General features: G+C 36.7%; 4 protein-coding genes across 4 annotated transcripts; 2 read left to right on the top strand and 2 right to left on the bottom strand.

The window, feature by feature from the left end:
- Positions 1-4526: 4526 nt before the first annotated feature.
- LOC131048258 (allene oxide synthase 1, chloroplastic-like) lies at positions 4527-6300 on the top strand. The gene has a single exon (XM_057982149.2). The coding sequence runs from the start codon at positions 4610-4612 to the stop codon at positions 6032-6034; it is 1425 nt and encodes a 474-aa protein (XP_057838132.2). The 5' UTR covers positions 4527-4609; the 3' UTR covers positions 6035-6300.
- Positions 6301-46790: 40490 nt separating this feature from the next.
- Positions 46791-50592, bottom strand: LOC131048254 (linoleate 9S-lipoxygenase A-like). Its single transcript, XM_057982146.2, has 9 exons — positions 50220-50592; positions 49801-50087; positions 49466-49706; positions 49032-49361; positions 48828-48913; positions 48617-48724; positions 48199-48503; positions 47844-48107; positions 46791-47746 (listed from the first exon to the last, which is right to left on the bottom strand). The coding sequence occupies exons 1-9, from the start codon at positions 50467-50469 to the stop codon at positions 46972-46974; spliced, it is 2646 nt and encodes an 881-aa protein (XP_057838129.2). The 5' UTR covers positions 50470-50592; the 3' UTR covers positions 46791-46971.
- A 9000-nt stretch (positions 50593-59592) lies between these two features.
- On the bottom strand, positions 59593-61224 carry LOC131876773 (allene oxide synthase 1, chloroplastic-like). Its single transcript, XM_059222250.1, has one exon. The coding sequence runs from the start codon at positions 61176-61178 to the stop codon at positions 59754-59756; it is 1425 nt and encodes a 474-aa protein (XP_059078233.1). The 5' UTR covers positions 61179-61224; the 3' UTR covers positions 59593-59753.
- Positions 61225-68049: 6825 nt separating this feature from the next.
- On the top strand, positions 68050-71883 carry LOC131048260 (linoleate 9S-lipoxygenase A). The gene is made up of 9 exons (XM_057982151.2): positions 68050-68438; positions 68571-68857; positions 68952-69192; positions 69297-69626; positions 69745-69830; positions 69936-70043; positions 70155-70459; positions 70551-70814; positions 70912-71883. The coding sequence occupies exons 1-9, from the start codon at positions 68171-68173 to the stop codon at positions 71684-71686; spliced, it is 2664 nt and encodes an 887-aa protein (XP_057838134.2). The 5' UTR covers positions 68050-68170; the 3' UTR covers positions 71687-71883.
- The last annotated feature ends 206 nt before the right edge of the window (positions 71884-72089 follow it).

Here is a 72089-nt window from a genome sequence, read left to right as displayed (position 1 = left end):
TATATTTTTGCTATTTAATTCATAAATTAGTTCCTTTATTTGTTATAATATATATCATCTAATTTCTTTTTAGTGATTTTTTTATCATCTCCCATTAACATAGTCTGTATTTTTTTATTTATATATGAGTACCCTCAATTTCTAGTATTATATGATTTTATGTTAAGAAATACAACACATTTGAACAATTACATTTTCATATATGAGTTATATTATCATAGATAATACTAAATCTACTTTATGATACATTCCCTAGATTCCATATTACTATAATATCCTAATTTGTATCCACTTCTTCATATTCTATTATCATATTTGTTTCTTTTTTAGTTTTCCTAATTTTATAAATGAAAATATTTTATTTTATTTACATTATACATGCAATTTTGAATCTGGTAAAAGAAATTAAATAAAGGTAAATCACTTTACACATATTTGATCCACCAAATCATTTCTAATAGTTGAGATTCAAAATTGAGATCCTTGAAAAAAAAGGTACAAAATTAAGAGATAAAGTTTCTCTTAAACTAAAAACTGGTAGTGTCATAAGCCTTGATTGTAATCTATAAAATGGTGTAGGATCCCAACTAGAATGCATCCTCTTATTTGACCCTTTTATCTCACACATTTGTTTTCATGATAGAGGCTTGTTTTCACCCTCTAATCTCTATATATTGAGGCCTCTTCTACCTCTTCATCTTTTGCTAATGCTACAATTTCACCATTAATGATTCATGTGACTCAAATTTATTTTTATTTTATCATTGAAGGGGAAGGACTATATTTTAAGAATCTTTATTTAACATCACTCATGCACCTCAAATTTCTCAAATTTGTAAAATTCATTCTACAAAAGAAAAAGCATTTCCATTTCTAATATTAATGCTCAATGAGAGGTGGGTTGAATGAAATTCAATTTCATACTTTTTTTATTTATTGAATAGTTGTAAATCCAAATATATCATCCTTAACCTCTTTCATTAATCTGAAATTTTTAGAAATACTTTAAAATAAAATAATAAATTGGTTGAGAAGATATTTTAGTGAGTATACAATATTACATTGCGAATAGTATTATCTATAAAAAAAATTTCAAAACTATTTTCTTAAAGGTTCTTTTAAACTACAATCAATAGGTTTAAAACTAGAGCACATTCCCCATCATCTACTTCTTCTATATCTTTCTAAATATTAATCTTTGTACAAATTTATATATATTTAAGTGGAGTCTAAGTTGTGTTGTGGTAGCTGATTTTAGGGATGATTTCAATTGATTCTTTTAAAACATGATCTATTTTAACCTTTTCTTGGAATTTGGATAGTAGTACCATTTTTTGTGATAACAAAAATAATAATTTTTTTTCAATTTTTTTTGTGGAATATTAGAATACATATTTTCTATTGTAATATGTTAGATCTCATTATCAACCATTTTTATCTATTAAATGAAGGTTTTGACATAATAAAAGAGTATATATATTCTTAAACATGGCTTTTTTAATCTAAAAATCCTATAGCAACCAAGGCCAAAACCTTTGCATCGAGAAAAGTAAAAACTAAAACTTTAGTTTAGAAATAAATACATACTAAAAAAGAATTAGGAGGATACCAATTAAAAGGGACCACAAATGAGTAATGCAAGGAATAATTATCTAATTTAGTAATTCAAACACAATGAACGAGAAACACAATATGAGAATAAACTTTTAGTTAACAAAAAATTTCTCCATTACTTATGTAGTATCCTTTAGTATCAAGTGATATACTTGTTTCAAGAAATTGTGAATTTAAATATAATTATATCAATACTCATTACCTTGTAAGAGAGTGTGAACTCCCTTAGACAAAAATTGGCGAAGCTCCAAAACCATTTGAATAACTACAAAATAAATATTTTCCACTAACACCAAAACTAGTAGAAATTATAATTTTGTTATTTAGAAATTATCTAGTAAAAGTGTGAGGTTTGCATTTAATTTATGATCATTCTTTTATGCTACCAATTGAAATTTTTTGTTTCAATTATTGAAATTTATCTTGTATATATAAATGTGAAGATTTTACACAATAAACTTCTTTATTTCTTGATGAGAAAATAAGAGTATGTTGAGGAGAAAATTTTGGCTATGTTTATGGTTTGGTTAATTTTAAAACTTTCATTAGTTAATTTTATTTTTAAAAAAAATTGTTTCCTTTAGATCAATTTGAATGGTAGAGTTATTTTGTTATTTTTGAACCTACAATTGTAAACTATCCAAAGAATTTTTTTCCTTTTTAGCTCCATTTCATTGTATTTTTTGAGTTCTCTTTGATTATTTTCTTTTTTGTAAAATATGTGTTTTCTTTTTTATAAAACTATAAGAAAAACATTCAATATTTTTTTGAAGCATAAGTTTAGAGGTATACATAGGATTCATTGGACTTTTTGGAAACTATCTTGACTTTAGTATTTCAAAAATTCTTGATACCATTATGTACTCTCTCTCTCTCTCTCTCTCTCTCTCTCTCTCTCTCTCTCTCTCTCTCTCTCTCTCTCTCTCTCTCTCTCTCTCTCTCTCTCTCTCTCTCTCTCTCTCTCTCTCTCTCTCTCTCTCTCTCTCTGTGTGTGTGTGTGTGTTTGTGTGTGTGTGTGTGCACATGCTACATACATACACACACACACACATACATACATACATACACACAACAAGAACACACACATAGAGCAACACATCTTCCTTTGTGAAGAAATTATTCTCCAACTTTATAATTTATAATTCCAATACTAACAACTTTGTAATGAGATAGAAAACATATAGAGAAAAGATAAGAATGATAAGCTATATGGTGAAATAACACAACACAAGCACACATATCTCAAATGAGGACAATAATTATGTCAAATTGTAGGAGTGTTTCTATATATCAAATCAAAAATTAAAATCACTAAAATTAAAATAAATAAACCTCAAAACAATAAGTTAAAGGTAACTTTAAAAAATAGTGATCATTTATCCCTTCATGTTCCATATTATAAGATAAAAGATAGATGATCTAACCTCCTCCAAAACCCTCTACTCACAAATTAGAAAAAAACACACGAGCTCACCTTAAAAGTAGCTAAAAGATAGCTATGAATATCTCTATTTATCCATTCTAATACACACTCTCATAAAAATTGAACAAGTAATGGCAAGGATATTTTAAATACCAGGTAGGTATTCAAAATGTGATTATTATTTATCTCTTAAGGATTAACTTATTCAAATTATCCAAAGAAATAGTGGAAATAAATGAAATGAATGTTTTAGGCATAGAGGAGACAAACTTTAAAAGAAGATCATTTGAAGAAGCATGATGTAGACTCAAAAGTTTAATTCAAGAATTTAACTAATTAGAATAGTTACATCATTCACTCCCACAATTGCATCAAAGGCCAACAATCATCTATGGATCTATCAACAATTTTAATGAAGCTAGTGTTATCAAATAAATAAATGATCAAATCCAGTATGAATACATGTACAATGCAAATGCATGTCTCATAAAAATAATAATTTCCATGTCCCTATTTTACTACACATAATGTTCACAATGTGGTATTATTGTGTGCTAAAAATTATGTAAAAAAAATCATTCTATACATTATGAAAAATAAATAATTAATAATGAAAAAATGTGTCATGTAGCTATAAGTTCCTTCCATTGTAACATAATAGACATTAAAATTTGGATTAGAAGGTGGAAGTCTAGACATGATGATGTGCAAGTATAACCACTTCATATTTTTTAAGATCAAAGTGAAAAACATAGTAAGATAATCAAATTAGATGGTCATATGAAAAACCTCATGCCATTTTTTCCAAAATGAGATCTTTTTCTAACAAGAGTTTAGTTGTATTGCATTAGCTGGTTTGCAAGCTTACTATTAGGGAAGACTTTTGTGAATCATTCAATTACTCATGGTACTCACCACCTTCACTCAAAATAGAATGGATTTTTACAATCTATAAATCCTGAAGTCCTATTCTTAAAAAAGCATAAAAAAAAAATTAATTTTTTTTTTTTTATATAAGATCTAACATTAATTGCAATTTAATGAGTCAAGCATTTAGCGAATCTACATATCTCCTAAACCAGGAAAATAAACTAGATGATCATATGAAAAAGATCATGACAATTTCACCAAAATGCTCTTTTTCCATGAAGAGTTTAGTTGAACTTCATTAAATGGTATCTAAGCTTATTAGACAAGTCTGTTGCTGATAATTCTAATTAGTCATGGTACTCACCACCAACTTTTGACAATCCATAAACTGTAGATTCTTACACTTGAAAGAGTATTGACAGTGAAGACATTGATTGTTAGGATTTGACAACCGAAAATTTAGTGGATCTCCATGTCTTTCCCGACCTTCAGCTACCGAGAATTCAACAATCGGGTCATGAGGTGAAAAGGTGATTTACAGTTGGAACTTTAACTCGAACAACTTTATAAGATGCGAAGGGACAAAATAAAGCTATAAAAGTACCTAGTTGTGGATGTTCCAATCCACCCAAGCCAGTTTCTAGTTCTTGCATTCAGATTGCCAAGTTATCGTTTGATTTTAGAGCTGAGAGAAGGCCGAGCATGGCTGCTTCGAGCGATGAAGGAGTACAAGAGGTCCCTGGAAGCTATGGCTTGCCTGTCATCGGAGCCATTGCTGATCGCTTCGACTATTTCGTAAAGGAAGGGGTAGATGCTTTCTTCAAAACGCGCATTGAGAAATACAAGAGCACCGTATTCAGAGTGAATATGCCGCCTGGTCCGCCTTTGTTTCCCGATCCTCGCGTCATAATTCTGCTGGACGCCAAGAGCTTTCCCGTACTCTTCGATCTGAGTAAAGTGGAAAAGAAGAACGTCTTCACGGGCGTCTACATGCCCAGCACGGACTTTACCGGAGGCTATCGGGTACTCTCGTATTTGGACCCTTCCGAAGAAAATCACACCAAGCTCAAGAACTTCTGCTTCCATGTACTCAAGACCAACGCAACCAAATGGTTTCCGGAGTTCGAACGGGCCACGGGAGAGCTGTGGGCTAAGCTTGACAAACAATTTGCCGAGTCCGGCAAGGCCGAATTTACGAGCGAGAATTTGCAAATGTGTTTTAATTTTCTGTGCAGGTCGGTGCTGAACAGAGATCCTGCAGATTCGGGGCCTGCCAGTCTGGGAACGGATGGGCCTACTTATGTTGTGAAGTGGATTGGGCTTCAGCTCGCTCCAATTGCAAGCACTGGCGTGCTTCCCAAGATCTTGGAGGAGGTCACCATCCACGCAGCCCCTCTGCCGTTCCTGCTTGTGCGTGAGGATTACAACAAAGTGTACAATTTCTTCTGGACGTATGGAAAAGAGGCGCTGGACGCGGCGGAGCAGCAGTTCGGCCTAAAGAGAGACGAGGCGTGTCATAATTTGGTGTTCAACATATGCTTCAATACCTTCGGAGGAATGTTTGTATTTTTTCCCATTCTTATACAACACATTTCGGCGGCAGGCAAGCAGCTGCACGCAGATCTGGCAGAAGAAGTAAGATCTGCCATTAAAGATAACGGAGGATTGAATATGACAGCACTGGAGAGCATGGTGTTGGTTCGGTCGACGGTGTATGAAGCGCTGAGGATCGAGCCACCCGTGCCGTTTCAGTATGGACATGCGAAAGAAGATTTAGTGGTGGAGTCGCACGATGGGAAATATGCGGTGAAGAAGGGAGAGATGCTTGGTGGGTATCAGCCTTTTGCCACCAGAGATCCCAAGGTATTTGACAATCCTGAGGAGTTTCTCCCGCGGCGTTTCATGGCAGAGGAAGGGGAGAAATTGTTAAAATATGTGCTGTGGTCGAATGGACCGGAGACTGAGGAGACGACGGTGAATAATAAGCAGTGTGCGGGGAAGAACTTCGTGGTGATGATATCACGGCTGCTGGTGGCGCATCTGTTCGCTCATTACGACTCCTTTGAGATCGATCCGTCCACAACCACCAAAGTTGTTTTTACCTCGCTACAGAAGGCCACTTCTTAATTCCCTGTTTGTCACTCTCTTTAATGTCGCGGATGTATGTCGAGTCTTTCGGGGTCTTTTCAGTTAATAAACACGTGCCTAATTGCCTGAGAATATAAGGGTGCTTATAGGTTTAGGTGTGGCACGAGAACATAAGGGTGTTTGTAGATTTAGTAGCTTTTGGATTGTAGGTATATTATCTAGATTATAAGTGTGGTGTTTTATTATTATGTTTGTTTTAAAAAATAGTATATTTATATTTAAAAAATATATGTAAAATATGTCAAGAGATATTTTATAATTGAACAAAATTATTTTTAAAATAAATGTTCTTCTAAAATATTAAATATCAAGAATACATATCCAGTCTTGCATGTAAAAAGTTGTGAATCTAGCTGGAGACAAGTGGTGAGGGTTCTATATTATTTGGGGTAATAAAATAACACCTCCACAAAAGCTGAAATATGACATATTTCATGCATTTACCTGTCATTTGCATGTCAAATTGTTTCAAAAATTTATTTTTATTTACGGACATTTTGATGTCATTGTAGATGCCTCTCGGCATAATAAATAGAGGAGAAGAATTGGTGTGATTCTAATTTGTCAAATTAGCATGTCTAATTGTAAACGTTTTTTTAAAGAATTTTTAAAAATTGAAGATCACGTATCAATTCTATTAATTCAAGAAATAGTAGAAGACTGGATACATCAAATAGTGATCAAGAAGATCATTCCAAATCCATATAGCCTATCCAAGCTCACCAAAATATCACAGTAAATCGAAAGGCAAAATATTCAATCTACCATAGCATATACTAATAACTACTAGAAGCATATGCATAGGGTGTCTCCATAAAATAAAAAAGCATAAATTATCATCATTAGTCAACATTCCCGTCTTGCCCAACGTCATCAACTGTTAGAATGAACCAGAGGAAAACTGAGAGGAGGGGTGGGGGAGGGGGGGTGAATTGGTTTTCCACAAGTTAAACAATTATTACAGATTATAAACCTTCTACTGGAGCAACATGAGAACACTGTGAAAGATAAAGCATGAGAGTCCACAACACACAACACCAATATTTTGACGTGGAAAACCTGGTGAAAGGAAAAACCACAGTGGGAAACCCTACCCACAATCAGATAATACTTCTGCAGTAGTATGTGAAAATATTACAATGGGGATTGCACTTACAATCAGGCCAACCTCTTAGAGGACACTCCTCAATACAAAAGGGAAGTCTCACAGACTTAAATAATCATCGAACTACAATCCAGAGGAAATGAACTGTGAAAATAGCATCTCCTAATGCTTGGTTACAGTTTCAATTAAGAGCATTGTCTGCAACACAACCAGAGAACTAAATCCTCATACAAAAACCTCCATCAACCTTGTAGACCTTATTTCACATCTACATATATTCGTTAATCACTCATCTATGCATCCAATCCATCCATCCATCATTCATTCATTCATGATCTACAATGAGATCTTACAATCATATTTATACGTTACATAGACCTAAACAAGTAGGTCGATCGCCCTAATATAAATATATCATTACAATGCATCAAACAATAATTGGACCACAACCCATGTCGGCGAAGGACCCAAATAACAAATCATCAAACACTTCCGAAGAGGATTCTGGATAAACCGTAACACATTACACCAATCGGGAAAAACCCTCAGTGTCAATAACACAGAATATCCTACTGAGCCCAAATAGGATCACCAAATCTTCACACTAGCCAATGTGAAGCCACCAAATAATTGAGACATGATCAAGAACACCTTTAGCACATTAAGAACCATTTCTAGAAGCCGCATCAAAACCACTTAACCATTTCATCAAATATTACCAACCAGGACCAAGAGCATCAATCAACAGTCTAGAACATAATCAGTAGCTTCTAGAGCACCAAATCATGAACCAACTGAATATGACATACATATAATTATCATGAATATCCTTTCAAAACCGAATCCAACAATCTAAACATACTAGAGTAGAATCTCTGATAACCTCTACCAAAACCATGTCCAACCAGAGCAGTGTTGACATCAATGACAACACATAATCAATTCCTGCATATTGCCAAGAATCAACATCATCCATCCTACTTCAACTTCCTCATCCTGGTCTTTTGCATCACCTCCTTCATTGCCATCATTCTGATCCTCATCTTCATTCTATTGTCCTTCCTCTTCAACCAGTTTATCAACATCATCACCTTTTTGTTCCTCCTCTTCTTCTTCCTGTTGAGCCTCACTGGATGCCACCTATTTATCCTTCCTATTACCATAAATCCTTGATGCTCTGGTTGTCCCTTTCTTTCCTTGTAGGATTCATATGTTCCTAGAGGAGGGGTAATCCTTTCCTAGCTAGTGGTGTCCAAGTTCTGGTGGGACACTTCCATGTATTTAATTACTGCATCTCTTCTGAGTTGATACTGATGCTCGTTGATGTACACCTTCTGAAAATCAATATACACATCTTGGAAGTTTTTGTCCACGTGTCTCAAATATTGAGGCCAATAATATGCTCTCTCTATATCTTTTTTTAACAAGGGGGGGAGCCCTCTTCTATCACTTTCATAAATCTATCTATTGGTAATTTAAGTGTGAGAGTGAATTGTTCAAGAATCAATAAGGATGTGAGTCTAAGAGTAGACCCCGTAAGAACTCTATTCTTGTCTTCATAAAGATATTCATTATGCTTTTTCCACAAGAGCCATAACATTTCAATAGAAAGAATGAACCAAAACATATTATGCCTTTTTAAAACCCCTTTAACATGACCAATTACAATTTCAGATCGAGAGTTAACATCACATATGTTCCAACCATCAATCTGACTCATAAACAAAGACTAGATAAAGACTACATATCGACAATTGAATAATATATGCATATAATGTTTAGGACTTCCACAAACAAGACACATGATAGCCTTATCATCAAACAGTAGTTTTTGAATCAACATTTGCCATCTAAAACGTTTCTTTTTAGGATCAAACAAACCCGACAAACAATTAGAAAAGACTTTATAACACATTCTAACATCCCAATTCAGATTCCAAACCTTATTAACATGCTCAAGAATGCAATTAGAATGGACTAATAGCTTATATAGACATTTGGCTTTAAGCTTCAAAAAAGGAAAACCATGAGCCCATTTGAAACATGAAAGATATTCATTATTATCTTTTATTTGCAGAAGTTGCTTTAAACATATCAAGCTCTTCTCTAGAATAGAATATGTTCTTTTATTATTACAAGACGGATCAAATTCTTCTTATAATGTGTTCTATTTTTTAAGTTTTCCATTGCAAAAAATGTCTTTGAATGTAGAGATACAAATTTTGTTCCATTTCCTAGTAGAGCACCCCTATAACAAGGCTAAAGGTTTGCCCTTATGCATTAAATTCCACCATGGGGATCTACAACCACTTATTAAACCTTGATTAAGAACAATAGCACTATTGCATCTTATCAACCTTTACATATCTCCCAATCCCTCCAAATACTACAAAAGACTACAAAATCTAAAGGCATAATGGTATATTTAGAGATAAGGCCATCAACAATGTGCATGTTATCCCACTTCCTTGCAATTTTAGTGTGTGCTTCTAAAATGTTCTGTTTAACAAATATTTTTTAGGGCTCACTACCCTCCATAGCTTTTTCAATCCACTTTTTGGCTAGTGCTATACCCTAAGTTTACAAATCCTTCAATCATAATTCCCCATCTTCTTTGTCCATACAACACCACTTCCATCTAACCACATGCTTCTTTCTACGCCCCTTCCCATCTGACCATAGATATCTCCTAATAACTTTTTAAGTGGTATGCACTTGATAACTAGGAAAAAACCACACAAAGCATAGTAAATAGAATAAGTAGAGATGACCTTTTGACAAACATAGACTCTACCAACTAGGGATAGGCAGGCTCTATTCTAGCTATTCAACTACTTTTTAATTTTACTAAACATCTAGTTCCACGTGTTAGGTAGGATGGGGGAGACTAAGAAAGGAATGCCAAGATATTTGACAATATTTTCAAGTCCATCCAACTACCAGCCAAATCCTATTAACCACTCTGGAACTTCATTATTCCAACCAAGGAGGATGGATTTAGACTCAAATATTTTTGCCCTATATGCAAGGAAAAACAACTCCAACCTATTTATAAGATTTTTCATTTTATCTCTATTTAAAACAATGAATAAATTTATATAATCCAAAAATGGAATGTTAACTAAAAAAGACTCATCAAGTAGTTTAATCCCTTGAGGGCTAGATCCAAGTAGGTCAGATCTCAAAATATAGTGGAAGGCCAAGGTAGGCACCAAGGGGAACCCCTACCTAATAGACCTACTTAGAGGAAAGACTTCAGATAGATAACCATTTATCTCAACATGTGCATTAGCATCCATAAAAAGAACACGAACCATTCTACAAAATGAGCTAGGAAATTCAATAGCTTTAGGAATAGTAGTAATAAAGGACCATTCTACTTTGTTGTAGGCTTTCTCAAAATCTAGCAATAAAATACCCACATTCTACCCAAGCTTCTTAGCCCAACTCACATATTGCCAATAGGTTAATAGGTTCTCAAGAATTTATTGACCTTTGATGAAGCCTATTTGACTCGAGGTAATAATGCTAGGCAAAAAATTTATAACTCTGATTCTTCCAGTGAGTAGTTTTGCCAAGATCTTATAGGATACACTCAACAAAGTTATTAGTCTCCAATTTTGGATATTACTTTTATCTCCTTCTTTGGGTAATAGTTTGATTATACCCTTATTGATTTCCTTCCCCAAGGTTCCAGTCTTGAATGCATTACTATAGACTTCAAATGGATCATCTATTACCCATGTCATGGCCTTGTAAAATTCAATTGGGAGGCCATCACCTCTAGGAGACTTCCCATTATTAAAGGAGAGGATAACATCCTTCATCTCACCTTTAGAGATCATCTTCCCAAATTGTTTCATCATACTTGGGGTGTCTTTCCTTGGAATCATTCTTCTGCATAATTTTTGGGCATCTTAACACTCTACCTTTTTATCATCAACAGTAAATAAAGTTTTATAGAAATTACAAAACATTTTGATGATGCTATTATTTTTATACAGCCATTGTTTATCATCTTGAATCAGACCTATTTCTTCTCTACTTTGTTTTATTTTTAGCATATTGAATAAATTTTTTAATCCTTTGTCACCTTCCTTCACCCAAATTATCCTTGATCTCACTCTAGCCCCTTGTGCTCATTTGGTCTAATATTTCCTTAATGCATGCTATGTGTCTTTAATTTTAACATTTAATTCTGGATTATTTACATTCTTTTGTAATTGTCTTCAATATCAATCAACTCCTTTTGAAGGAGACATTCCTAATAGCATTTCTTTTTCCAACTGTTCTAAATAGATTTTGTATATTACCTATCAATCTATTTCAATATATCACTAGATTTTCTTCGTGGTTTAGGACTTTATAAAGGGCTCTGAGAGAATAAATCCCATCAACAATATCTTTTTGCTTGAGTAGGTCCACATTTAGTTTAAATAGTCCACCCTTTATATCCTTCTTATTAATATTTTTATCTTCTAGCACAATATTTGCCTCAATTGGGCGACGATCTAACATAGCCATTTATTTAACTTGTATACAATTCACATTGGGGTTATCCTCAAAACAAAACAACTCTCTATTAACATACATTCTATCCAATATTAAGTAAACTCTTCTCTTATCCCTTTGGTTATTACACCAAGTAAACCAAATACACTTACTATGTCTTTTCATTTCCTCCGAAGGATCCTATTGTTTTAGTATCCCCTTAAGTCTTGACAAAAACAATTTCTCATTGCCTTTCCAACTTCATTTATTACCCTCTTATTATCCTCTTCATACTCTATCATATTGAAATCCCCAATAACAATCGATGGGATTCTAGGAAGATTAGAAGCCATACATTGCTATAGTGAAATTTTCTCTCTATAATCCTTTGAGGCATTTACTACACATATACCCAAATGTGTATCATCTTTCATAATCTTTAGCCATAGAAATCTATTGCATGGGGATATGTCATACTTCCTCACATGTTCAGTGCATTTAGGATTGATTAGAACTACAATCCCCCCTCTCCCTTTTTCATGCTTAATAAACTATTCCTTAGCATCTTTCCAAATAAGCCTAATGTTGCTTTGTAACTGAAATCCAATTTCTTTAACTTCTTGAAGGAGTGGAAAGTCTAGAATTTTTTTCTAACTACATAGGTTACTAACTATATATTTTTTGTTTAGAGATTCAAATCCTTAGATGTTACCATTTAAGTAGTGTATCTTCATTTAATTCTCATTGTCGTTCAAAACAATCTGGGTTCATATCACTCCCTTTCCCTTTTTCCCATCTAGCTTAGAGCTATTAGATCTACTTACATTCTTCCTTTTCCTCATAGATTTGTTTGGTGCCACTTTTTCCCATCTCTTTGCCTCCATCATTTTTGAGTCAAAGGGGGAAGGGCATATGCACTAGCATGACCATTCAACTCAAAACCCTCATTATTAGAAAGACTATTTCTTGAGCCTAGAGACTAGGCAGTGTTAGATAGGTTAGAGGTTTGAATACTACGGGAAGGAGGGATAATGGAAACTGAGAAGTTTGGTTCTTGGCAAATAGGGGGTGGTTCTTTGAGCATGATAGATTTAGCTGATTCCTTAGTAACATTAGAAGGGTCTTCAAGAGATTTCTATAATCTGATTATACTTTTATTCAATTCTCTCATCTTGTCTAACAATAGTTCTTTAGAATTTTTTGTTCTAGGCTTGGAACAAGTTGAATTTTATATTTTATTAATGTTCTATGCATTGTTAGAATCGCCTTTAGCATTATCATTTTGAATTACATATTTTTTATTAGCATGCTTATCTTCTTAACAATAACAATCACTACTCTAGATTCTAGTTTATAAGGGGTTGCAATCATGGTAACCTATATATTTGTATCATAATTATTATCCATAGGAGCCTCAATATTTATCTCATTACCTTCCTCCATAGGTTCATAATGATTGCAATCCTTCATATGAATTGTAGTATCAACATTAAACCCTATAGCTTTTCCATTTTTTTGTTAACAATTTAAGGGTAGTCCCTTTTGTGGTACCCATCAGATTTGCACATAAAATAATATTTAAGCCCCCCACCCCCAAGGCTTCTTTATGACACTTGACTATTTCATCTATAATGGGGAATTCAATCATGTCAAAGATTTTTACTCCTTCACTAAAAGAGATCAACACCCTAGCATTCATATGTAGAAGGGCAATGTGAGATTCTTCCACTTGAAGAGTTTTACCTAATGGCTCCAATAGTTTTACCTAATGGACAAGAACATTTTAAACTTGAATCTATTTCATTGCTAAACAAAATAAGATTTCATTTTTGGATACATCTAGTGCCTATTGTATGGATTTGAAAAGGGAGTTTCCTACATTCCAATATTTTTTGTCAACAACCCTTTTTTGCATGTTTGGAAATTATTTATAAAAATAACAAACAATCCGGATTGGATCATCTTACAAAAGGTTATATTAATCCAACTCTTCCTTCGCGAGATTGTATTCAACAAGTTATCAAGAAACCTTCTTGCAAGTAGGGATTTATTATACAAACTCTCGAAAAATATTGCATTATTTTTTAGTCTTGTTCTTCTTTCCTCATGGCCTTAACCATTTATTCATTAGGGTTTAGCTTTAAAATCCTAGAAGGATAGAGTCCTTACCTCCTTTGGATGCTCCTCTATCTATTTATCCTTTACCTTGGGAAATCCCTGAACCATCTCATTAGACATTAAACACTGCTTCCACAGGTATCTCCTTGTTTTCTTCCTCTTGCACTACTTCCTTGCATGTTTCTCTACTCTTTCCATTTAGATAAGGGTTTTCCCTGAACAAACTTACTATTACTAGGGTTTTACTTACCTTCCACTTGTTGTCCTATGTCCATACAAGCCAATCAGATCATAACACGATCACATTTGTGTAATGAGCCTAAAGACCACTGTGTACTATAGTATGCAATAAATCAGTCTAAAAACAAAGAAAAAAACCACAAAATGTATAGGGCAAATTGATGGTGGCTTGAATCAAAGCAAACAAGCACTAAACACCATTTCCAAGGCAAGGATGAGCCGGGTGGAATATCCAGGTGCATAACTTGAGAGACAAAAACCCTCATACATGTAGACCCAAAGTCACATGCCTTAATTCTAGAATGAATAATTAAATAAATTGTAAAATAAATTTTTAAATATTTGATCAAAACTTTATATTGATCCTTTGGTAGTTGAACAAAAACATATTATTAGTTGTTAAAACATCATAGTCTGATTTAAAATTTAACTTGCATGCAGCGATTTAATTCAAAACCTTTTGTTAACCATAAATCTTCTTATCTATATCTATATCCAACACAAATGATTCAATATTTCAACATACAAAATTATATTTATTGTTATGAAAATAATATATATATAGTTAAAATGCAATTTATATTTAGCTTGAAATGATCACAAAATTTGTTGACATCCTTTTGCATTTTATTATAAAATACAAGGTATTTATTGTACTCACCTTTTACATTTATCATAAAACAAACGGGTATGTGCAGGATCATGGTGTGCCAAAATAGGCCCTTAAGTGGCAATGAAATTTTAGAAAAATCAGAGTTATGCAACTTGACATGAAAATTTGAATAAGTTGTGAACATTATTTTTAAAATATGTAAGAAGAGAATATATAGAAAATTGAATGTAGTTTCTAAGCTACTAGTTTTTTTTTGGAAAAAAAAAATCATATTTGATGAAAATTTCAAATTTCAATGCAGTGGTACTAAAATTTCAGGAAAAAAATAAGAAGTAGACATATGTCTGACCACCCTAATCACAATCAAATCTTAATATTTTTCTATAATATTTATAATATAAGTATTAGACTCATGTCCGGATGTGACACATATTTTTTTTTAATTTTTTATGAATTAAATAATTATTTATGATTTTTTTACTACAGCTTTTCAAAAATTCAGAAACTCCTACGTCTGACCACCTTAACTTAGTCAAAACCTTATGAAATTTAATTTTTTTTAATTTTTCCCTATATTAGACGAAGCATAGGATGTGACACATGTTTTGGTTTCAAAAAATGTTATACCGTTTGAAAGTTATTAGTGTTTTTCAATCAGTATATTAATCAGGACTATTGTCAGAATTCAATTAGAAAATAAATAATAATTATTTACTAAAGTCAAAATAAGACAAGCCTTATATTGTTGGAAAGCTGGGAACGTCCTTAAAAAACCCTTTTCGTTTTATCAATTTTGGCTACAAAAAAAGTCGTCAGCCACCAGTGTAAAGTCTGGAAAACCAGGGAATACTGAAAAACACGTTTTTTCAGTTGATTTTGCAGGCTTGTAACTTCCAAGCCTAATACCAAAGCATTCCTGAGCCGAAATTTAAAATTTGAAAATTTGAGTACAAAAATCGGATATCGGATAGCCGCCATTTATGAAGTAAAGTGCCACATGGCAAAAATCCAATATCCGATTAAATCGGATATCGGATTTTATTAGTCATTTTTAAAGAGGGAGAGAAGGAGAGGGACGGAGAGAGAGAGAGAGAGAGAGAGAGAGAGAGAGAGAGAGAGAGAGAGAGAGAGAGAGAGGGAGAGAGAGAGAGAGGGAGAGAGAGGGAGAGGGGGGAGAGAGGGAGAGAGAGAGAGAGAGAGAGAGAGAGAGAGAGAGAGAGAGAGAGAGAGACCATATGACCCCTAATGACACAATTTGGTGTCTTAAGGGGACCTATGGTGTCGTTAGGGGTCATATGGTGTCTTGGGACACCATAGGACCCCTTAAGACACCAAATCATGTCGTTAGGGGTCATATTGTGTCTTACGACCCATAACTATGACCCCTAATGATAGTTATGTGATATGGTGTCCCATGAACCCTTATGACCTCTCAGGACACCATATGACCCCTAATGACACCATATTGGGTCGCTTTGGGTCATATTATGTCCTAAGGGGTCATATTGTGGTCTATGACCCCTTAGGACACCATATGACCCCTAACGACATGATTTGGTGTCTCAAGGGGTCCTATGGTGTCGTTAAGGGTCATATGGTGTCCATAGAGGTCATATGGTGTCTTGGGACACCATAGGACCCCTTAGGACACAATATGACCCAAAGTGACCCAATATGGTGTCATTAGGGGTCATATGGTGTCCTAAGAGGTCATAAGGGTTCATGGGACACCATATGACCCCTATGGACACCATATGACCCCTAACGACACCATTAGACCCCTTAAGACACCAAATCATGTCGTTAGGTATCATATTGTGTCCTAAGGGGTCCTATGGTGTCCCAAGACACCATATGACCCCTATGGACACCATATGACCCCTAACGGCACCATAGGACCCCTTAAGACACCAAATCATGTTGGTAGGGGTCATATTGTGTCTTACGGGGTCGTAGGACACAATATGACCCCTAACGACACAATTTGGTGTCTTAAGGGGTCTTATGGTGTCACAAGACACCATATGATCCCTAACGACACCATAGGACCCCTTAAGACACCAAATCATAACATTAGGAGTCATATTGTGTCTTACGGGGTCGTAGGACACAATATGACCCCTAACGACATGATTTGGTGTCTTAAGGGGTCCGATGGTGTCGTTAGGGGTCATATGGTGTCCATAGAGGTTATATGGTGTCCCATGAACCCTTATGACCTCTTAGGACACCATATGACCCCTAATGACACCATATTGGGTCGCTTTGGGTCATATTGTGTCGTTAGGGGTCATATTGTGTCTTAAGGGGTCCTATGGTGTCCCAAGACACCATATGACCCCTATGGACACCATATGACCCCTAACGACACCATATGACCCCTTAAGACACCAAATCATGTCGTTAGGGGTCATATTGTGTCCTACGACCCCGTACTACACAATATGATCCCTAACAATATGATTTGGTGTCTTAAGGGGTCCTATGGTGTTGTTAGAGGTCATATGGTGTCTTGGGACACCATAAGACCCCTTAGGACACCATATGACCCCTAATGACACCATATTGGGTCGCTTTGGGTCATATTGTGTCGTTAGGGGTCATATTGTGTCTTAAGGGGTCCTATGGTGTCCCAAGACACCATATGACACAATATGACCCCTAACGACATGATTCGGTGTCTTAAGGGGTCCTATGGTGTCGTTAGGGGTCATATGGTGTCCATAGGGGTCATATGGTGTCTTGGGACACCATAGGACCCCTTAAGACACAATATGACCCCTAACGACACAATATGACCCAAAGCGACCCAATATGGTGTCATTAGGGGTCATATGGTGTCCTAAGAGGTCATAAGGGTTCATGGCACACCATATGACCCCTATGGACACCAGATGACCCCTAACGACACCATCAGACCGCTTAAGACACCAAATCATGTCGTTAGGGGTCATATTGTGTCCTACGAATCCGTAAGACACAATATGACACCTAATGTTATGATTTGGTGTCTTAAGGGGTCCTATGGTGTTGTTAGGGATCATATGGTGTCTTGTGACACCATAAGACCCCTTAAGACACCAAATTGTGTCGTTAGGGGTCATATTGTGTCCTATGACCCCGTAAGACACAATATCACCCCTAATGACATAATTTGGTGTCTTAAGGGGTCCTATGGTGTTGTTAGGGGTCATATGGTGTCCAAATGTGTCATATGGTGTCTTGCGACACCATAGGACCCCTTAGGAAACAATATGACCCTTAACGACATGATTTGGTGTCTTAAGGGGTCATATGGTGTCGTTAGGGGTCATATGGTGTCCATAGGGGTCATATGGTGTCTTGGGACACCATGGGACCCCTTAAGACACCATATGACCCCTAATGACACCATATTTGGTTGCTTTGGGTCATATTGTGTCGTTAGGGGTCATATTGTGTCTTAAGGGGTCCTATGGTGTCCCAGGACACTATATGACCCCTACAGACACCATATGACCCCTAATGACACCATAGGACCCCTTAAGACACCAAATCATTTCGTTAGGGGTCATATTGTGTCCTACAACCCCGTACAACACAATATGATCCCTAACGATATGATTTGGTGTCTTAAGGGGTCCTATGGTGTCGTTAGGGGTCCTATGGTGTCTTGCGACACCATAGGACCCCTTAAGACACCATATGACCCCTAATGACACCATATTGGGTCCCTTTGGGTCATATTGTGTCGTTAGGGGTCATATTGTGTCTTAAGGGGTCCTATGGTGTCCCAAGACACCATATGACCCCTATGGGCACCATATGACCCCTAACAACACCATAGGACCCCTTAAGACACCAGATCATGTCGTTAGGGGTCATATTGTGTCCTACGACCCCGTACGACATAATATGATCCCTAACGATATGATCTGGTGTCTTAAGGGGTCCTATGGTGTTGTTAGGGGTCATATGGTGTCGATAGGGGTCATATGGTGTCTTGGGACACCATGGGACCCCTTAAGACACCATATGACCCCTAATGACACCATATTGGGTTGCTTTGGGTCATATTGTGTCGTTAGGGTTCATATTGTGTCTTAAGGGGTCCTATGGTGTCCCAAGACACCATATGACCCCTATGGACACCATATGACCCCTAACGACACCATAGGACCCCTTAAGACACCAAATCATGTCATTAGGGGTCATATTGTCCTACAACCTGTCGTTAGGGGTCATATTGTGTCCTACAACCTGTAGGACACAATATGACCCCTAACGACATGATTTGGTGTCTTAAGGGGTCCTATGGTGTCGTTAGGGGTCATATGGTGTCCATAGGGGTCATATGGTGTCTTGGGACACCATAGGACCCCTTAAGACACAATATGACCCCTAACGACACAATATGACCCAAAGCGACCCAAAATGGTGTCATTAGGGGTCATATGGTGTCCTAAGAGGTCATAAGGGTTCATGGAACACCATATGACCCCTATGGACACCATCAAACCCCTTAAGACACCAAATCATGTTGTTAGGGGTCATATCATGTCCTAAGGGGTCCTATGGTGTCCCAAGACACCATATGACACCTATGGACACCATATGACTCCTAACGACACCATAGGACCCCTTAAGACACCAAATCATGTCGTTAGGGGTCATATTGTGTCTTACGGGGTCGTAGGACACAATATGACCCCTAACGACACAATTTGGTGTCTTAAGGGGTCTTATGGTGTCACAAGACACCATATGATCCATAATGACACCATAGGACCCCTTAAGACACCAAATCATGTCATTAGGGGTCATATTGTGTCCTACAAGGTCTTAGGACACAATATGACCCCTAACGACATGATTTGGTGTCTTAAGTGGTCCGATGGTGTCGTTAGGGGTCATATGGTGTCCATAGGGGTCATATGGTGTCCCATGAACCCTTATGACCTCTTAGGACACCATATGACCCCTAATGACACCATATTGGGTCGCTTTGGGTCATATTGTGTCTTAAGGGGTCCTATGGTGTCTTCGACACCATAGGACCCCTTAAGACACCAAATAATATCATTAGGGATCATATTGTGTCGTACGGGGTCGTAGGACACAATATGGCCCCTAACGACATGATTTGGTGTCCTAAGGGGTCCGATGGTGTCGTTAGGGGTCATATGGTGTCCATAGGGGTCATATGGTGTCCATAGGGGTCATATGGTGTCTTGGGACACCATAGGACCCCTTAAGACACAATATGACCCCTAACGACACAATATGACCCAAAGCGACCCAATATGGTGTCATTAGGGGTCATATGGTGTCCTAAGAGGTCATAAGGGTTCATGGGACACCATATGACCCCTATGGACACCATATGACCCCTAATGACACCATCAGACCCCTTAAGACACCAAATCATGTCGTTAGGGGTCATATTGTGTCCTACGACCCCGTAAGACACAATATGACCCTTAATGTTATGATTTGGTGTTTTAAGGGTCCTATGGTGTCGTTAGGGATCATAAGATGTCTTGTGACACCATAATACCCCTTAAAACACCAAATTGTGTCGTTAGGGGTCATATTGTGTCCTACGACCCCGTAAGACACAATATGACCCCTAACGACATGATTTGGTGTCTTAAGGGGTCCTATGGTGTCGTTAGGGGTCATATGGTGTCCATAGGGGTCATATGGTGTCTTGGGACACCATAGGACCCCTTAGGACACAATATGACCCAAAGCGACCCAATATGGTGTCATTAGGGGTCATATGGTGTCCTAAGAGGTCATAAGGGTTCATGGGACACCATATGACCCCTAACGACACCATCAGACCCCTTAAGACACCAAATCATGTCGTTAGGGGACGTATTTTTGCAACATGACTTATTATCATGCATTTGATGAGCTTTACAATTTTTGTTATTAGAGAACACTATTTGATAATTTTTTATGATATAATTATCGCATAACCTTTATGCTCATGAAGGTATTTTTTGATGATATACAACTGATGCTCTGCAAAAAGGATTAGAAAATCTGTTTGATGGCAACACACACAAGAGCACAAGAAACAAACATTAGTGTTAGCAACAAAAGATTATCCTAAACAGGCATATCAAGAGAGATATTAAGCATGAAATAGAAAGCATATAAACATAGAATAAAATAGCTAATCAAGATGCTCATAGTTGCTCCTCCCTTGTTCCTCTCCTCTCCAAGTCCCAAATTAGTGTAGCTCTCAGCTTTTAGCATTAGCCATGGATGCCATATGGAGATTCAAGATAGTTGAATATGATAAGCAAATGCTATGCAAGTGTAGATAGTGATGCTATGAGAAAGCTCTATGCTAATGCCAGTATAACAACAATACTCTAAAATGTTTCTCTTTTTGCTTGAGGAGAAGGGTTCTATTTATAGAAGAAATGGGGAAATGAAGGGTTAAGATTGAGTAATCTTAACAAGGGTTAGGATTGAAAGATATTCAATCCATGTGAGACTTTCAACCCAATCCCATGTTGACAAGTGTCACCATGAGGAGGCTTGAGAGGAGAGATAAGGAGCATTAAATGCTTGAGGGGACATGATGGTTACCCTAGTCAAAAAAATTAATGCTTTGAAGAGACACATGGGTTACATGAGGGTTAAGTTAGGGGTCAAAGTCCTTAACCATGGGTGCAAGTGGAATTAACCATTAATGGTCATGTAAGAGCCATAAGTGGTTTGGAAGACTTTAGAGGTTAATTTGTTGAACACACAAAGCATTAATTGCTTTTCAAAGACTTTGGAGTCTTTGAGAAGTGACTCCAATTTGCTTAGGAATGTGACAATATTTAGGGGATGGATTAGGTTAATTAGGAAAGGTTTAGAAGAATCTAGAAGGGGTTTTAGGCATGCAAGTGGATTTTGAAGGAAAATGCAACTGGGAGGAATTTTGGTATTTTCAATTAAAATAAAATCATTTATTTCAATTAAATGGTGTAATTTGCATTTGGATAAATATTCAAATAAATATTAATTTATTTAAATGAGAAAAAGGAAGATAAAGCATTAAAATGCTTGAAGACTTTGAGGGAAACCATTAAAGGCTTGAAGACTTTAAGGAAAACCATTAAAGTTTGAAGACTTTAAAGCCATCAAGTTTGAAGACTTTAAGGGAAACCATTAAAGGCTTAAGAAGACTATAGAAGGAAGCCATCAAGTTTGAAAACTTTAAAGCCATCAAGTTTGAAGACTTTAAGGGAAACCATTAAAGGCTTAAGAAGACTATAGAAGGAAGCCATCAAGTTTGAAGACTTTAAAGCCATCAAGTTTGAAGACTTTAAGGGAAACCATTAAAGGCTTAAGAAGACTATAGAAGGAAGCCATCAAGTTTGAAGACTTTAAAGCCATCAAGTTTGAAGACTTTAAGGGAAACCATTAAAGGTATGAGAAGACTCTAGAAGGAAGCCATCAAGTTTGAAGACTTTAAAGCCATCAAGTTTGAAGACTTTAAGGGAAACCATTAAAGGTTTCAAGTGGGTGAGGATAAATAGGATTTTAAATAAATAATTTATTTAAAATAGTTGTGCAACTTGCTTTTGTAGGAAAATACAAGTGGGTGGAGGATAAAGGTGATTTAAATAAATTATTTATTTAAAATAATTGTGCAACTTGCTTTTGTAGGAAAATACAAGTGGGTGGAGGATAAAGGTGATTTAAATAAATGTTAATTTATTTAAATGTGAGAGGTGGGATTTTGGGGGATTTAAATAAATATTAATTTATTTAAATGTGAGAGAAGATTTAATTAAATAAATATGATTTATTTATTTAATTAATGGTCTGAATTTGGTTAAGTGATTTAAATCAAATAAATTGAATAATTTATTTAATTAATAGGAGAATAGGGTTAAGATGAATTAATTAAATATTAATTTAATTAATTATTAATTGATGGTTAAATAATCAAATAAATACTAAGTATTCATTTAATTAAGTGGACAAATTTATGTGACTACATTTGCCCCTCTTTGAGACGGTGCAGTTTATCGCGTCGTTTCAAAGAAAGAAAAATAAGTGTGAAGAAATGCCCATAAAATGTAAATTTAATGGGTGGTATGCCCCCTCGAAAGATGGGCCGAATTTTTATTTTTTATTTTTTTGAAAAATCGGGCGGTCTCTCGAAAAAGAATGAAAAGTGGAGGGGATGTAGAATAGAAGAAATTAGAACTAATGATGAAAGAATGGGAGAAAATGGAGTGAATATGAAGAAACAACAAGCCAGCGAGTACCCTGAGGTCATGCAAGAGATACATAGCAGATGTAGTGTGGGGTTTGGATTGATGCTATACAATTGATCAAAATTGGCTGGACAATCTGGTGCAATCGGTTTAATTGCCCCAGTCAAGTCAAAGCATGACAGTTGATGTCAGTTGGTCGCTTGGACATGATAAAGTCTGAGTAAGTGAATCAAAGTGACCTGATGTGACTTAGACAATTGATATAATTGCCCGATGAAGTCAAGGTATATGAAGCAAAATACTTGTTGAGACGTAGACAATTGATGTAATTGTTCGATGTGATTGTGTTTGATTGGTTGATCACTTGATAGTATGTGCGTGTGATGGATGGTTGTGGGGAATCATGGCAGCCCCATTGAGACTAGGTCATTATGATAAATGCCTAATGTAGTCTAGGATTACCATAATCGATTACCTGTTGAGACCCGAAGATACTTGATCAGAGTATCTGTTGATAGTCTAGGTGTGTGTGAGTCGATGTATCTGTGCAGATAGAGTAACTTTCTTGACTTATTGGATGACTTAGGATAGGAAACACAATCCCTCCTATTTAGAGATGGATGGTGATGAACGTGGCTTGATTAGGTTGATTGGGACATGATGTAGGGTATGTGATGTTGATTGTTGAGATGGGGAGGGTGGGGGGAGTTCAATGTTAAATAGAAGAAATGGAGGACCTATTACATTCCTATGGAAGAAGAGGAAAATAGAGTATCCATTGTCATTACTATGTATGAATGATATGCAGCTATTTATGAATGTATGGATGGATGGAATGCAACGAAATGCAATATATACAGATGAGATGGAATGACGATCCATGGTGCTTTATTTTTCATCATTGAGCTTTAAAATGTTGTAAGAAAATACAAGCAACTTGACATAAAGATTCAAGATGACCAGAGTATTTCTTACATGGATTTTGATATAGCAAGTTAATACAAGCAACTTGATATAATGGATCAAGTTGACCTGAGTATTGCTTGCGGAACAGACAAGGATTATCTCCTTTCATGCATGACTTAGATCGTCCTCCTTGATCTTAGGCTGATCATATCCTGAGACAAGTGCATACCGTAATAAGAGATAAAATCTTTATCCAGTTTGGATGAGGTAGGAGGAACCAAAGAAAGAGAATTGTACCTACAAACAAACAATATATACATAAAGAATAAAGAATATGGATCCTTGGTAATGGTGCATGCCCATATGGTCGAGGTATACATTGTACTTAGCAAGCCGTAATGATCTATGACTGCATTTGGCATAAGATCACGTAGCTTGGTGAACTTCCCACGTAGACACCATTAGTACATGCCCCAGAACTTCATCGGAAATAATGCGCAAATGATACAAAATAATGCTGAAAGATCTCGATACAGATAAATGAATGATTGTACTCACAAATCAACCAAGTATTTGATAGCTTAACATAATTTTCTTGTCAAAGAAAAACGTTACTTTTGTCTTTGTCTTGGTAAGGAAGGATGCATCCTTGTTTAAAGACAATTTCTGATTTGTTGATGTTGATTGTGTGGTTTGATTGATAAGTGGTCATTTTGTGGAGTATATCACAATGTTTGTTTGGTATCTACAGGGATGAGTATGTACAAGGTGTTGCCATGTTTTTGTGTAATTTTCAATGGTTTTTCGATGTTTTGGATTTTGTGGAACAGTTTTGAATGTTTTTGGATTTTGCGAGACCCTTTTGAATGTTTTTGGATTTTGTGAGACATTTTTGAATGTTTTTGCCAATGAATCATAAGTAATGTAGAATCCACTTCCATCATCTAGATTTTAAGGGTATTGCCCCCAAGTGTAGACATGACTATGAAAAAAAAAGTGGGATGCAAGATGCATGAAGTACTATCTCTGATTACACATCAAATAACAAGCCATGGTTTGGATGGATGGATGTGTGTATGTATGAATGTGATCGCAACGAGCCTGAAAGATACTGGAGCCCTTGTCTTTACGAGTGGTGCCTGTTTGCCAGGTTTTCACCATCGCACTTACCCAAGGTGCCACCGGAGTGGTTGTTCACCGTTTGGATGTATGATTTTTCTTTACTTTTTTGAATGTTTTTGTATTTCTTCAGGACATTTTTCTGAATGTTTTTGGTATTTTTCGGTATGCAGGGGAGCCTGATGCTCTGTTCAGCTTAGATATAAAACCGTTTGAGGTGCATGCTGTTGATTGGATCTGCAAGCGGTTCTCCTTCTGATGTAGCTAACTGATATGCCCCGGACCCGAATACAACAGTGACAATATATGGGCCCAGCCAGTTTGATTCAAACTTTCCCTGATGTTCTCTGTGTGGTTGGTTGTGAGGATTCTATCATAGAACAAGATCACCTACCTCAAATGTACGAGATCTAACTCGGTGATTGTAGCTTCTACTCATGCGCTGTTGATAGGCTTTGAGATGGTTGTATGCAGCTTGTCACTTCTCATCTAGTAACTCTAAGTCCTGAAGATGGGATACTCTGTAGGCTTCATCATCTATTAGATTATACAAGGAAACCCGTAGTGATGGTATCTCCACCTTAATAGGTAAGATAGCTTCGGCACCATAGACCAATGAATAAGGAGTTGCACCTGTAGGGGTTCGAATGCTAGTTCGATATGCCCATAGTGCCGGATTTAATTGAACATGCCAGTCACGACCGACATCATTGACTGTCTTCTTTAGGATCCTCAATATGTTTTTATTGGATGCTTCGGCCTGACCATTGCCTTGTGGGTAATAGGGAGTGGAAAAGCGGTGTTGGATATGAAATTTCTCACAAAGTTCGCGGACATCCTGATTTTTGAAAGGAAGACCGTCATCTGTGATGATGGACATGGGTACACCATACCGGCAGATGATGTAGTTGAGGATGAATGAGGTGATCTGCTTGTCGGTGACTTGGGTAAGTGGAACAGCTTCGATCCACTTTGTGAAATATTCGGTGGCGGTAATAATGAATTTATGGCCATTGGATGAAGATGGATGGATTTTACCCACAAGGTCAAGGCCCCATTGACAAAAAGGCCATGGTGTTGTGATTGGTTGCAGTTCCTGAGCTGGTGCATGTATCACGTCACCATGAACTTGACATTTCTTGCATTTTCTGACAAAGTAGTAGGAATCTTTTTCCATAGATGGCCAATAGTATCCATTGCGCAGGAGTTTCTTGGCGAGTGATGGACCACTTGAATGAGTCCCGCAAATGCCTTCATGGACTTCTTCCAAAGCCTTTGTTATCTCATCTTGTTCCAAACATTGAAGGAGAGTACCATCAAGACCGCGTCGGTATAGGGTTTCGGCAATAATGGTATATCAAGCAGTTTGGCGAATGAAGGTTTTACGTTGGTTATTTGATTGGTTGGGAGGAAGGGTGTGATCATGGAGATAGGTGTAGAACTCACCATACCATGGGGATTCAGAACCGACAAGGTGACATATCATCTCGGATTCAGGGATATCATAAGCGGGGATCCAAAGCTGTTCTACCAAGAACTCGTAGCGTGTTGAATTCTGTGGGAGATCTAGTAGAGAGGCGATGGTAGCCATAGCATCAGTAGCTCGATTCTGATCTCTTGGTATCTTCTCAAAAGTGATAGTAGTAAATGATGTCTTTAGAGTGTCCACCATTTGCTTATATGGCATGAGTTTATCATCCTTGGTCTGATACTCATCGGTTGCTTGTCGAATGACCAGTTGTGAGTCACCATATACTTGCAGTTCTTGTAATTTCCATTGTACGGCTAACCTGAGTCCTGTGATCAAGGCCTCATACTCTGCTATGTTGTTTGTGCATGGAAATGTGAGCCTGTAAGACTTCGGGATGCTATCACCTTGAGGTGTGATAAACAGAATGCCTGTCCCCGAGCCGTGCCTAGTGTATGAACCATCAAAATATAGTTTCCATGGTTGTGTTGTTGTGATCATGAATATCTCTTCATCTGGAAAATTGGAAATGAGAGGATGATCGCCCATGAGAGGTGCATCGGCCAACTGATCTACAATAACTTGACCTTTGATAGCTTTATGGTCCACATACTCAATGTCAAATTAACTTAGAATCATCACCCATTTGGCCAAGCGACCTGTGAATGCTGCTTTGCTGAGTAAATACTTGAGTGGATAAATCTTTGCAATGAGTTGTACTTTATGTGTTAACAGATAGTGCCTAAGTTTTGTGGCTGCTAAGATCACTGCTAGGCAAGCTCACTCAATAGGTGTGTAATTGAGTTCATAGCCAACCAGTGTGCGAGAGATGTAGTATACAACACACTCTTTGCCTTCTGCATTTTGTTGTGCCAATAATACACCTAATGCTGTACTTGTTGTCGAGATATAGAGTAACAATGGTCTACTTGGATCTAGTGGCATCAACAATGGTGGATTCATGAGATAGTCTTTAAGCATCTGAAATGCTTACTGGCATCGGGCATCCCACTGAAAGCGGATGTTCTTGTGTAGCAGATGTGTAAATGGGTGACACTTATCAGCCAATTATGCAATGAATCTTCGGATGGATTGAAGTTGGCCTTGTAATGTCCTTAGCTGGCTGATATTCTTTGGTGGTGGCATATCCATGATTGCCTTAACCTTTGCTGGATCGACCTCAATACCTTTGCTTGAGACAATGTATCCTAGAAGTTTCCCGGAGGTTACTCCAAAGACACATTTCTTTGGGTTGAGTCGAACATGGTATTGTTCCAGTCTATCAAAGATTTTATCTAAGATGTGGAGATGTCCTTCTCTAGTGAGTGATTTTGCTAGTAAATCATCCACATAATCTTCCATCATAGTATGCATCATATCATGGAAGATGGTGGTCATTGCTCTTTGATAGGTTGCTCCTGCATTCTTTAGACTGAAGGGCATTACATTCCAGCAATATGTGCCCCATGCACATGTGAAGGTTGTCTTATGTTGATATTCTGGTGCGATCTTTATCTGGTTGTATCCTGAAAAGCCATCCATGAGTGAAAGCATGGCATGTCCTACTGTTAGATCCACTATGATGTCGATATTTGAAAGGGGGAAGTCATCCTTAGGACATGCCTTATTCAGATCTCTGAAGTTAGTACAAATGCGGATGCCCCCTTTTGGTTTGCCGACAAGGAACAATGTTGGATATCCATTCTGCATAATCAATTGGTCTAATGAAACCAACATCTAGGAGTTTCTTGAGTTCTATTTTGACTAGTACTGCAATTTGGGGATGCATCTTGCGAAGCTTCTGCTTGACAGGTTTGGCTCCTTCTACTACTGTGAGGTGATGCATGACTAAATCAGGATCAAGCCCAGGCATGTCTGCATATGACCATGCAAAGTTGATCTGATGCTTCTGGAAGAACTCTATAAATTTAGGCTATTCCTCTAGAGTGAGAAGAGATGCCAGATGTATGAGATGAGGATTGTCAGGAGTCCCCACATTGTATTCTTTGGTTTCCTCGATGAGAATCGTTGATCGTTCCTGTTGTGTACTATCAGGGAGAATGTCAAACCCTTCATCCTCAGGCACCTCAAAGAGGTTTTCACCATTGGATGCGCTCTTTCTTTTTACTTTTGTTAGATCAAACAGTGCCACATTGTGGTTTTCACTGGAAGATCCATGTTTTATGGTTATATTTTTGCAGCTGAAAGGTTTGGCATCCGCCCCAAAGTATGCTGCCCTATTAAGTTCAATGGCGAATCCAGCTTTGTGATCCCCGCTTGGTAGGTTATCCCTTAATTCCAAAAAGTCAATGATGGCCTCATCGTTTTGGAAGAGGTCAAGACATGGGGGATTTGGTTGGTTCCATTCGATGAGTTCAGGGTGGATAATGGGCATTACTTCATCGATTAGGTTAAGTGCATTGGACGTATCAGTGAGGGTTAAGACGTTATGGTGAAGGTCGTTGATGGTACTTTCCCTGTCAAAATCAGGTGTAGGATGAGACGTAGGGTCTGTGGAAGATGTTTCCAATTCAGGAACCCAAGTGGTATTTATCTGTGCTTCTCCGTAAACAGGGATATCTTTGCGTGGTGGAGGTGGTGATGTGTCTTCCTCATCTGAAGTGTTAAGTTGTACCGAATCAAATTCCCATTCATGTGAGTCGGTCTCTGAATCACTTTCCAACATCCAATTACTATACCATACTGGGATGTCCTTTGAGTTAAATACTGCAGGTGTGATTGGTTGATGTACCTTTGTAGTGATCGGTGCTGCAGGAAGATTGATGGGGATCAAGGAATCTAGTACGAGGAGTATCGGTAATATTGACTCAGTTACTTCTGCTGGAACTGCTGGTGCTATAGATGTTGTTGCGGGTTCTGACACAATTGCTGCTGCTAATGGTACTATTGATGGGATTATTGGTTCGCTTGGTGGGATGATTGGTATTGGTGATATTTGTGTTGGGGTTTTGAGCCTCGATGGGGTAGTTGGGATGGTGCTTGATGGTGCCTTGATTATAAAAGGTGTCCTCTTTGCAGTAGGTGGACAAAATGGTTTGTTGGGTTTTCCTTTGAATCTGAGCTTAGGAAAGATCTCTTTTTCAAAGCCTAGGCCTGTGTTACCTTTGGGCTTTAATTCCGGTAGCAGAGGTTCATGTCGTCCTTGTTTGCAATATCCTAAAGCACTCTGACCATCATACCCCATTCTTTGCATAATGAGGAGGCCTTTGCCATACTGATCCATAGGAAGTTTAACTTGTGGTAGATTAGTGGTGATGGGATCTTTATAGATCCATTCCGCCAAGTCCTTGTCTTGGGTTTCTTCTTCTTGACTCTTTCCAAGGATGAAAGGCGTCAAAGCACATGCTACCGTGACTATGGGTTGTTGGAGTAACTATTGTGGTTTACCATGTGTTCGAGGAGAAGTGGGCATTTGTCCCACACAAAAGAGTTGACTCAAGTTGTATTCCCCAGGACCTTCCTCTGCTACTTTCATTTTAAGCTTTTCTTGCTTCGGTATAGTGGTGTTTGAACTGTCAAGAGAGGTGGGACTTATATATGATGTGGAGGAAATGGCTTCTCTATTATTGGGAACGGTAATTTCTGGTTGATGGTTGATATTATGGCAATATGCAAAGGGATTTGCGTCACCCAGAATTGTGATCTCTACACTGTTATGTGGGAACTTGATACATTGATGGTAGGTAGATGGAACGGCTTGCATAGCATGTATCCAAGGTCTTCCTAATAATAGATTGTATGGCAGAGGAAGGTCCAGAACCTGACAAATGATGTGCTTTACCACAGGGCCCACTCGGATTGGTAGTACCACAGCTCCTTTGGATGAACGCTCTGCATCGTCATAGGCTTTGATTGTGATCTTCTGACGAGGATCTACTGATTCTACCGCATATCCCAATGCTGTGACCAACTGCAGTGTGCAAATATTCAGGCCTGCTCCATTATCGATCAAGACTCACTTGATCCTATGTTGGTTGATAAAGCCTTCGATGTGGAGTGAGGCATTATGAGGTTGTTGGAAGGAAGAGTTGTCACTTTCAGAAAAAGTGAGACAAGGTGATGACTTGAGACTTCCAACCATGGCTTGAAATTGGTCTGTATTCAGATTTGCAGAGACTGACGCCTCTTGGAGTGCTTGATCCAAGATAGTTTTATGAGAGGGCGATAGGCACAATAGTTCTAAAATGGATATAAGTGTAGGGGTTTTGTCTAATTGTTCCACAAGATTGTACTGCTTTGGGATGGAGGTGGTGCCTTGTGGAGCTACCTTTATGGTAATTTTGCCGCGACGTGTAACAACATTGCAATTTGAGTTGGGATTTTTGAAGGTTATGGTTGCAATTTGTTCATTAGCATCATACAGATGATTTACAGTGTAATTATACGCAGCCTACGTATAATCAGCGGTATCAGGACCTCGCCTGGAAGTGGAAGGACCCCTTTGATCTTGTGATGGAAGTGGATTTTTGAACATCAGATGATCATTATTTGTTGTTTTTGGGTCATGTCCTTCAATTTCAATTTCTCCTCGATCAATAAGATCCTGAATGAGATCTTTCAATCGGTGACAAATACTTGTCTTGTGCCCTCTTTCTTGATGGAATTCACAGTGTTCAGTATCTCTCCACCATGCCGGTTTGACCTGAGGCTCATAGTTTGATAGTTTAGGTAGAGTGACCAAATTTTGAGAAATGAGTTGTCGCAACACTGTTTCAATGGGTTCCCCTAAGGGAGTGTATGTGTGTTTCTGTTTTTGCTGACGAGGTCTAGGTTCATCATGAGATGTGATGCGACCTTGATTGGAAGGAACATTTGTGTTATTCTGAGGTGGAGGATTTTGTCCTGCAAACCGAACCACAGGTTGTGCATTTTGGATAGTTCGGGCATCCACAACCCCATCGTTGACGATATTCTTGTTTTTATTCTAGAAGCTCGGTTTATCACTATTGAAGTGTGGGCGAGGACCATCCTTTGGTTCATTATAGATTTTGATGAGTCCTTTCTTGATAAGTGCCCGTTCACATTTCAAACCCTTGGTAATCATATCATTAAAAGAGTCTGTGTCTTTGACATCCAGGTGAAATTCCATTTCTTCGTTTAAGTTGGAAATGAATATTTCCACTAGTTCTCATTCAGGTAACTGAAGAGAATGTCTGCTAGACATTTGGCGCCATCGTGGCAGGAATACTGAGAATAGTTCACCTGGTTTTTGTTTGGTGTTGCACAGATCAGCCATGGTGATGTCGCGTTCAATGTTATGAGAGTAATGAGTGAAGAATTTTTGGATAAGTTCCTCAAATGTTCTAATGCCACCTGGTAGTCGAGAAAACCATGATGTGGTTGTTCCTCCCAAGCTTTGGGGAAAAAGGTGCATTAGGTATGTGTCTTCATATGCTACTTCAAGACAAGCGGAATGAAATTCTCTGACATGATCACGGGGATCCCCCTTTCCTCTATATTTTTCGAATTTGGGTGTTTCGAATCCTCATGGAAATGGTGGCATGTAAAGATTCCTATCAAAAGGATAGGGACAGATGTCATTGAGTGAGAATTGGTTAGTCTTGATACCACTATGAAGCTGTTGGGCGAGATTCTCAACTTGTTGCCGCAACATCTCCATTTCATTTGGAGGAGGAGGTGGTGGGTTACCTCGAGGAATGCTATATCTGATGGGATCTCTACCTCTTTCCTCTTCATGGCGACTTTGTCTTTCTGATGCTTGTCTTAATTGGGCAAGATCAAAGTCAGAGGGGAGTTTTGCTCCTTCTTGAGCAAGTCTTAAGAAGTGAGCATCCGCATTGCTCCTAAGTATTTCATCAAAAAGTCTGTTAAAGAGAGGGTTATGCTGAGCCCTTTCTATTATTGCAGGAGTGGGAGTACTTGGGTTTTTGTCATCTGCATTTCCTCCAAGTGCTTCTTGAAATTCATTGAGATTTTCCTCTTCTTCTTCTTCCCTTTCTATTTCTCATTGCCTAGACTGTGATCGGGTTTGGGCCATTTTGTTTATAAGCTTTTTGTTGAAGTTGTGTGAAAATGATGATGAGTTTTTGTTGAAATGAGAGATTGATGGTTGGTGAATTGTGTTGCACGTGGATCTCTAACACTTTTAAGGTGGATGTAACCAAAATTCCTTTTTTGAATTGCTTGTTTGTTTTGATAAGATTTGATGTGATAAGGTGTAGAGAAATCTGAGATGTGTTACAGATTTAACTACCTAGTAATGAGAGGATTCACTCATGAAATAGTTTTAACCTGCGTAGATGTGTCTCTTAGGATGAGCTTATCCTAGATGTAGAAACAATCTAAAAAGTGATGTGATGTGTTTGATTTCAAGCAATATCTAAAAGAGAACTTGGGATAAGAACCTCTTAATGTTTTGAGAGTTGGGACGGATTGATGATGAAGTGATGATGTATGAGTGAGATGATGGATGAAAATGTTTTCAACTTCAATAAAAACTTTGTGTTACAAATGGGACAAACTCTATCTCTTCCCTTTCGGGTGTTGGTGGTATTTTTCGAGCTGTGTTGTATGTGATACAGACGTTTTGGGAAGAAGTTGGGATTAATCTTTCCTCCTTGGTTTTTTGTGATAACTCAGAGCTCTATATTGCATAAAAGCTTTGCGGTTCAATGATTCGGAATCAAATTCATTTGTTTTTCCTTGAAGGTAGAGACGCATGTGACGCAGAAAGACTCTATGTGAGACAAAGATTTGTTTATTTATATAGAAGAATTTCCTCCTTTTGATCAAAGCCTTTGAGCTTAATGGTCTTCTTTTCAAGTTGATATTCTGATGACACTTCTTCTTTCGCAAGATGTGAAGAATGGTCATAAAGGTTTGATTTTTTTGTTGTTTGCACTTTTTTTTTGATGTGTTTGGTTGTTTTGAGAAATGTTTGGTTGGATGAATACTTTGTTTTTGGGAGTGATTTTCTGATTTTTTTCTTTGACAAGAAAACAAAGCAAGCACACAAACACAAAAATGTTGCCTAAAAGGCACAAATGAGTATGGGTCTAGATTAACCCAATCCTTGGACTTGTATATGACCCTTCCTTTAGATGTATTTTAAGGTGTATTTCCAAAGCCTGAAGTCGGCTCAATTTGCACTTGGTCTTTAAAATGAACACACTTCAAACACTTTTTATCCCTAAGGTCAAATGGCCAGTTGTGATAAATTTAGCCCACATCTTGATATTTCTTCGACTTTGGTACTACATACCTTATGAATCCCGCCGTGGCAGGTAAGGATGTGATATACTAAGTCTTGCGTGAGCATAACAAATAGATGATCCCTATGATGGGGGAGTCACCACTTTTATCAAGCCACAAGTGACTTTTCAAAAAGCTATTTTTCTACGCAAGGAAATATGTATGGTGAGTATCTTGGGAGCAAAACCATCTATGCTCTTGCACTAAATTTTATCGCAAATATTCTCAATCAATAGAACGGGTGGGCTACTACTTAAAGGTGTTTAGTCATGTTTGATGTTTTTGGACATAAGTTCATTCTGCAGTGACTCACTTAAGAGCCTTGTAACTGGTGGTGGGGCCCATTTGTCCTTTCGGCCAGTTACACTATAGGAACAACTATACCCAAGGCTACAGCTTTTGCTCTCACCTGATTTCTATAGCGGCTAGAAGGATTTACCGCTTGAGGTCGTTCCCAAGAGTATCGATCCCTTGGCAGGCCTCTCTTAAAAAGATAAAATTTTTGAGTGTTACTAACACTTTTCTCTTGCACCTAGGACCACGAAAGTCAAGGGAGAGGATAGTGTGTGTTAGAGGTAGGACCACTCGACTGACTTTTTGCACAAGCGTGCCAAACACGTAAAACACTTGTTCTTTTTAATCCATCATTTGCAAATGTGATCTAACTATTTGGAGATGTTGCTCCAACAGTCATGGTGTTCTTTTTAACTTCAAAGGCAAAATATTTTGTAAACTAGGAACTTTGAAATCCTAGTCAACTGAATTGCAAACACGTCTTGCTTGAAGTAAAATTGTTTTTGAGCCTGAAGGAAAAATAGCTTGTTCTTTTTAGATTGCCCCGAAACAAAGTGTTGATTGTAAATTTCTTTTAAGTTGATGCAAGAAAATAAATTTTGTTTTGTTGATTTTAAGCACCAAAACAAAGTTTGTTTCCTAACTTGCAAGAAATAAAGTTGTTTTGTATAAGTTTGTGGTTCTTTTTACCTTGGAACAATGAAATTCTTTTTAAGAGCCGCAAACAAATGTGTGATTCTTTTTTTAAAAGCCCAAATTTGAAATATGAAGTTAATTTTAAACCAAAATAAAAAGTGAATTCATTTTTTTAAAACCAACTTCAAAAACAAGTTAGTAAGAAATATAAATCTACTTTTTAATCTAATTTAAATCTACACAAAAGAGAAAAATAGTTAGTAAAACCCGCCTATTTGGTGGGCTTCTACAAGCCTAATTTTTTTTTTTTTGGTTACAAGGTGATTTGTACAACGTTCTATTACAATAGCGCTAGTCTGCGTTTAAACAGAGGCGCTATTTAACACAAACGTGCTAAAAGAAAGGGAAAGACAGAGAGGGCAAAAGCTCTGAAACAAGGTGAATAGTGCCAAAACAATGTCAAATGCACCAAAACAGTGTCAAAAGCGCAACCTGTGTGACATTTTCAACATTCAAACATGTTATTGGTTAAAAAAGTTGATCTTTTTGGTGTTTGGATTCACGTCGGGTTCACCAAATGATGCTCTGCAAAAAGGATTAGAAAATCTGTTTGATGGCAACACACACAAGAGCACAAGAAACAAACATTAGTGTTAGCAACAAAAGATTATCCTAAACAAGCATATCAAGAGAGATATTAAGCATGAAATAGAAAGCATATAAACATAGAATAAAATAGTAATCAAGATGCTCATAGTTGCTCCTCCCTTGTTCCTCTCCTCTCCAAGTCCCAAATGAGTGTAGCTCTCAGCTTTTAGCACTAGCCATGGATGCCATATGGAGATTCAAGATAGTTGAATATGATAAGCAAATGCTATGCAAGTGTAGATAGTGATGCTATGAGAAAGCTCTATGCTAATGCCAGTATAACAACAATGTACTCTAAAATGTTTCTCTTTTTGCTTGAGGAGAAGGGTTCTATTTATAGAAGAAATGGGGAAATGAAGGGTTAAGATTGAGTAATCTTAACAAGGGTTAGGATTGAAAGATATTCAATCCATGTGAGACTTTCAACCCAATCCCATGTTGACAAGTGTCACCATGAGGAGGCTTGAGAGGAGAGATAAGGAGCATTAAATGCTTGAGGGGACATGATGGTTACCCTAGTCAAAGAAATAAATGCTTTGAAGAGACACATGGGTTACATGAGGGTTAAGTTAGGGGTCAAAGTCCTTAACCATGGGTGCAAGTGGAATTAACCATTAATGGTCATGTAAGAGCCATAAGTGGTTTGGAAGACTTTAGAGGTTAATTTGTTGAACACACAAAGCATTAATTGCTTTTCAAAGACTTTGGAGTCTTTGAGAAGTGACTCCAATTCGCTTAGGAATGTGACAATATTTAGAGGATGGATTAGGTTAATTAGGAAAGGTTTAGAAGAATCTAGAAGGGGTTTTAGGCATGCAAGTGGATTTTGTAGGAAAATGCAAGTGGGAGGAATTTTGGTATTTTCAATTAAAATAAAATCATTTATTTCAATTAAATGGTGTAATTTGCATTTGGATAAATATTCAAATAAATATTAATTTATTTAAATGAGAAAAAGGAAGATAAAGCATTAAAATGCTTGAAGACTTTGAGGGAGACCATTAAAGGCTTGAAGACTTTAAGGAAAACCATTAAAGTTTGAAGACTTTAAAGCCATCAAGTTTGAAGACTTTAAGGGAAACCATTAAAGGCTTAAGAAGACTATAGAAGGAAGCCATCAAGTTTGAAGACTTTAAGGGAAACCATTAAAGGCTTAAGAAGACTATAGAAGGAAGCCATCAAGTTTGAAGACTTTAAAGCCATCAAGTTTGAAGACTTTAAGGGAAACCATTAAAGGCTTAAGAAGACTATAGAAGGAAGCCATCAAGTTTGAAGACTTTAAGGGAAACCATTAAAGGCTTAAGAAGACTATAGAAGGAAGCCATCAAGTTTGAAAACTTTAAAGCCATCAAGTTTGAAGACTTTAAGGGAAACCATTAAAGGTATGAGAAGACTCTAGAAGGAAGCCATCAAGTTTGAAGACTTTAAAGCCATCAAGTTTGAAGACTTTAAGGGAAACCATTAAAGGTTTCAAGTGGGTGAGGATAAATAGGATTTTAAATAAATAATTTATTTAAAATAGTTGTGCAACTTGCTTTTGTAGGAAAATACAAGTGGGTGGAAGATAAAGGTGATTTAAATAAATTATTTATTTAAAATAATTGTGCAACTTGCTTTTGTAGGAAAATACAAGTGGGTGGAGGATAAAGGTGATTTAAATAAATGTTAATTTATTTAAATGTGAGAGGTGGGATTTTGGGGGATTTAAATAAATATTAATTTATTTAAATGTGAGAGAAGATTTAATTAAATAAATATGATTTATTTATTTAATTAATGGTCTGAATTTGGTTAAGTGATTTAAATCAAATAAATTGAATAATTTATTTAATTAATAGGAGAATAGGGTTAAGATGAATTAATTAAATATTAATTTAATTAATTATTAATTGATGGTTAAATAATCAAATAAATACTAAGTATTCATTTAATTAAGTAGACAGATTTATGTGACTACAAGAACAGTATCACATTACGATTTTTGCGTCAACATAGTGGGTTATGTTGATATAATTCGAAGGGACGTATTGTTAGGGTATATGATCCCACCTTTTCATTTATTATCATGCATTTCAGTTGAAGTGATTATCATAAATCCGTTATGTTCATCCATGCATTTTATGTGTAGACTCTTCTTAAAAATACGTCCCTTCGAATTAGATCATTCGTTGTTGACGAGAACCTCTCTTGGTGATGGTACATATTCCTTTGTGCATTAATGAGATTAAATTGTGGGTCTTGTTGTATTTATTATCATGAAGATGATTCAAATGCATGTGGCCAGGACACATTTGCAGTGGATCAAATTGTCATGACAGATGATCTATTGAATCAAACATTTGACATTGATAGTCAGGTAAATAGGTTAATGTTGGGCCTTCAACATCAATACCTACTAGTCAAAGTGGTCATCGAACTTTCACTCAGGTAACCTTGTCTATTTTTATTCATTAATGGTTTATAAAATAAAGTCAGTTAGATTTTGGCAATTGAATAACATTGTTTCATTTTCAGATGCTGACATCAGATGCACCTAATATTCTCTCCACAATGGAGCATGGTGTTCTCTAGTAGTAGCATCCTTGATGCTTTTGACAGTAGTATGAGTCAGATTAATAAATTTCTAATTTGAGGCTTCCCACAGGGCTTTGCAACTTCAGATTGTGAGTGTGCCCCTGTTACAAATTAATTGTACTTTAATCAACATAGATGGTCTATGATGGCTTTTTTGTAAGGCTATATGGTTTTATTACATATATTGTACTTTAATCGACATATAACAATATCCAAGTGGTGGTTGGCATGAGCTTGAATATGGTAAGTTGTATGCATCTTGAAGTTGAATATGATATGTTGTATACATCTTGAAGTTGAACTTTGATTAGGCTTTGTCAGCATTTGATGAATCATAAATGTCATTTTATTATTAATCTTGTGAGTGTGAGGTGTAGGAATAAATATCAATTACTTTGAAAGTCATGGATGGTTGTCCTCATATGATAACCACTAGATGGTTGTGCCTTATGAAGAAAAGTTGAACAGATAATAACTAATTGAGAACATCAATTCAAATCCATAATCTAGAGGATACTAATAATAGATCTTTGTATATTTATTTTTTCTAATAATGAAACATGTACAACTATATTGAGATCAAATGAAGCTTTTCTCTCATATGAAGATGTCACATTGGCAAATTGGTCTTTATTATAATACACAAGACATAAGTAAATCAAAATGCTCTCAGGGTACAGTTTTGGACTTGAACCATATTGCATAAATCTCAAGGCTTCAACTTGATTATCATTAAAGGTTTCTGATTGTTTACAAAATATCCCTTCATATCCCTTCATGGATGTCACATGCGTAGTGTATGACCCCGAGTGTCGAATCGAGTGGGGGGGGGGGCAAAGCAGAGCATGCGTAGGGTAATTATGCCTAACTGGACATGTCGGAGCCGACGGTTTGTCATCGCGACAAGCTGAATGAGAAATCGACCAAGCAACAACATTCCATTGAGTGAGACTGACGATTTTTTCGCCAACCGAAAAATTGCTGCCCTAATAAAACCGTAGGGCAACTTGAAATACCGAGATAGGCTTTTGTAGGGACCCCTCTCATGACCTTGTAGGTTCAACCGGATCGTTCGTAGGTGCCACAGATTCTGAGTTAGGGCCCATCAAAGTTTGACAATTTTGAGCACTTAGGGCGCTCAAGGGACGACACCGGTAGGGTATGACCCCGAGCGTTCGATCGAGTGGGGGGGCAAAACAGGAGCATGCATAGGGTAATTATGCCTAACTGGACATGTTGGAGCCAACGGTTCGTCATCGCGATGAGATGAACGAGAAATCGACCAGGCGACAACATTCCATTGAGTGAGACTGACGAATTTTTTGCCAACCGAAAAATTGTTGCCCTAATAAAACCGTAGGGAAACTTGAAATACCGAGATAGGATTTTGTAGGGACCCCTCTCGTGGCCTCGTAGGTTCAAACGGATTGTTCACAGGTGCCACAGATTTTGAGTTAGGGCTCGTCAAAGTTTGACAATTTTGAGCACTTAGGGCGCTCAAGGGACGACGCCGGTAGGGTATGACCCCAAGCATTCGATCGAGTGGGGGGGCAAAACAGGAGCATGCGTAGGGTAATTATGCCTAACTGGACATGTCGGAGCTGACGGTTCATCATGGTGACGAGCTGAATGAGAAATCGACCAGGTGACAACATTCCATTGAGTGAGACTGACGATTTTTTTGCCAACCAAAAAATTACTGCCCTAATAAAACCGTAGGGAAAATTGAAATACCGAGATAGGCTTTTGTAGGGACCCCTCTCGTGGCCCCGTAGGTTCAAACGGATTGTTTGCAGGTGCCACAGATTCTGAGTTAGGGCCCGTCAAAGTTTGACAATTTTGAGCACTTAGGGCGCTCAAGGGACGACACCGGTAGGGTATGATCCCGAGCGTTCGATCGAGTGGGGGGGCAAAAAAGGAGCATGCGTAGGGTAATTATGCCTAACTGGACATGTCGGAGCTGACGGTTCGTCATCGCGACGAGCTGAACGAGAAATCGACCAGGCAACAACATTCCATTGAGTGAGACTGATGATTTTTTCGCCAACCGAAAAATTGTTGCCCTAATAAAATCGTAGGGCAACTTGAAATACTGAGATAGGCTTTTGTAGGGACCCCTCTCGTGGCCCCGTAGGTTCAAATGGATTGTTTGTAGGTGCCACAGATTCTGAGTTAGGGCCCGTCAAAGTTTGACAATTTTGAGCACTTAGGGCGCTCAAGGGATGACGTCGGTAGGGTATGACCCCGAGCATTCGATCGAGTGGGGGGGCAAAACAGGAGCATGCATAGGGTAATTATGCCTAACTGGACATGTCGGAGCCGACGGTTCATCATCGCGACGAGCTGAACGAGAAATTGACTAGGCGACAACATTCCATTGAGTGAGACTGACGATTTTTTCGGCAACCGAAAAATTGCTGCCCTAATAAAACCGTAGGGAAACTTGAAATACCGAGATAGGCTTTTGTAGGGACCCCTCTTGTGGCCTCGTAGGTTCAAACGGATCGTTCGTAGGTGCCACAGATTCCGAGTTAGGGCCCATCAAATTTTGACAATTTTGAGCACTTAGGACGCTCAAGGGACGATGTCGGTAGGGTATGACCCCGAGCGTTCAATCGAGTGGGGGGGCAAAACAGGAGCATGCGTAGGGTATTGTTCATTAAATGAATTGTATTGTTTATTGAATGAATTTTATTGTATTGTTGATTAAATGAATTGTATTGTTCATTAAATAAATTGTATTGTATTGTTCATTAAATGAATTATATTGTTCATTATAAAAACAACACTTATGATGAAATGAAATGAATTGTATTGTTCAGTAAATAGCCATTATTAACCATTGTTAATTATTGGAATGAAGATTAAAGATTTCCATGATAACACCACACACAGATGAGCAACAATTTATATGATCGAATATCAACTTCTATATATATATAAATGTTGAATGATTACAAATGTATGTCCATACACAAATATGGCATAAACACCAACTGAAACAAAATGTATGTCTAAATACGTGAATGTATGTCCATATACAAAATATACATGCCAACTAGACATGTAAGCATCCCAAAACTATCTATAACATCCTAAGCTGTTGATGGATCATCAAAATCGATCCTCTTCACCACACTGCTCGGCTCTAAAGGATCCTGCACAAGAAAAACAAACCATGATTAATATTAGTTATATTATATAATTCACATTCGAAAAGTTAACATAAAAATGAACTATTTAATTGAACTATTCATGTTTACCTCATCTCCATGTTTTCTCTTCAGCTTTGCAGGACTCTTGATGTATGTCTTTGGTAGAGGAGGTATGTTTTGAATATTTTCATAAACAACCTACATATGTTTAGAAACATGACATTGATACAAGTTAGCATATAATTGTCACTGATAATAACAAATTATATCTACTAATCAAAAAATAAAATAAACACACATCTACTCGAGGCATCTCTTCTTCTTCTTCTTCAGGTATACTGGGTGTAGTCATCAAGGATGTGAAGCCAAGGATTCTCTGTATATATACACAACAAGTATATGAAACTATCAATCTATGTCTAGACATGTATAATCACTATAAGTTATTTAAACTATTCATTCAATCATATTTGCATTCAATTACCTTTCCCTTGTCTCCAATTGCACTACCGGATCCTAGATCACACTGCACCGCACTCGTGCTGCTTGTGCCCTACAAGAGTAAAATAAGATATACATGCAAGTTACTATATAATCTAATTAATACAAATATAAATGATGAGCATGTATGTACAATAAAATACAAATGACTAGGTGTAATAATATATGTATCGTCAAGCTATCGAGGCCAAATGAAATGGCCGACAAGGTGCCCTCCTGAATCTGTCTCAACTCATCCTCGGTCATCAACTGTTAAATAGACCATGTAAATAAAAATTAGTACTTAATATTATCTAATTTATAAATATTTAATTAAAATATAACATGAACTGTGAAAACACAAATCTTACCAATACATCATCAATGTATGATGACGGTGCCTCCTCGCCTCTAGCATGTGAGGACTCCCCAAGGTATCCTCTAGTCTATGTAATAACCTCTGGTGCATCATGCATCTCATGCACCTCGTAATATGCACTGTCCACAGCAGAATCAACGGGCTGTCCAACTGGACCCAAGCATACGTGCCCACACATGACACAACTATGTGGCACACATATGTGTGGAGCCGAAGATGACATGTTAGCACCACCCGATGCACCGCTACCATCAAAAGTAGGCCGAGCTACTGACGCAACCTGAGAAACCAAAAGGCTACTCAAAGAGTGAATAGCCGATATGGTCTATGAAGCCGCCTCAAAAATGATATCAGGATGCTGAACTGCAGGTGGGGGATCAACAGGAGGAGGGGGGACATATGGGCCCTAGACTACTCTGACTACCCCAGGTCTATTTTGGGGCATACCTAAACCTACACCCTGGAAAGGTTGGATGTCAAAGTAGTTTACATGTTTCTGTAAAACAAACTTAGCATACAATTTTTTTATGAAATAGAAGGGGATATCAAGATTGTTGTTGGGTGGTTTGTCGAAAACCATCCACCAACGATCCCAAAATTTTTTCACAATCCCATCATTTGTGCACCATTTGATAGAAAGTTTTATTTTTTTAGGATCTACAGGCTGACTAGTATGGGGATTGACAAACAATGAGGCGATTTCGGCTTTGGATATCTCAAGTTCCTTGATATCCTTATACGACAAGCCATCTGCATATTTTTCCTTCATAGAATCTTGCCACAAAAGGGCGGCAACATGCTCCTCAGTCATGGTTTCCATACTTTTTACGATCGACGTGAGAGGATCAAACAATGGGTTTAGACAAGGGATCCTACGATATACTTTTGCAATCCCCCTCAATTCATTCAAATTTTGTGCAATCGAATCTTGAATTGAGGGGGGGTTTGGCAAATGAGGGTTTGGTTGTTGCAGTTGTGGTTGGTCAGTGTTTTCATTGTTATCTCCCATTTTTAACCTAATTGAATGTAAACAATTAAATTTAGTTAACAAATTTAAACAATTAGGTATTTGATTTTAAAAAAACCTAGTTTTCATGAAAAAAAACCATATTTTCAATGAAAAATCAAATAAACATTCACAAAAAATACAAAAAATGAATGAAAATGATTCAAAATGACAAAATTCTTACCTCTAAATCAATTTTTTAGCAATTTTTTGTCAAAAAACCGGATATCGGATGGAGTGGATATAGGATTTTGACAAATTTGTGCGACCTGTGAGTTAAAACTGACTCACGAGACTATCGCTGTCTAAATATAAAAGTCTTAGAAAATCGGATATCCGATTTCAACACTTAAATTATTTTAAAATAACATATATAATATAATAATATATTATTATATTATATAATACGTATTGTATTATATTATATATATTATAATATTATATTATATTATATTATATATAATATTATATTATATTATATATAATATAATATTATATTATATATAATATAATATTATATTATATATAATATAATATTATATTATATTATATTATATTATATATAATATAATATAATATTATATTATATATAATATAATATAATATTATATTATATTATATTATATATAATATAATATAATATTATATTATATTATATTATATATAATATAATATTATATTATATATAATATAATATAATATTATATTATATTATATTATATATAATATAATATAATATTATATTATATTATATTATATATAATATAATATAATATTATATTATATTATATATAATATAATATTATATTATATTATATATAATATAATATAATATTATATTATATTATATATAATATAATATAATACGTAACATATAATATATTTTTTAAATTAAAATTACAAATAAAAATCAGATATTCGATTTTATCCGATATCTGATTTGCATAGGTAATTACCAAGCCAAGGTGTACTGACACCCAGGCCAAGCAAAAAGTCAACACGGATTTTCGTGTTTTTAGGTGAGTGAGGAAGGCTATTTTTTTCACATCGCCACTTTTTGGCCCCCCTTGATCCTGCACTAACCCAAACAAATAATATAAAATACTCCAATGTATGCATAACTCATGTAATCATAGTCATCTTAATCAAAAGCAAAAAGATAACCCACCAAGGACTCCTACATAACCAATTAATACAAAATGGGAAAAAACCACAACTGTAGTCACACCTTGCCATGCACAACTCAATCTAACAAACATTAATTCCTTTGAACATCATGAGGAATTTAAAGAAGAAATGAAGATTTATCTTGCCTCAAACCTCTGCAATCCTCCACTCCCCATCCAAGCACACCTTTTGAGGTCTATTTTTCTTAATAGTCAATAACTTTGTTCATTCCCTTGAAATGTGAACAAACAATATTGTCTCAACCACTAGGACAAGTTTCTAAGAAATATTCTAAAAAATATTATTATTAAAAAGGGAGACCAACACTATAGAATCAATCTCACACATAATATTCTTCTATCCTTTTGCATGAGCTTTTCCAAGGGCAAAGAGAATAGACGCTCCCAAACTTCCATATGATTATTAGAGTGAGTGCCCATAAACTTAGAAAAGAGAAGTTGATTTGAGCTTGCATGATCTCATCCAATTCCACCAATCCTTACTAAACCTAGCTCACCTTTATAAGATCCATATGCATTAATTTTTAGGAAAGCACAAGGAGGAGATCTCTTACCCATATGAATCACCTTCTTATAATTTTGAACTCTAGAAGTAGACTTGAATTGAGAAGTCGAAGGAAATGAAATCTTCAAATTATTGACAAGATGTTGAACAATAAAGCTGAAAGGATCCTCATCATAAAATTTATCTTCAATGGTTTCTCTAAGTATTCTATTAAGTTTTTGCTAGACTTGAATAACTACATGTTGAAGATCTTGGAACATGCATCGATTCCTTTGTAGCCAAAAGTGACAAGTAATAAAGGTGTGACTCATGTACCTAGCAACCAATAATAAAGAAGCTAAAGGAGGAGGTTTTCTCAAACTATTGCAAACCTCAACTAGGGAAGCAACATGAATTATAGGTCTATTCTGGAGTTATGAACAAAACAACCATAATTTCTACGAAAAAGGGCAATGAAAAATTAGGTAGTTTGTAGGTTCATCATTTATGCCACAAAGGAAGTAGATAAAAGACCCATGAAAACCTCTTTACATGTATTCTCTTGGGATAGGCACTTTTAATAATTAAGAATGATATACATATACCTCCACTTCCTTTCAAGTGCCCACAATAATTAAGCATGATATGTAGATTTAACATATTTTCTTTGTTTGCTAGCATTGGCATGTTGTGATGGTTAAGTTGTGGCATTGTTTTTATTGCCATCAAGGTTCAAACCTTGTTGGGTTGATATTGTTAAATGTTTACATGGGGATGAAGTCCCCCATTTGTGACCTCACTAGTTTATAGCTCCGGATCAAAAGTGTTTACCCCTTTTTTTAAAAAAAAAAACCATATTTTCTTTGTTTCACAAATGAATGGTATTCTCATATGATCAATCAAGCACAATCCTAGTTTATTATCACTTTGAATTTGATTCTTATTCAATGGTTGGTTGGATTCTTCTCTTCCTTCTTTCCAAGTTTCACTAGATTTTGTGAGGGGTGGTATACTCCTTTGACGTGTGTTGTTTAAACGTCTAAAATATTTGTTTCTAATAGAAACAATGGAGCTCGGTTTTTTGGAGAAGCATACCTTCCTTGAGAGCTCGGGGTTGTACAAATATGATTTTGAAGCCATGTTAATGAATTTTATTGCACCAATAATACATATATTTGCATTTTTTGTTGTTCTTTATATTGTTTTACCAACCAAAGAACCAAAAGGGTACTCTAGAGACTACAAGAGTTTACATGGGGGTGGTATACTCTTTTGATGTGTGTTGTTTAAACATCTAAAATACTTGTTTGTAATAGAAACAATGGAGCTTGGGTTTTTGGAGAAGCATACCTTCCTTGAGAACTTGGGGTTGTACAAATATGATTTTGAAGCCATGTTAATGAATTTTATTACACCAATAATACATATATTTGCAATTTTTGTTGTTCTTTATGTTGTTTTACCAACCAAAGAAGAACCAAAAGAGTACTCTAGAGACTACAATAGTTTGAAATATCATATGCTCATTACTCTCAGATTTTAGATTTTAGATTTCATCTATAATAACTGTCATCCATTATTATGTTCAATTTGGACCTTTGAAATATCACTTGACTTGTACAATTGAATTTGTAACATAGTACTTCATTCAACTTGCATATATGTTATTTTTATAATTACAACAAAATATAATACATTATTAAATGAAATATTAAGATTTATATAAATTTTACCTTTAATTTCTTATTTCTTATGTACTTTTGACTGGATCCTCATATGACTGCAAATGCTAGTAAGTAGTTTCATAAACCTAATTTGAACATTATTCTTAATATTTTATATGAATATTTTGGATGGCAGAGAAACTCTTCTTTGCACAAAACATCACAAAATTTCGTGCAGATGCTCATATTTGTATTCTAGTGTTGTAATGTGTATCGATATTCAATATCCAGGCCAAAATTTTGCTGTGCGACCGGTTTACTGAAGCAGGTTTGCTGCGTTTTGACATTATATTTTTTTTCCTGTTTATTAACTCTTTAGTCTTCAGACGAATATATTTGTATTCTAGTGTTGTAATGCGTATCGATACGCCATAGCCAGGCCAAAATTTTGCTATGCGACAGGTTTACTGAATTAGGTTTGCTGCGTTTTGACATTATATGTTTTGACATTATATTTTTTTTCCTGTTTATTAACTCTTCAGTCTTTAGACGAATAGAAATTATTAAATGTTTAAAGATCTTGCCAATGAGATTGAACTTCGAAATTTGAACCAATTTTACCATTGCCTGTACTGCTTTAACTCTAATGTATATATCAGTTGTTATCCTGTACGGTCCACCCGGGACAATACGAAGCGAGAGAAGGAAACGAAAATTCTTTATTAAAATAAGATGAACTAGGTAGGTGCCAACTCCACCTACTTCAACATGACTGCATTACATTTAGTGACAAATTAAATAGCTCGACAACGATGCAGAATCGTCGCAGCGGCTATTTTAAACAAATACTTATTGTAAACGAAATGGATAAGATATTGACGTTGTCGCAAAGAGAGACAAAGATTAAATGGAAACGCTGTTTGGAATTCCCCTGCCAGTCAATCCACCCTCCCTGGAGAGGTCGGTGGTGTTCGGATAGAGCAGTGTGTATGGAACCTGTGATGGCCCATACCTGTTCTTCAGGTTGGAATTCTTGTTCCTCTCTGACACATTTTTCTCCACGCCAGCCAGAGCTGCAGAGAATTTTCCAAACGCTTGTTCGATGCCCTCATCGTCAATCAATTCATGAGTGGATCCCTTCACCTGCCCTAAGTAGGCTTCATCCGTTGAATGCTTCGACAGAAGCTCTAACACCGCCATCACCGTGGTGGCCTGATTGGGGTTGGACACTGTTGAGAGCATAAACGCCTCTGGATCCTTCATCATTTGGGCATAGTCGAGGGAATGTTGCTCAGGAATTAGGCGTCTGCTGAGAGTGGGGAGATTGGGCATGTATCCTCCGTACGCATATTGCCCAAAGTTTACGGCTGCATGGTGAGCAGATGCAATCCAAATGATCGTTGTAATTGCTTCCGCCGCTTCCTCCACCGACTCCATCTGATACCATCCACTTTCCTTCTTCAGGTCTCCATGCCCCACATTCACAGCTTCCTTCCACCATGTTTGCACTTCTGTGTCTTCCTTGATTGCATCGTCGCTCTTGTAGTAGAGAGACACATAATCACTCACCCATTGCTTTAAAGCATCCCAGATCTCCAGACCGTCCACTGCATATGGGTAGTCTTCTATCGCAAGCCTCAATCCGTGGGGTGCCGTTGAATCTGCAACTGCCATGCCTCTGCAATTGCATAGGTACATCTCCTAGCTTAGAATTATTTATATGACACCAACATGGCATTTGACAGTAGGGACTAACAAAGAAGAGAGCACTATACCTTTTAATGAGATCGGCAGGCAAGCCCTGTTCATTAAGTTTCCAATGTTTATATGCTTTAGAGGACAACTCTATGGCGTATCTATAGGGTGTGAATCCTTCTTCAATAACACCATTTGCATTAATAAGAATCTGCCGAGCAGATTGATTAATGTCCATGGTATCAAAATAATGAGGGAGTAATAACTTGTGAAGGGGATGCATTTTGCTTAGGTGCCTGTGAGTAGCAATGATGAAAGGCTCGATGACAGCATGAGTTCTTAACCTGCATCAAGAATGGAAAAGTTAACCATCGTGACATTATTTTGTCCACTCGATGCAAATAGACTTACTGTCTTGTTTCAATGTGATATTACCAATGACTGATTAACTGATGATAACCAGCATCGTTAACTCTTGAATGAGCTTTGGCGAGCAGCCACAGAGCGCCATCTTCTCCCCCTTGTGCAGGGGTGTAAACTTTTCTTTCAGCTTGGGTAAGACTGGTGTGAGGCAAACACAACTCGATCGCCACAACCCTCAGAATTCCTTGGTCTGTGAGGAAGAAGAGAGTGCGGGAGGCATACATTTTACGTTCATCTGATTCTTTGTTAATGCGTTCAATGTAGGGCATGTACGCATCGTAGTAGTCCAAGATAAAGAGTCTTTTTGCTTCCACAGCCTAATCAAACAGTTCACATTTAATCCCATCACAAGATTGGTCAAAGGATCACAATTTTCTCTCTTTTTGATATGTTGTGGAACTAGTTGAATCACTATATAGATATAACATACCTGCTGCACCGTAAGGCCATTGAGGTTTTTCTCAATATGTTCTGCCGTTATAGAACTGTTTTGAGGGCCATATAAGTCGGCGTCCAAGCTGCTTGTTGGAGGAAAGCTCTGTTCCAAGTTTAAGAGAAGAAGGTTAGCATTATAATCAATATTCAACTACAACATCAACATTAACATTAGATTAAAACAGGGAGCTTTTCAATTTGCTTGCCTGCAGACATTGAATGGCCATGGGATTGAGACCAGAAAGGGCATGTCGTGCAAACTCTTCGTCTGTCTTCCACGCATTTTCGTCAGCTGCAAGTCAGAAATAAAAATTTAAATTTGAAGTATCAATTATATGTTATTTTGTCGATGACTAATACTAGAAGAAATTGCTTAAACTTCAATTAAATAAATAGTATTGATCTCGCACCCTTAATAAGTTGGGGAACTGTGAAATTAATGAGAGATTGGTCCTGTGTGCTGAGCAGTCCTTTAACCATTTGGAGAGGAATCAGATCTCGGCTAAGATCCATAACATTGTTGAGAGCCTTAGGGATGCCTTTGCTGTAAATATCTTTCACTTCTTGCAGCGAGTGGAACTCATCACCAAATATGGACTTGATGGTGGGTACCACCTTTTTGGCGAAGGCTCGCACCAAATTAGACCTGTAGTCGGACAGATTGATACGAGGGAACTTCTCGTCTGGGGGGATGTAGTATTGGGTGGTGGGCAACAGAGGCAAGCTCTCGAACTTCCGATCTGCCATATCATAAACATTATAATTGATTGAATCTCGAAACTAATTTAAACTAAAATCAATTAATACCAGACAAAGGCTTAAAGATCTATAATATTTAGAGAACCTGTTTTGCAGGGGGCACGTCCAGTTCTACATCTTCTGGGATAAGGAAGGTCCTGTGACCCACCGAGCACCTCCCTGCGGAGATCGGGACTACTATCTGGGTTACCCAGATCATTGTAAAGATCGTAGTCATAGACACGCTCATAAAACTTTCTCTCTCCGGTACCATTTCCTCGCAGAGAAGCCAGCTCTCGCTTTCTCAGCGTCAACAAACCCGCCGGTGTTTCATTAGGAAGATGGCTCTGAAATCACCAATGTTAAGGGTACAATGCACATTAATAAAACGTTGTTCCTTGATCACTTCTAAGCTCTCAGATTATTTGTTTCAGATTATACCTGAGTAGTAAAGAATACCCGGTCCGTTTTGTTGAATAAATAGTAAGGATGAATCCAGGAGTTACAGACAAAGCGTATTGCTGGAAGTTTGCCAGGTACAGCAGAAAGAGAGAGCGATTTCAAGAAGAACTCCCTCGGGTGCGCGTTCCTGACCAACAATGCACCGGGCAATCCCAGTTCAGTCTTCCATGTGAAGCTGACGGAGAATTTCGAGTCACCAGCGATGGGACCATCCAGTGGGTTCCAGCTTATTGATTCCACCTCTCCTTTCTTCCCCAATCCCGAATCTATACCATTACCAGTCATACGTTGGACAATGCTATAAATTAATTATGCCCAAGGTGCAGAAAAGAAAAATCAATATACCCACTTAGGATCCTATGGTAATAACTAACAATAAAAACCAGTAATAATATTACCTTCATGAATCTTGTCGCTGCTGACGAGCTGAAGAAAGACTTTCTGCCCGATCAATTCAGAGACTGTGTCTGCAATCGTGGCAGAGTAATCAGTAACATCCGCAAGATATGCTTTCATTAACACTAATTCTCCTTTGATTTCAAATACCCCTGGATTCCCATTTTTAGAGGGCAATGAAATGGTTGGAATTGTTGGAATCGTTGGAATCGTTGGAATTTTTGGAAGAGAGATGTTACCGAATAAACTCATCTGGGCTACACCTAAAAACTATCTTACTCCAAACACTTTCTCGCCAAGGCTTAACGTGTAAGCTGGCGATCAAACGAACTCTTAAAACACTCACACTAGTTGAGATTGAGATTGACATTGGCTGCTCCACACGTCTATTTATACACAGACGGGCGAGTTTCGACGGTAATGGCTTCTCGCCGTTTAAAGAAACGTGTTTTATACCTCACCGGGAAAATAATAAAATGGCATCACTTCTACACCTCGGGTTATCTTTCATACTGCAACCCAACTTGCACTCTATCCTGATTTCAAAATCTTATCCATGCTGTCAGTCACGTGGTTTCCAATCTTCTCATAAATGTGATGACTGATTCTGCTGTGATCATGATCTAGCATTAAAATTTTCCAAAACTTCGTTTCAGATGAGGCAGACCGCAGGATATACAGGAATATCGGGAATGCATGGTCTAAGCTATTCTGGCTTCAAAACGGACCTCCCGTACAGCATGATAGACACGTGTTAGTCAATTGCAGCCGTTTATGGCAAAATCGATGGTGTAAAACGCGCATGTTAGTCAGTTCGTATTGCCATTTTGAAGCCAGAATAGACGCGTCTGAATGCATGGGTGAAAGTGAAAACCTTTTTTAATTGATACGGATAATATTTTACTAATATTTTGCGACTCGAGTATCCTGGGATTTATTTATTTAACATCATCTCGGATTTTAGTTTTTCGCATGTGCACAATGGGTGAGAGCAAAAAGATTTGGCATGCTGCCATTTATGTTTTTGAAGAACTGTTTGCTTCCCAAATTGATTTCGTAGGCGTCATCCGACCTAATTATCTAGATGTGAAAACTGTGTGTTTTAAATTAAAATAAGGGTGTGGGAGCCATGATAGCAACTTTTGAATTTAAATAAAAAGGTTACAATATTGAAATTATGCTTGCTTAAAACAATTTTCTATTCTTAAATAGTGTTTTGAGTATAGTGATTTTGCAAACAATCCGGTATTTGATATAGTGGTATATTTTATGGATTAAAATAGCATTTGTCAATTTTCTTCAATTTTATATATTTATGTTAATTTTTTATAAAGTTAGACTAATTTTGATGGAATAACTTAATATAATTGTATAATGATAAATGTCATAAATTATTAAATTTTATTCATTTCTAGATCTTTAACATTTCTTTATTCCTACATGTACGTATTTGAATATATTTGATCTTATCCAAATCCTATTTGCATTAATTTTCACACATTTGACTTATTATCAACAAACTTCAAACTGATACACGTCAAATGATAAAGTAAAACAAAAGAAAACCTTCATTTTCATTTACAAAAAACTTTGGTCCATCGTGCAACCTATGAGTTTTGGACGATTGCAACATGCGCTACCCAAATAGAAAGCCATTTTTTTAGCTTAGTTTGACAAATCATCATCAAGATGCCAAGAAGATAGCAACAATGTAAAAGAGATAAGTATTTATGCATTTTTGGTTTGAAATTTTGATCTTTTCAAATAAGTTTTTATAATGAAAATTTGTTTTAATTTTTAAGAAATGTTGTTCCACCCCCAAATGTGCCAAATTCTCCACCACCTCCTCATTTATACCTTGTTGAATAGTAAACACAACAAACACCTCCATCATTTCATAGGCATCCTACAGGATCACAAGAAAACATATTAGGGGAAATAGAAAATAACCAAAAAACAACTTGAGGAATTGATTACAAGGTTGAGAGATCCTACTAAAACAAACTTGCATAGGACAAGCCTCGCCAAATCTTTGCAATTCATTGTGTCTCATGTAGGTTCATTGAGTGATAAAATTAATTTATGGTCTAATAAAAGGGAAGAACAAAGATAATTATATGCGAACAACCTATCATATAAGCAAGCAAAGAAAAGAAAATTAACAACAAATCTACCTTGTGTGCCCTCATCATTGACCCCTGAACCAATCAACCCTTAGCAACTAGATTCAAGAGATTCCCCATCCATTGATGCAACCATGAAGGGATAAGAATATTTTTTGGGATAGGTGGTGGATGGATTTTAACCAACCTTTGTGTAATAATCATGAGGTGTGGTAGTATTTTTTAAGGAAACTTTATTTTGAGTTTGCCCTCAATGAGATTACAAACTTTTTTGATTTGTTAGATTGATACAGTAGAGGTGGGGGTTCCTCACATGATAGAGTGGGGGCACAACTTGACCCAAACCTACCATCAAGACTATTGGGTAGACTTGCAGTAGAGCATGTGACTATTCCTTCGGTTGTGAAGGAAAATGTTGAGGTGGATACATTAGACTCCATTAGCTCACTCACCCAGAACCTTATATAGTATGTGACACTTGTGATGTGGGTGAGTTTTCTAGGCCTCGAGTGCCAGTGCCTTTTTGTCAATCCTACAGTGCTATTTGCACTTATGATCCTATAGTAATCAGAATACAACTACGCAAGATGCATCAGTTGCAAAAAGGATGTCCATGACAAAATCTTTGCTGAATGAAACATTCGACTTTGATGCTTGAGTAAAATTTAGCAAGTTTATTTAATTATTATTATTGATTTTTACTCTATAAGGTAAGAATAACTAAATTAGTTGATCTAACTATTATAACTGTCATAACCATCATATATTCTCTTACAACTTCTAAAAAGTGTCCAAGCACCTCAAAATAGAATATTTCTAGAGGGGTCACCTAGCTATTTTTTTCTTTCCCTAGAGGACAAATGATAAAAATAGCTTTGCCTTTACATGGTCTCTTTCACTAGCATTGGTTAAACGATTTAAACTCTTATGGGTAAATTACAAATGATTTTAGGAAAATAATAAATTAAAGGATTTACAAGGTTGATGGCACCTAAATCCCAACCAAACCACTACAAATTTTCAACAAACACCATGACCATCATCATCTTCTTGAGTTATTAATTTTTTGTTTGGCTTTGATAAGGTTGTAAAAACCTTGTTAGCTCCTAACAAAAGTTCTAGATTTGAGCCAACTCATTGATGCCTTATTATACCAAATTTTTCATCTTCTTTTGATTTTTCTATAAATCCCATTGAAAGTTGAATCCACTTTAGCAATCATAGTGGTTCTAAAACCACTTAAAACCTTTCAACTAAGATCCCCACTTTTTCCACCTTTGAAAGTTATAAAGAGAACCTTAGGCTTCAAGAAGGTTATTAAAACCTAAGTGTTGGAAGGCAACAAAGGTTTCTAAAGCTTGGCCAAATGTTGACACTTGCTTAGCCCAATTCTACCAAACAAAGGGAGTTGAAAAAAAAAAATTGAGCAATGAGATTCTAAAAACCTTGTCGACTATCAACACAAGTTTTAGAACCTCCTTTCTAAGTATAAACAAAGGGTTATGAATTGAAAGAAAAATGTCAACAACTAAAGGCATTTTAAAATAACAAAAGTTGTTGCCAAGTGCATGAGGGAAGAACAAAAGTAACAACTTGTGGAGCAAAACAAATTCATAGGGGTATGACAAATAGGGGTGCCAACATCTCCTAAAGCTCAAGCTAGCTAGCTACTCTGTTGTTGTAATAGACTGGTATGTAGTTCCAAAGTCAAGCATAATTCTAGTTTAAACATATATAGGGGAAGCAATGATATATGGAGCAAAACTAAGCTGAGTCGGAACAAAGGTCAATAGTTCCAAAACCATATCCACATGATCCAAAGTCATAAGAAGAAACAAATTAGTTTCAGTTATTTATATTGTTGGTTGAGACTAGGCCTTGCCAATCGCCAAGCATTTAGTTATGGAAGCATTAAAAGGAAAGCTAAGAACAATTTCTTAGATTGTAGATGAAACAAAAGTTTATATGAATATTTATGACTACTATATAAATTGTGACACCTTTTAACTTTCAACCCAAACAATCTTGTTTCTTACCTTGCTTATGTTATTGACTCAACAAATATTGACCTGACTAATTAACTACCCAATTCTACAATTAATTATGTTTATTCACCAATTTTATTCTATTGTTGATTCATATGTCCAGATACATGGAACATATCAAACAAGAACCTCACAAGAAAAATGTTTTCTCAACGTGTTGTCCAAAATGCTTCACCTACCCACACGCGGCTGAGTCTCGTATGTGCACATCGGAAACACTAGACCTTATTCCATCAATACTATCTAAGACTTTTGTCCATTTGGTGGTACCAGCCAGACTCCACACACAAATCACGGATTGAAGATTTGGTACTGCTTCGAAAATATCTCCATTACAAATCCCCTACACAGACTCAAACGATTCCTGCACGAGACGATGGTGTGCATGCACTCCAAGATCCATGGGTTAAATCTACACCTTACACGGATTGATCCGGTTTTCTGAACATCACAATTATGATTACTTATGGAATCTACACCTCATAGCTATGACCGAATTGGCAGGATAAAAGAGAATCCGAGGCGAATATTGGCAGAAGTGACGCCATTGTTCATTATTTTGTTGAGTGGGGTAAGCAAGGTACACATCAGGACACAGTACAAGTTACAACGTTGATATCAAGAAAGGCTGGAAGTTGCAGGTTGAAAGCTTATCTATGGCGAAGTTGAAAGCTTATCTATGGCGAATATTGGTAAGAGGTGACGCCATTTTTCACTAAAAAAGATCTCGTCCATTTGCTTTTCTATATTTTTTCAGTCCCTTGCAAACATCTGGTAGAGTTTTAATGGTCGATATTCATTGTTGCGGTGGGAAAGCGGTGACTGCTTGAATTGGATTAGAAGCGACTGAGAAATATTATTGCTTGCAAACGAGGGATAGATAAAAAGGTCAAAATCATCTATATCACATCATCGACCGATAATTGTGAGATAGATACTTTGGGCTTCACGATTGTTCATTATGGATTCATTCTTTGACATACAGGTAGGTTAAGTAAGATGCGCTTTAAACGGGTTGAGTGAGGTTAAAAGCACATCTTTCACAAATGTGGTCAACTTGATCTTTCTAAAGTTGGAGGAACATATAAGAGGTCATTAACATGGTATTTACCATGTAAGGAATGAAAAGAAAATAAGAAAATCATGTGTTGATTTAGTGGGCATTTGAAAAAAATTTGTCATTGAAAATATATTAATGTGTCCAAAGAATCTGGAGAGTGATGGGTGTTGAGTAAGACTACTTGGGAAGCATGCAAGACAACGAAAATAATATTGGTTGCTCCCAAATCAATGGTAACACCATGCCCATCATTCCCACAGTCATCATCAAGTCCTTCTCTTTCACTACATGATGTCTACATTACTAGCATAATGATCACTCACATATTAAGGAACTTTATATAGAGGTCCATCGAATCCTTAATTTAAATGTAAGTAAATACTATATGAAATAACTTCTAAATTGAGTTAACGATTTGATTACTTTTTGGGAGATTCTAAATTCATGTTTGCCTCTTATTTTTTGATGATTAGCATGGTGAATGCATCATTTGGTCTCCTATAATGCTTAAATTGTTGATTTTCAATTTCTAATTGAAATTAAGGCTAACGATCATATATTTTCTTGTGCCTACAACCCTATCTATGGTATCATGCTCACAATTACATAGAAAAAAATAAAATTGCATAAAAGAACTGATTTATAAGGAAGATCACTGATTGTTGATGCATGTTTATCATTGATTATTTCTCCCTGATTAATATATTTTTTTCCATAAAAAATGATTGTTATGTCCTGACACATTGATTAATTAAGTTCTCTTGTATCCTCCCTTCCCATGACCCTACTCGACAAGACGATCATATCAAACATGTTTTCATTAAATTACACTCCACAATTTCTCTGATAACTACGAATTGCCCATTTTTATTACTTTGATCTAGTAATTTCTATGTTATTGAAGAATAAGTATTTCTTCTCTTGGAAGTAGTCAACAAAAATCAAATCTATATTATCATATTCTTCATTACCGATAGCCCAAATGTGAATCTATTAAGAGCACAATGTAGTTTGGCTATTATCATATCATCAATCAACTGAATTTTCCTTTATTTTAGTTTGGTAATGTTTAACAAAAGATAAAATTAGGTCAATGTATTATGAACTAAGGGAGGGAAACCTATAGCATGTGCTAAACCATTGGTAAATTTGGGTTTTTCTCTTTCTCTTCCAAATTTTCATTCAAATTAAGATGCCCTAACTTACTATCCCCTAACTTGGAAAGGAAATTATTGATCATTATAGCTATTAGTAGTCCTAGCATTTGGATTTCATTCTGTGTGGTTTAGATAATACAAAAAATAATATAAGATATTGGTTTAAAGAAGATTTTGGTGAATGACAAGGAATACAATTCTACCTTGGTATGTGGAAAAGCTAATTCTATAGGTTGGATTTTGGGAAAACCTGACTCTCAGTAGGAAAATAATAAGGTTTGAATTTATCAAGAAAATGTTTATGAAATTGTGATGAATTTGGACATGAAACTCTTGTACCTATCTTCCAACATAAGTTGTTTTGAGGAAAAGTAGGATTTGTAGATGCTTTTGCAAAGAATTTAATAACAGAAGCATGAACTTGGTCAAGCGACAACACTTCAATCTTCATTTGAATGTTTCATAATTACAAATAATCTTACTTTAAGACTTATCCCCTTAAAAAGCTTTGGTGCTTTATTGAACCCTATCAATGATTTAAAAGTTGAGTATCTACCTTAAAATGAACGATTAATGAAATATGCCTTTTTTTTTTCATAATATTTCAATAATCATCGAATATTGTTTTTGTTTATTACTTATATCTTATTTGGATATATGCTCAAATCGAGCATCTGCCTTTGACACCAAGACATGTCACATATATTCAAGGAAGAAATAAAAAACAACACCACTACCTCGCATACTTCTAGAGACCAAATCAAACATAGCAATATTGCTATTATCAAATAAGGAGGACTTTCATAAGCATATAATATAACGATATATTAAGAAGAGTAGAAATCTCTTCATCATAATAGATTAGATCAGTTTGCCAGTGTATGATATCCAAAGATAAATCAGAGACCATAAGGACATTTCATCCAGTCCATAAAAGATACATAATGTAATATCATATATTTATAGAAATTGTATTTTCAGAACCGATATAGGGTTTATAACGAACCATTAATTATCACTATATAGAATATTGGTTATCAATATCCATAATTAATTCATGTTTTAATAAGAAAGAAAGAAATCTCTTGCAGTCAATTTGAAGTAAATTGTCTCTTAAGGGGACGTTACACATACCGTGCTTCTAGAAATCAACCTGTATGATTTGGCATTCTAATATAACCAAAATGGAAATATCCACTAGCATAACTCCTGGTTTCACTTCTAGTTTCCGATGCTTGTATCACTATATCAAAAGCCTTGGTTGAATCCAACCTTCTGAGATTTGTCTTGATAGTTAAATATAATTGTCAATTTCATGGACTAAATCATTCCAACACTCATCCATTTTTTTGAATAAAGGAATCTTGTCATCATAAATGTGGTCATCTAGGACAGCTTAAAATGGTTCTTAGGGTACCCAGCTCATACTTGGACTGACCTGAGAATTCTTATTGTACATCCATGTCTTGGAAGTTTTTTTCATTCCATCTCATTTGTGGGTCCCCTCTACGTGCATCTAAGACATACGAGGAGCAAACCTAGAGTCTCAAGAACATGCCCTAGGTAGACCTGTATGTATCCATGGCGAATAAGGGAAATAAACACTTTTTAGAAATGAAAAATAATAAATGTAAAACTTAAATCTTAAATTAATTCTAAAAGTGACTAATATAAATTGGTTTGATTTATCTTTGTATTTTATTCGAATTATCACTTATTGGTCGCTTTATATATTTAATTTTGGATATAAAAAGTGAATCAGAATATTTTTTTATATTTTTAATATTATATTTTGCATAGCATTGCCCAACTTCACACATAAAAGAATTTATGAACCACCAAACCCAAACAAGCAATTCATGCTTTGTTGTTATTTTGAGGATGATCTTATAGATTGTTATAAAAAAATAGATATTCAATGTTGATTGCCAGTAGCCTTTGAAATGATGTCACTTTACTTCATTTAGTAGTCTTTCTTGGAGTTTGTTCACATGTTTTTTTAAATTATAATTTTTTGGTCATAAAATTTCACAATACTTTCATTATAAAGATCTAATTTCTACCATTTTACTATGATAATTTGGGCACATGTCAATTCTGTGATATAAATATAATTTCATTACAACTAAAAAAATAGTAGTAGAATGTATTGTACTCAAAGAAAGAGGCTATTTTCAACATGTGAATAGAGCTCAAACACATCTTTGCTTATTTCTTCCTCTAACTCCTCTATTCTACAATAAAAAAACTTCTCTTATTGTGATATGCAAATTGAGATGAAGAGTCATTATGTACTTATATCCAATTAAATGCTATATGGCACTTGATAAATACCTACCACTCCTTTAGGAAACACAATCACCCCTACTAGCGAACTAAAAATAAACCCAAACCTCTAGTCATAAAATAAAAATAACAATTATTTATTAATGATTTAACTTTGACTGATAGATGACAATTATATAGTTCTATAATTTTGAGACATTAGATCTTAGTTTAGCATGTCAATAAACATTTTTAAGATTTCTTTATAAAATTCTTCGGTTATCTATTGGTCCAATGCTACTATCCAATTTATAGAAAATTCTATATAAATTACAATTGGCATAACCGTTGCTCCTCCATTACTATATTGGTTTAAAATTGCTGAATTGTCAACTGAAACAAATACACCAAAAAAAAAACCTAAATTCAAATATTCTATTTTAAAATTGTATACACAAAAAATACTATTCTACATCTAAGATATTATAAATTAAATTAACGTATCTTATATGTACATATCAAATTATACTCTCTAACATATAGATATAGATATAGATATAAATTAGCATAAACCTTGCACCTCTTTCTGATGAAGTGTTATGCAGGCTGACGATAATAATGCATTAAAGTATTTTGGTAATGCATTAAAAAAACTGTTTTGTCGTTTAATTTTCACAGACAACTATGCATTCATTGGAAAGGAAATTATCTGTCATTATCGCCGAGTATTATAATGCAAATAAGCACGTTATCATCCCGGAGGTATACAAAAAGACGGACTGACATTAGCCACTCTTTATTAAGTAGAGGTATACAGAAAGACTAGACAGACATTAAAGAAAGTAATGACATCAACTAATGACATCAAAGAGAGACAGACGCGGAATTAAGAAGTGGCCTTCTGCAGGGAGGTAAAAACAACTTTAGTGGTTTTGGACTGGTCGATCTCGAAGGAATCGTAATGAGAGAACAGATGCGCCACCAGCAGCCGTGATATCATCACCACGAAGTTCTTCCCCGCACACTGCTTATTATTCACCGTCGTCTCCTCAGTCTCCGGTCCATTCGACCACAGCACATATCTCAAAAAATTCTCCCCTTCCTTTCCCATGAAACGCCGCGGAAGAAACTCCTCAGGATTGTCAAACACCTTGGGATCTCTGGTGGCAAATGGCTGATACCCACCAAGCATCTCTCCCTTCTTTACAGCATATTTCCCATCGTGCGACTCCACCACCAAATCTTCTTTCGCATGTCCATACTGAAACGGCACGGGCGGCTCGATCCTCAGCGCTTCATACACTATCGACCGGACCAACGCCATGCTCTCCAGTGCTCTCATGTTCATTCCTCCGTTATCTTTAATGGCAGATCTTACTTCTTCTGCCAGATCTGCGTGCAGCTGCTTGCCCGCCGCCGCAAGGTGTTCTATGAGGCTGGGAAAAAAAACGAACATTCCTCCGAAGGTGTTGAAGCATATGTTGAACACCAAATTATGACACGCCTCGTCTCGCTTTAAGCCGAACTGCTGCTCCGCTGCGTCCAGCGCCTCTTTGCCATACGTCCAGAAGAAATCGTACACTTTGTTGTAATCCCCACGCACAAGCAGGAACGGCAGAGGGACAGCGTGGATGGTAACCTCCTCCAAGATCTTAGGAAGCACGCCAGTGCTTGCAATCGGAGCGAGCTGAAGCCCAATCCACTTCTGAACATAAGTAGGCCCATTCGTTCCCAGACTGGCAGGTCCCGAATCTACAGGATTTCTGTTCAACACCGACCTGCACAGAAAATTAAAACACATTTGCAAATTCTCGCTGGTATATTCGGCCTTGCCGGACTCGGCAAATTGTTTGTCAAGCTTAGCCCACAGCTCTCCTGTGGCCCGTTCGAACTCCGGAAACCATTTGGTTGCGTTGCTCTTTAGTACATGGAAGCAGAAGTTCTTGAGCTTGGTATGATTTTCTTCAGAAGGGTCCAAATACGAGAGCACCCGGTAGCCACCGGTAAAGTCTGTGCTGGGCATGTATGTGCCAGTGAAGACGTTCTTCTTTTCTACTTTACTCACATCGAAGAGTATGGGAAAGCTCTTGGCATCCAGTAGAATTATGACGCGAGGATCGGGAAACAGAGGCGAGCCAGGCGGCATATTTACTCTGAATACAGTGCTCTTATATTTCTCAATGCGGTTTTTAAAGAAAGCATCTACACCTTCCTTCACGAAATAGTCGAAACGATCTGCAATGGCTCCGAGGATAGGCAGGCCATAGCTTCCAGGGACCTCTTGTACTCCTTCATTGCTCGAAGAAGCCATTCTTAGCCTTTTCTCAACTCTCAAATCAAACAATCACTTTGGAATCTGAAAGTGATAATTGGAAACCAGCTTGTGTAGATCAAAATACCAACACAAGTATTTATATAGCTTTATGGCTTTAACAGTTGTTCGGGTTTAAAAGTCTCAATGGGTAAGTAACTCACGGATTCACCTCTACAGTCCATCAGTGAATTTCAATTGCCGACCACTGAACAGAAAATGATGTGTTAATCGTCAGTGTCTGTATGATTGAGAAAGGTGGGAAATACTATAAAATTCGCGCACGTCCCGATCGAGGTTGATCTTCCACGATTTTCGACGATTTTATTTGGTCATTTAAAACGTTATCCAAATTGAGTAATGATGCTCGTGGAAGACACGGAAATATGCCCCACGTTATCCACAATTTGCTTGAGAAACTTTTCAAGCTTAAATTTCACGCCTGTTATATTTTTATTCGATGTACAGAGTTGAATTTTTTATCAAACGTAAATGTGAAAATGTTTATTTTTCAATTTATTGATTAAATGTTAGAGCCATAGTTAGAGGATCTTGTAAATTTGAGATATTTTAATTGTAAATAAAATATTCATGAATAAATAGCACGAGAAGTATTGGCTATGCTATGGGATGGGAGGGAGATGGTATAAACTCTACAGATGGAAGGTGTAATATTAGTGAGTATGTAAGTAATAGGTAGATGTCGGAAGAATGCTGGAAGAGATGGATGTATTAAGATAGATGATGCAATGCTACAATTTCTTGATTCCATATTAAAATCATCCACAGAGTCTAACATATAAAATGAGCATAAAACAATCTCAACACAAAATATCAAGAAAATAACAATAACATCATAAATTTACAATTAAAAAGGCTTACGAAAGTCGTGCACAATATAGATGCATAGAAAATCCATTCTCCATACCCTACCCACTAAATCATTGAAAACCTTTAGTTTAATATATGTAGTCACATAAATCTGTCCACTTAATTAAATTAATATTTACTATTTATTTGATTATTTAACCATCAATAAGCAACTAATTAAATTAATATTTAATTAATTTCATCATCAAACTCTTCTCCTATTAATTAAATGAATTATTTAATTTATTTAAATTAATTAAATAAATAGAACACATTTATTTAATTTAACCCCTTTTCCATATTTAAATAAATAAATAAATATTTATTTAAATCCCTAAAATACCCCCCCACTTGCATTCTCCTGCAAATGCAAGTTGCACCTATTTGGTTGAAATAAAGTAATTTTATTTTAATTAAAATCCTATTTTCTCTCACCCACCAAACCCACTTGCATCTTAAACCCATTCTAGATTCTTCTAAACCATTCCTAATTAGCCTAATCATCCTCCCTAATTATTGTCACATTCCTAAGCAACTTGAAGTCACTTCTCAAAGCCTCCAAAGTCTTTGAAAAACATTAAAGGCTTTATGTCTTCAACAAGTTAACCCCCAAAGTCTTCCAAACCATTAATGGTTCTTACATAACTATTTATGGCTCTTACATAACCATTAATGGTTAATTCAACTTGCCCACATGGTTAGAGGCTTTCCCTCTAACTCAACCCTCATTTAACTCATGGGTCTCTTCAAGCATTCATTGCTTTGACCATGGTTATCCCCACTAACTCTTGCACAAGAGTTTGTCCATTGGATAAAGGCATTATTCATTGGATAAAAGTTTTATTCATTAACTCAAGCCTAAACCTTACCTCCTAAGGTAACCTTCAAGTCATCTCAAGCATTTAATGCTTCTTGCCTCTCCTCTCAAGCCATCTCATGTTGACATTTGTCATCCTGAGATTGGGTTGAAAGCCCTCACATGGATCACAAACCTATCAATCCTAACCCTTGTTGAGATTACTCAATCTCAACCATCCATTGCCTTGTTTTTCCTATAAATAGAGCGCATACCTTCTTCATCCAAATCCGGAAATCTTGTATGCATCAAAACTTATACGAAATTTGAGAGAGCATTTAGAAGCACTTTTCTTTGTTATTTTGGATAAAATTAACATAGATTAATTAGGTATTTTCTCATATTTAGCTTGTTTGCATTTGCATAATTAGTCATTTTCATAATCTTGAATCTCCATAAAACATCCACAATAGTGCAAAAAGTTAAGGGCTACACTCATGTGGAACTTGGAGAGGAGAGGAACAAGGGAGGAGCAACTATGAGCATATTGGAGGGCATCTTGGAGGGTTTTGTGTCTTTCCTCCGTTTTTGTGTGCTTTCCATAATCTATTTTATATCTCTCTTGATATGCATGCTTAGGATTGTAGTTTCATTCATCTTTCATTTTTTATTGCCACTAACAACACTAACATTTGAATCTTATGTTTCTTGCATCCTTTTCAGCATGCATCAATATATATTTTTTCTTTGCTCACAAAATCACTCCTAACAAATCTTTGACTCGCTATTTTTAGTAACCAGGTTGCAGTAGTTCCTAACAAATTGAGCCACTAAAAGTTATTTCTAATAGCAAAAATAGTTATAATCATCTACTACTTTTGCGAAATTAGTTGGTGGTCAACCACCTAATTCTTAAGAGGTCATTTGCACACTCTCCCCTTATAATTTTTTCGAACATCTTGGTTCAAGCTTATTTGCATAAAAGAAAACTTCAACAAATTAAATCATTGAGAATCTTAACAACCTAACTATTACATTTTTTTGTGATGTGGGATTTGTTTTTAACTCAAGTTGCTACTGCATAAAACATCTAGGAAATATTTTGGAATAGATGCTAGACCCATCCTTCTAACTTGAAGAATCAACTCATAGTTATACTTCCACCAGATTATATATCTCCACAAATCATCATATATTTTCTTCTTTCATTTCCAATCTCTTGTTGAAATAAAGATCATCATCCTCTATCAATTAGTTCTCTTCCTCTTATACTATCTCCTTGAACAATTAGTACTCCTTGTCTTAAAATTGTCACTTCCCTTTGCATCACTCATAATAACTCCTACTACAACTACACATAAATCATTAGAAGTAAAAATAAAGTCAAGGAATAAAATTCTCTGGCAAGTTCTTTCTCATCCTCTACATTATGCCATTCGGACATGCTTTCTATTTCATATTTTGTGAGGTGGCATTCGTTTATAAGCTTAATGTGATGTTGTTCACAAGAAAAACCTTTGTGGACATTTGCATTCTTACCAAAGTTGTACATATTTATACTCTTTCCCTCAATCATCCTTTGTTTTAGGGGGAAGTGATGATCTTCTACTTTTTCTTCATTACTAATGGGATTCTCTAGACATTCATCTAGCTACCTCTAATAAGGCATGTTTTCTAAAATCAATAAATCAATTCATCACGTATGGGGCTCCCAAAGATCTCCATCTCTATTGTAACTTCATCCCTTATGTGGAATGCTTCCACTATTACAATTCTTTGGACCTCCTCTTGTGATAGGCTACATTTCTTCTCATTGCAATATTCCAACTCTTCTCTTCCTGCATTGTAATCTTAAATTCTTTCCCCTTCTTTAGGTTAAGATAACTAAACAACTCCATCAAACTCAACTATCTCTTCCTCTTCATCCCATTCATTTATTTTTTCTCTTTGTAACTAGTGGACTTGATCTCGTTCAAAGGTATTTTATCCTTTAATATTTCTATCAGCTCTTCAAGGGGTTTTATCAAAATCCTTGTTCTAACAACTCCACTCCTCCATGAATCCTTAACTCAATGGCTCTCCTCTATGAGAATGACTCTTTCCTATAAGCTCAACATTTATCCTCACCTTTACTTTTTTCCTTCTCATAAATAGTAGCCACCTTTCTTGTAGATTTATTTTCCTTTGCTTGCTTATTGTTGCATAACTCACATTCCTTCAACAAGCACCACAACTCTTCCAACTCAATCTCTAATTTTTGCAACTACTTTTTTTAGTCCTTTGTTATCTTCTTCCTTTGTCTTTGTCTTACTCTTTCTTCCACCTTAAAGTTATCCTATTTTTCACATCATGATCTATAACTCCATATTTGACTTCGCAGCCATATCTATAGTCCCAAAATAGAGTTGCAACTCTCTTCTCCTCTTCTATTCTAGATGGATGATCTATTGACCATACACCATCATTATTTTTCTATTCTTCATCTCTTCAAAGAAATTAACACAAAATTGAAGAATAGGCCTAGAAATTAATATTTTATATACCAGTAATAAATAAGTTCAACTCTTGGCAACCTTCAAATTAGATAGTTGCATTGAACAAAACTGATAACAATAAGATGTAATGAAAATGGACACTAATTCCTTGTGTTTCTATGCAAATATATTACCTCACTTAAATAATTTATGTCTTATTATAATTGTGTTATAGAAGTCCCCTCATTACCATCGTACAATTGAAAAGGAAAGATATTGGGAATGAAAAATTAGGCCCATAGAAAACCCAAACCTCCCACTAAGTTTCATTAAACAATTTTTGTTTTACCTATTAAAAGATATCAAACAAACACAACACTTATATTAGCTTATGTAGATTCACCAATTAATTGTTATCATTATTCTTGTCTGGCCTTCTTCACAATTTAATGTCACTCGTCCCATTAACAATAATTTGGAATTTAATTTCATCATTGATTCAATGGAATGATTCTCTCTTTCCATCCTTAGTGGGGCATCTCTTTCTATATTAATGACTTCCTCAACAATGTCAACTCATAATTAACAAAAAATTAATATACAATAGATTTCTCACCTTTACCATCTTAATGGTCATGATGCAAAGAATGACATCAACCTATTGACCTTCCCAAAGCCCAATTAGAATTTGAATACAATGATTCTGAGGAAGGAGGAAAATAACAAAGACAATTGACTACCACTTCTACTTAGAAGACATCTTCAACATCCCTAGTGTCCAACTCTTGACAATCTATATGTGAACCTCCAAACATGCATTTTTAGTGCCTACGGGTTAGATCTTGCATCACTTCCATGGAACCCAGTCATTTTGAAGGTAGGGGACAAAATTCAATGAAACAAAGCCCTATGTTAGAGGAAGGTATCAAACAAGGGGAGCTACATGCTTAAGTCAATGATTGCATTGTTGTTATGGTTGTTTATTATCCTAATTCATAATTGCATCCGAAAGTACACTTTGAACGATCGAAAACTCTTCTCAAGAATCCTCTATTTTGAGCACCTTTAGATGCTTTAGTACCAATTTGATGTAGTCCCACAACTCCTTAATTCCATATGAAAATCATTTACAGGATTAGTTAAGGAAGAAAATTACCCATTTAGAGAGTCCAACATACAACAATGAGCACAAGACAATCCCAACACTCCATATCTAGAAAACAATAGTAATATCATATATTTATAGATAAAAGATCTTACCAAAATTTTGCACATTATAGATGCATAATGAATCCATTCTCCATCCCCTACCCACTAAATCATTACAAACCTTTAGTTTAATATATCCTTTCTTTGCTCATAAAGTCACCCACTCCTACTAGAACTCTAACTCTCTATTTTTAGTAGCGATGTTACAACAATTCCTAACAAACTAAGACACTAAAAGCTATTTCACATAGCAAAAATAGTTACAATCATCTCTTACTTTTGAGGAGTTAGTTGGTGGTCAACTTGTTCATTGTCAGGAAGCTGATTGCATCAAGGGATAATGAAAGGTGGAGTGTAATGTTTGGTTAAGTCATGTTAGGGAGTACAAAGTCAAAAAAGAAATGAGTTGAGAACAATGGAAGTAGCAAGATAACATTAGGGTTGATGGTTGTGGTAGGAGTTGGGTCAGAATAGGAGAATGGGTTGGATACACCATATAAAGACTCGTTTAGGATCTATGCTCTTACAAAATTGTGTTTAATAAAGGTATCTTACAAATACGTTATAAAAAATAGTTGTCGATTGATAAATAAAAGAAATCTTGTTGTAATGCATTTATAAATGCTTGTCTTGTAAATCACGTATCTTGTTAGTCGGCATATACATTATGATCATAATCCTCTTAGTCACCTAAATTGGTCTCAATATGACCACAACCAACACTAAAATTGTCATTGGAATAGGCTACCATATCGAGATTTAAAAGATGCAATCATAACAGATTTTTGAGTGAAATTATTACATAAGTGAATATTGTAAAATATTAAGGCATTAAAATATACCAAGCTAGGAACTCGTGGCTAATGGAAAAAGAGGAGAGATTGGGATTTTGGATTTTGGATTTTTGCACCCTAATAAGTGCATTTAAAACGCATTGTTGTCACCTGCGGATAAGTAAGTGCATTATAAAAATGAAAGATCTTATCCATTCATGGGTCGTATGACGCCTGCGAAATCAATTTGGGAAGAAAACATTTCTTGAAAAACAGAAATGGCAGCATGTGGAATCTTTTTGCCGCCCAAGGACGCTTCCTTCCAAAAGGACGTTTCCACTGCGCACATGTGTAAAACTAAAATCCACTGTGTACATGTAAAAAACTAAAATCCCAGGTGACTTTAGAGTCTTAAAATATTAGTATTCCAGTATATCCAGCGGCCCGCCTCATCTGAAATGGAGTTTTGGAAAATTTAATGGTACATCATTATCATCAGGAGAATTCATCATCACACATATGAGTATTAATGATTTCAACCCACGTGGCTATAATAGCATGGATAAGATAGATATTAGGATAGAGTTGAAGTTGCAGTATGAATGATAACCAGAGGGGCAGAAGAGGGCCCCAGAAGTGACGCCGTTTTCAATTATTTTTCCGGTGAGGCACTAAGCGCGTTTCTTTAATCGGAGAGAAGCCATTACCGTCGAAGCTCGGCCGTCTGTGTATAAATAGACGTGTGGAGCAGCCAAAGTATCTCAATCTCACCTAGTGTGATTGTTTTAAGAGTTGATTTGATCGCCAGCTTAGACGTTAAGCCTTGGCGAGAAAGAGTTTGGAGTAAGATAGTTTTTAGGTGTAGCCAAGATGAATGTCAATAGTTTATTCGGTAACATCTCTGTTCCAAAAATTCCAACAATTCCAACGATTCCAACATTTCCAACGATCCCAACATTTCCATTGCCCTCTAAAAATGGGAATGTAGGGGAGTTTGAAATCAAAGGAGAAGTGGTGTTGATGAAAGCATATCTTGCGGATGTTACTGACTACTCTGCCACGATTGCGGACACATTCTCTGAATTGCTCGGGCAGAAAGTCTTTCTTCAGCTCGTCAGCAGCGACAAGATTGATGAAGGTATTATTATTACTAGTTTTTATTGTTAGTTATTACCATAGGATCCTAAGTGGGTATAATCATTTTTCTTTTCTGCACCTTGGGCGTAATTAATTTATAGCATTGTCCAACGTATGACTGGTAATGGTGTAGATTCGGGATTGGGGAAGAAAGGAGAGGAGGAATCAATAAGCTGGAACCCACTGGATGGTCCCATTGCTGGTAACTCGAAATTCGCCGTCAGCTTCACATGGAAGACTGAACTAGGAGTGCCCGGTGCATTGTTGGTCAGGAACGCGCACCCGAGGGAGTTCTTCTTGAAATCGCTCTCTCTTTCTGCTGTACCCGGCAAACTTCCAGCAATACGGTTTGTCTGTAACTCCTGGATCCATCCTTACTATTTATTCAACAAAACTGACCGGGTCTTCTTTTCTACTCAGGTATAATCTGAAACAAATAATTTGAGAACTTATAAGTGATCAAGTAACAACGTATTATTAATGTGCATTGTACCCTGAACATTGGTGATTTCAGAGTCATCTTCCCAATGAAACACCGGCGGGTTTGTTGACGCCGAGAAAGCGAGAGCTGGCTTCTCTGCGAGGAAATGGTACCGGAGAGAGAAAGTTTTATGAGCGTGTGTATGACTACGATCTTTACAATGATCTCGGTAACCCAGATAGTAGTACCGATCTCCGCAGGGAGGTCCTCGGTGGGTCACAGGACCTTCCTTATCCCAGAAGATGTAGAACTGGACGGGGCCCCTGCAAAACAGGTTCTCTAAATATTATAGAGCTTCGAGCCTTTGTGTAGCGTTAATTGATTTTAGTTTAAACTAGTTTGGAACCTTAATCAATGATAATGTTTATGATATGACAGATCGGAAGTTTGAGAGCTTGCCTCTGTTGCCCACCACCCAGTACTACATTCCCCCAGACGAGAAGTTCCCTCATATCAATCTGTCCGACTACAGGTCTAATTTGGTGCGAGCTTTGGCCAAAAAGGTGATACCCACAATCAAGTCCATATTTGGTGATGAGTTCCACTCGCTGCAAGAAGTGAAAGATATTTACAGCAAAGGCATCCCCAAGGCTCTCAACAATGTTATGGATCTTAGTCGAGACCTAATTCCTCTCCAAATGGTTAAAGGACTGCTCAGCACACAGGACCAATCTCTCATTAATTTCACAGTTCCCCAACTTATTAAGGGTGCGAGATCAATACTATTTATTTCATTAAACTTTAAGCGATTTCTTCTAGTATTAGTCATCGACAAAATAATATATAATTGATACTTAAATTTTAAATTTTTATTTCCGACTTGTAGCTGACGAAAACGCGTGGAAGACAGACGAAGAGTTTGCACGACAAGCCCTGTCCGGTCTCAATCCCATGGCCATTCAATGTCTGCAGGCAAGCAAATTGAAAAGCTCCCTGTTTTAATCTAATGTTAATGTTGATGTTGTAGTTGAATATTGATTATAATGCTAACCTTCTTCTCTTAAACTTGGGGAACAGAGCTTTCCTCCAACAAGCAGCTTGGACGCCGACTTATATGGCCCTCAAGAGACTTCTATAACGGCAAAACATATCGAGAAAAACCTCGATGGCCTTACGGTGCAGCAGGTATGTTATATCTATATAGCGATTCAACTAGTTCCATAACATATCAAAAAGAGAGAATTTTGATCCTCTGACCAATCTCATGATGGGATTAACTGTGAATGATTTGATCAGGCTGTGGAAGCAAAAAGACTCTTTATCTTGGACTACTACGATGCGTACATGCCCTATATTGAACGCATTAACAAAGAATCAGATGAACGTAAAATGTATGCCTCCCGCACTCTCTTCTTCCTTACAGACCAAGGAATTCTGAGGGTTGTTGCGATCGAGTTGTGTTTACCTCACACCAGTCTCACCCAAGCTGAAAGAAAAGTTTACACCCCTGCACAAGAGGGAGAAGATGGCGCTCTGTGGCTGCTTGCCAAAGCTCATTCAAGAGTTAACGATGCTGGTTATCATCAGTTGATCAGTCATTGGTAAGATCACATTGAAACAAGACAGTAATTCTATTTAGACCGAGTGGACAAAATAATGTCACGATGATTTACTTTTCCATTCTTCGTGCAGGTTAAGAACTCATGCCGTTATCGAGACTTTCATCATTGCTACTCACAGGCACCTAAGCAAAATGCATCCCCTTCACAAGTTATTACTCCCTCATTATTTTGACACCATGGACATTAATCAATCTGCCCGGCAGATTCTGATTAATGCAAATGGTGTTATTGAACAAGGATTCACACCCTACAGATATGCCATAGAGTTGTCCTCTAAAGCATATAAACACTGGAAACTCAATGAACAGGGCTTGCCCCTCGATCTCATTAAAAGGTATAATACTCTCTTCTCTGTTACCCTCTGCTGTTAAATGTCATGCAGGTGTCATATAAATAATTCTAAGCTAGGAGAGGTACCTATGCAATTGCAGAGGGATGGCAGTTGCAGATTCAACGGCACCCCACGGATTGAGGCTTGCGATAGAAGACTACCCATATGCAGTGGACGGTCTGGAGATCTGGGGTGCTTTAAAGCAATGGGTGAGTGATTATGTGTCTCTCTACTACAAGAGCGACGATGCAATCAAGGAAGACGCAGAAGTGCAAGCATGGTGGCAGGAAGCTGTGAATGTGGGGCATGGAGACCTGAAGAAGGAAAGTGGATGGTATCAGATGGAGTCGGTGCAAGAAGCAGTGGAAGCAATTACAACCTTCATTTGGATTGCATCTGCTCACCATGCAGCCGTCAACTTCGGGCAATATGCATATGGAGGATACATGCCCAATCTCCCTACTCTCAGCAGACGCCTAATTCCCGAGCAACATTCCCTTGACTATGCTCAAATGATGAAAGATCCAGAGGCGTTTATGCTGTCATCTGTGTCCAGCCCCAATCAGGCCACCACGGTGATGGCGGTGTTGGAGCTTCTGTCGAAGCATTCAACGGATGAAGCCTACTTAGGGCAGGTGAAGGGATCCACTCATGAATTGACTGACGATGAGGGCATCGAACAAGCGTTTGGAAAATTCTCTGCAGCTCTGGCTGGCGTGGAGAAAAATGTGTCAGAGAGGAACAAGAATTCCAACCTGAAGAACAGGTATGGGCCATCACAGGTTCCATACACACTGCTCTATCCGAACACCACCGACCTCTCCAGGGAGGGTGGATTGACTGGCAGGGGAATTTCAAACAGCGTTTCCATTTAATCTTTGTCTCTCTTTGCGACAACGTCAATATCGGATCCATTTAATTTACTAAGTGTTTGTTTAAAATAGACGCTGCGACGATTTTACATCGTTGTCGAGCTATATAATTAGTCACTAAATGTAATGCAGCTCTATAGAAGTAGGTGGAGTTGGCACCTGCCTAGTCCTTATTTTAATAAAGAATTTTCCTTTCCTTCTCTTGCTCCGTATTATCTCGGGTGGGCTCTACCTGATTACAACTGACATATACATTGACGTAAAAGATGTACATACATACAATGCAGGATTGGTTCAAATTTCGAAGTTCAATCCCATTGCCAAGAACTCTGAACATGTAATAGAGGAGGGCACTGGCTCCGTATTTTTATGCTCTGTATACACTGTACGCTGTTAGTCCGTGCTC

Source organism: Cryptomeria japonica, chromosome 1 (assembly GCF_030272615.1).
Source record: "Cryptomeria japonica chromosome 1, Sugi_1.0, whole genome shotgun sequence".
Taxonomy (NCBI): Eukaryota; Viridiplantae; Streptophyta; class Pinopsida; order Cupressales; family Cupressaceae; genus Cryptomeria; species Cryptomeria japonica.
The sequence above is the reverse complement of the archived record's forward strand: the minus strand, read 5'-3'. Positions and strand labels throughout refer to the sequence as shown.

Coding starts and splice junctions, on each gene's coding strand:
- LOC131048258 (XM_057982149.2), top strand. CDS start 4,610: ATGGCTGCTTCGAGCGATGAAGGAGTACAAGAGGTCCCTGGAAGCTAT.
- LOC131048254 (XM_057982146.2), bottom strand. CDS start 50,469: ATGAGTTTATTCGGTAACATCTCTCTTCCAAAAATTCCAACGATTCCA. Junction 49,707..49,800: donor GGGTATTCTTTACTACTCAG/GTATAATCTGAA, acceptor TGGTGATTTCAG/AGCCATCTTCCTAATGAAAC. Junction 47,747..47,843: donor CCTGCCGATCTCATTAAAAG/GTATAGTGCTCT, acceptor ATGCAATTGCAG/AGGCATGGCAGTTGCAGATT.
- LOC131876773 (XM_059222250.1), bottom strand. CDS start 61,178: ATGGCTTCTTCGAGCAATGAAGGAGTACAAGAGGTCCCTGGAAGCTAT.
- LOC131048260 (XM_057982151.2), top strand. CDS start 68,171: ATGAATGTCAATAGTTTATTCGGTAACATCTCTGTTCCAAAAATTCCA. Junction 69,193..69,296: donor ACGGGGCCCCTGCAAAACAG/GTTCTCTAAATA, acceptor ATGATATGACAG/ATCGGAAGTTTGAGAGCTTG. Junction 70,815..70,911: donor CCCCTCGATCTCATTAAAAG/GTATAATACTCT, acceptor ATGCAATTGCAG/AGGGATGGCAGTTGCAGATT.